The 72,089-nt window shown below is 42.5% G+C and overlaps 1 protein-coding gene across 1 annotated transcript; it reads right to left on the bottom strand.

Moving 5' to 3' along the window:
* Nucleotides 1-25,719: 25,719 nt before the first annotated feature.
* On the bottom strand, nucleotides 25,720-55,710 carry TNFSF11 (TNF superfamily member 11). Its single transcript, XM_026493331.4, has 5 exons — nucleotides 55,337-55,710; nucleotides 49,036-49,203; nucleotides 30,710-30,755; nucleotides 30,531-30,629; nucleotides 25,720-26,618 (listed from the first exon to the last, which is right to left on the bottom strand). Exons 1-5 carry the CDS (start codon nucleotides 55,565-55,567, stop codon nucleotides 26,197-26,199), a joined length of 966 nt encoding a protein of 321 aa, XP_026349116.2. The 5' UTR covers nucleotides 55,568-55,710; the 3' UTR covers nucleotides 25,720-26,196.
* Between the last annotated feature and the right edge of the window lie 16,379 nt (nucleotides 55,711-72,089).

Genomic DNA, 72,089 nt, shown 5'->3' with positions numbered 1-72,089 from the left:
GAAAACAATCTGATGAAAAACCAGTCATTCTCTACTGTGGAACTGAGTAAGCAGAGGCACAGAAGAGTTCCACATCTATAGTGTGAGTTGTCCTGAAAATTGATAGAGCATATATTCTCAGTAACTCAGCATCCCCACCATCCTTTCCATTCTACAGCTCTTGGCATCCACAAAGCACATAAAAACCATTGTTTCCCTTATTTCTCACAACCTGAAGGTTGTGAGCAAGGATTATCTCCCATTCTGCAGCTTAAGAAATAAATTGCAAACAACTGGATACTTTTAGGTCATCCAGATAGTGAGGAACAGAAGTCAGACCCAAATCTGAGTTTCATGCCACCTTAAAAGTTCTTTCTCCCACAGTCAACTGCCAGGCCAGTGAAGAATTCACTGGACAGGTGGGGGCTTGTGTTTAGCCACAGGGACGTGATATGTTTGGCAGGGGACTGGGATAAGCAGGAATGGGCACAAGAATTGTCAGACAAGCAGCTCCTGTTCTACAAGTAGAAGATGGTCATGTCCTGAAGGGGACAGTTCTTGGGACATGAGACACTGTCACCCAAGGTACATGTTCTTCAGCTCCTCCCACATTGGGCAAGCTCACAGAAGGTGTCTGACCTCACCCTCCCCCCAGCTCCGTGGCTTGCACAAGCTTTGTACCGTCAGTTCTCAATTCCAGTGACAACTGATCAGGGAAAGGAGGAAGAACTGCCACCCAGATCTTATCTACCAGTTGAATTGCCTTATGATCAGAGCAAATTTGTCTTGAGGACTTTTTGCTAATCTAATTGAGTTATATTAGAAGTTGTTTCTCTCTTTTTTAAGCTCATCACTATTATTGGGAAAAAAAAAAAAAAAGGAGGGTGGCCGAGAGCAGGGAAAAAAACCTTTCCAGGGTCTGGAATCTACCAGCGAATAGCCAATAATGTGAATAATTTTTCTATAGTCTATACAAGCATTTGTCTAACAGAGGCAGTTGCTCAACCTCTTGAGTTCTCATCTGCCCCTGTAAACAAGAGGTAAGAAGCCGGAAGCACTGAACCTGAAGAAGTTGCAATCTATAGTTTTCTTGCTCTGAATGGCGGGCATGCAGCGAGAGATAAATGAACTATTGAAGATAGTCGAGAAGATTCTCTTGCATGGCCAGTCTTTATGTTATTGTTTTTTGAGTTCACATTTATTTTCTTCTTCAAGCTTCAAATGAAAGTCATTAGAGCCAGAGATTTCATCACTGGGTGTGGTCAGAGGCCAATTGACTTTCTGGTACATTCCTTTTTTTGGCAGTCAGCTAAAAGACGCCAGTTTGGGGCCGTGTGCTAAGACATGATTTGAGACCAGTCTCTGGGAAGAAAACTGAGTTGCCTTATGCTTATCAGTGATTTATTGCTACTTGAACCAGAACTAGCTGCCTGCAAAGCTATACTTACAGCCAGGCCATTGAGTCTGACAGGGCCAAAGTGAAGATTATTGATGGAAGACGAAGGACCACACGTGAGAAGTTTATTCTTTTGCTGTGATTTCTAGATGTGCATGTGCATGGCTCGCACAGAACATTTACACCCCGCAGCTTTCTCTCGTCAAAGACACAAGCACTTTGGGCTGACGTATGGCGTGCAGGACAAAGAATTCCCAGTTTTCTTTCCGGCCATCGAAGAGAACTCTTGCAGACATTTTCATTCCTGTAAGATACCTTCACAGGAATTCAGTTTGCGGTACTAGTGGTCCACCCTGCTCATAAAGATTCTGGGAGAGCCAGGGAAACGGCATGGTCCTTGTCTCTAAATGTCGACGAGAAAAATCCTGAAGTGTTGAGTGATTTGCTTGAACTCATTTAGTTGGGAAGAGATGATCACAAACTATAGGCCAGAGTTTTCAACGCCTACAGAGAGCTTTCCAATGCTTTTGAGCTTTGGCCTAACCCCGTCCCATTTCATTCATTCCTCCACTTGCTTGGTAATCCCTACCGTTTGAGAACTGCCATTTACTCTTTGCCAGCTGTGTTGTGAAGTGCTTTCTATGCATTGTGTCATTTAACCCGCGCAGCAACACAGAGGGTGATGATGACACCAGTGCTCCGTGTAGAAAGTAGTTGCAAGAGAGGCAGATTTGAGCTGTTTGACTCCGAAATCCATATTCCAAACCAGCATAAAGCAGTGTCTGTCTTGTCAGGCCGAAACAATCACTTTCCACTTCTCTTGTGTTGGTGACGTATTTTCTCAAATAACAGAATTTTTGGAGGTGCCTTTAAGGGATTTGAAGATTTAAAACTGCATGAATTAAGTCAGAAGTCACTTAGATGTCAATACTAGGTTATTTCAATGTGTCACAGATTCCAAAGAGAGTACCCACCATTACCATACTATTCACCTGGCAGACCTTTAGCCTTGGGCCAGTCACTGTTTAAACAGAAGGGTTGTTGCCCTGACCAAGAGAACAAATTCACACATAATCCAAGAAGCACCGGGCTTTCTCTGACCCTGCCTTGTTCTACCGTACCTTGTATCTCCCGAGTAAATTACGCCCTGCCCAACATGTAGCCACACAACAGACACAGCACAACACTCCCACTGAGGGTCATCACTGCAACAGGAAATGTTTTTAGTTGTAACAAAGCATTTTATTATAGCAAAAGGTTGATGAAATTTGGCAGTCTACCTAAGAATGTAGGAGTGTGCTCCTGCAGATGAAATAAAAACCCCTGGTCTGAGGTTCAGCTGGAAGTCAGCCAGGTGAGCCCTGCTCCTTGTGTTGTAGTGCAAACAGCTCTGTGAAACACCCAACTACTTTCATTTTAAAATGGCCCCCAGCTGGGGCACCTGGGTGGCTCAGTCGGTTAAGCATCTGCCTTCAGCTCAGGTCATGATTCCAGGGTCCTGGGATTGAGCCCCACATCAGGATCTCTGCTCAGTGGGGATCCTGCTTCTCCCTCTGCCTGCTGCTCCCCCTGCTTGTGCCACTCTCTCTCTGACAAATAAATAAATAAAATCTTTAAAAAATATATAAAAATAAAATAAAATGGCGCCCATCAAAGCAACGGTCTTAAACAAATACAAAAAGCCCAAGTTTACTCTCTGAGTTTGCTTAGTGGAGAGGCGAGACATTTCTATGTATGACTTAACGTTGTCTCTCCATATATGTGTGTGTGTGTGTATAGTATACACACAGGTTTATACTATAAGTATGTGTGGCTATGTTCATGTTGTTCATACGCCATGCTGGCATGTATTTTAGTGTGTTCTTTACATGTGGCTTCTAGCTATGCAACCGTTTTGTCAATTCATGAAGAGAGTAAGAGGTACCTTCATTCCTTTGGCATCCACCTTTCACCCTTCATCCTAGCCATGATTTATAATTCAGTGATTCCTATGAGATTCATGATGTTATTGAAGATTGAATAATGTCTTTTTTAAAAGATTTATTTATTATTTACTGTAGAGAAAGGCAGTGAAGATCATTTACTGAGCAAGTGAGAGAATGAACGAAGTGTGATGGGTTCCACCAGCCGAAGCTCTCATGCCCTGCATCAGTCACCATGATCATCTCTTCCCAACTCGGTGAGCCCAAGCAAATCCCTGAAAACTGGGTGAACTGTGACAGTCATCCGTGAGAGATCCAAGTGGCCTACGCCAGAGTCAGGGCAGGAGGGACAGAGTGAAGGGGAGGGAGTAAGAGGTGTTTAATCTGCAATAGACTTATCCATTGGATGGTTGGATATAGGGAGAGAGGAAGAGGATTTTGAGCAGATTGCGACAACTTTTTAAAATCAATCATACAACCACATATAAAGTGTAAAAAGCATGTTTGCCAAAGAGGCTTCTAGAGAGGGAGAAAATGTAGGCAAGTTCTTCAAGAGGCCATTTCTCCTCCCTGTCACTGCCCACTCGGCTGGGCTTGGGGTGCTTCAGCGGCTCTATGGAGGCCTTTACTGGTAATGATTCTTCTAGTTTTCCATGAAATGTGAAGTATTCTGATAGATGTCCACCAAGTGCGGAACAGGTCTTACGGCATTAAAAGATAAGAAAAAGCACTTAGAGCTTCCTGCTGGCATTTATTTGGTCTAACGCCCCTGGCTTTGAAAAAATTGTGGCTATTGGACAAAATATTAATAGTTCAATGTGAGGAAGAGAAATGAGGAATCCATGCTTATTTATCTTTCAAAGAAAATAGCACATATTGGTGCCTCAATTATAAAAATAATATATATGCAAAGTAAAAAAGTGGAAAATATGGGAAAAACACAATGAAGAAAATACGACGATTCATAATATCACTCCTCAGAAATACATATTTCAATACTCAGCTTTGCAGGTCTTTTTCTATGCACACATGCCTTTTAAACATTTCTTGAGTTTGCAATGCACTTATTGTTATGTTTTGTTTTTACCTGAACAACTGAGTTTTTAGGGTAGATTGGAACTACTGTACAAAAAGACCCAGAACTATAGTGGTTCCGTCCAGATAAAAGCTTTCTTCTCTCTCATGGATAAATGCAAAGATGGACAGGGTTCCTGGGGTCCCCAGGTACCTCTGTTCCTGCGACTGCCTGGGGACTCAGTCTGTGCTCTTGTCCCACATCCCTGGGGCCCTGCTCTAGTCCAGGTGGGTGAGGCAGGCCTGACAGCCCCGCATCACATTCCAGACAAAAGGAAGGAGAAACAGAGCGGATGGAAGGCAAACAGCTTCCTCTTTTAAGGATGTGCCTTAGGAATGGCTTACTTCTTTTGTGCCCACTTGTCATTCACCAAAATTCAATCACATGGCTACACTTAGTTATAAGGGAGGCTGGGAAAAGCTGGTGGCCTGTTGTCCAGCCACTTAGCTTGCAAAACCATGGCCTGGCAGAGTTTTTACTAAGTGCCAGGAGGATTGAATACTGAGAACAGTTCCAGCCTCTGTCTCAAGTCCCCCAGTTACTCATCTGTGCCCCCCTAACCATCCATAGAACAGACCCCTGCCCCAAGGAGACAGCCTAAAGAGCCATCCAGTTACTAAATGCAACTCAAAGTTTGAGAGTTCTGGGTGACATCAAGTCTTTTCCATCAGGGTTGAAGGTGCCCACATCTGGAGGGGTTTAAACGAAGAGGCAGGTTTTGGGCACCTTCTGCCTACTTACTGCTCAACAGTGAAGTCAAACAGCATAGCTGCGGTCAAAACTCCTCTTTTGGAAAAAGGGTGAATGGGAGGCAGAATTGTCATGGTCCTTAAGAATGATGACATCTCACTGGGAAGGAACGGGGACAAGTCTGCCGCAGCGAATGACAAAAATTCCGTGGCCAATGACATCGGTTCCCCTCTCTGGGAGAAGGTCCTTTGTCCACTGACCTCTCAGAGACTCTGCTTGTCTATTAAGTTCCATGGCCACAGCTACAGTGAGTGTGGGAGAGCATGCCTTCTTTGGGGATGCACGACTTTCCCGGGGTTTGCTTTAGGGATCAGAAAATTACAAGCTTCTGCAGGCCAGGTTTGTGGTTTCTTTGATCACATAGTACTTTCAAAGTTCTTAGCCATTTTCTGGACTACTTGCTACCAGTCATTTCCATAAACATGTCAGGATAACCAAAGATCTTTTCTGCATAAATCTTAAGTGTATGAGCACTCATTTGTTTACTCATCTCTCTACTTGGACTATTTCCTCTCTAACTCAGTAGCAACTTGGAGGCCATTGGAAATAACAGGCTTGGATGAGTAGACAATAGGCCTCATTCTGTATTTGCCAGCGGACTGCCTCCTAGGGTTCCCATAACAGCAGGCCCCAGAGAAACTGAAGGAGTTCAGTTTCCCAGCTCCACGAGGTCTAAAGTACTGGACCGCTAGTCAGTTCACACTGTGGTCCCCGGCATGGAGGACATCCCCATCTGAGCTCTATTTCCTTTCGTCTCCGCTGAGAAGCTGACAAATTCTTGCCAAACTTAACCTCTCTCTTTCTCATTGCCTCTAAAAGCAGCAAGGAACAGCCAACAGAAATCAACATTCTGATTTTGTCTCACTGTTTCTCCCAGAGCTCCAGGCCTGGAGCGTGTAAACTGCCTTCAAAGTTATCACAAAGGACCAGTTTGTGTGTGTGTGTGTTTGGGTTTTCTTGTTTTTAATTTATTTGAGAGGGAGAGAGAGAGAAAGAGAGAATGAGCAGGGGGAGGGGGAAGGAGAGGGAGAAGCAGGCTCCCCACTGAGCAGGGAGCCCGACACAGGGCTCCATCCCAGGACCCTGAGATCATGACCTGAGCCGAAGGCAGATACTTAACTGATTGAGCCACCCAGGCACCCCTCACAAGGACCAGTTTTCCCAAACATTGTGCTGTGTTTTGACAAAGGTCGCCAGGTTCTCGGCCAACAATATCTGTTTCTTTGCTGCCTATCCCATGATTGTTAAACGATCAATTTTGAACACAATCAGTTTTAACACAATTGTTAAAAGATCACTTACTTACTAAGGTGATAGAGTTTACATTTTTGTAAACTCCTGCAGGTTACTACTTCTGATACCAATTTATATTTTGTTACGATTCAGACTAAGCTACTGTTACAAAAGACCCCAAAATACAGTATTGCAAAACAGATCGAGAACATCTTTATTGAATAGTTTTTATATACGTCTCTGGATGATTTACTTAAGGGAGATATACTTAGAAATGGAAACGTTATGTGTGAACACTTTAAAGGACTGACTAATTGCCTTCTAGAAAGATTGCAGGAGTTTGTAATTCCAGCTGCGATATGTAAATCTGCTTCCCCACATAATCTCCAATACCTAGTATTTTTCTACTTTAAAAATCTTCCCCAATTTAATATTCTTGCCTTTAGAAGAGATTTTTACCCTTAGAAATGAAATCCTGAACTACACATATTTACTGACCACCTATAATACTTTCTCTGAAAGACCAAGCCAAACAGGGTGATTTTTGAAGGGGTTTTCTTCTTCAAAGGAAATGTTTTGGGAGGAGAGAAGAGTCAGGTTGGAGAATCTTTAATAAATTTTATGTTGTATGTGTTCGTGTGTGAAACTAGTTCTCTGATTTAAAAAATAAATACAATCTCACTGTGAGAAATTTAGGGGGAAAAAAAACCTGGAAAAATATAAAGAAAATGAGAAATCACTCCTAATTATACTACAGTAGAAAATCGCCTTTTAATGGTTTATTGTCCAACTATTCTTCTTCCTGAGTATTTACACTTACATTCATATTATTTACACACTTATTTTCTTATTGCCTGTATTTTAGATCCTTTCTCTTTCATTTAAAAACATTTATATATTTTTTCATGATATTAGAAATCCTTCAAAAATCTTTCAATGAACACATTATATGGTTATAAATTAACAGAAGCTAGTATTTATTAAGTACTTATTAAAGTAGCAGCAATTGAACCTAATCATTGAAAAACCTAATCATTTGAAAAATCATATAAGGTCAGCAGTATTATAACCCTCACAGTGGCAGACTTCATTACTGTACCCAGTTCTTCATCCCTCCCTACATCCCTCCCTAGTGGTTCTCAACCAGGGACCAATTTCGCTCCCTAGGGAACATTTGGCAAAGTCTGGAGACATTTTTGGTTGTCACAATGATCGATGTGCTACTAACATCTAGGTTGTTGAGGCCAGGGACGCTCGCTGCTAAACATCTCACAATTCATAGGACAGCCCCTCAAGAAAGAACTATCGGGTCCAAAAGGTCAATAGTGCAAAGGTTGAGAATCCCTGCTGTGAAATCCTAATCTTAACTGTGTGATGTTTTCTTACATCTTGACTTGAGGTTCCGTCAACGTGATTTGCTTTAGCCAAAAGAATGAGGTGCAAATTACAATGCAACCTTGTTTTATGGGTTTTCATGTTTCCCTCTTGGGGCTCCTCTGTCACCTCATAAACTATATGTTTGTCTATCCCACTAGGAAAAGCAAGAAGGGTGAGAGACACGTGGAGCAGGGCCACCACCAGGCACACGGACCTGCGGGGAGGAGCGGAAGCGCCCAGCCCAGCCCTGCCCCGCCTCCACAGGGCCAACTCCAGCTAACCTGCACTCCTGGGAGCTATGATATTAATGAGTCCTGTTTTAAGCCACTCAGTTTGGGGGCAGTTTTTTATTTAGCAATAGCTAAATAATACATTAGATGAGAAAACTAATTGCTCCAGGTCACAAAATTAGCATGCCAGCCCCATTTCAAACTCAGATCTGGTTGACTCCAAAAGCCTATTCTTAACCTTGAGACTATATTGTTTTTCTAATACCGTCCTTTATGCAATCATGCTTCTCCTGGATAACTAAGTTATTTTCTGTGTTTTGCAGTTGTAAATAACGATTCTTTGGTAACCATCTTTTTACATGTATGTTTATCTTCCCTTTTGATTTCTCCAGGCTAGAATTTCCCTGTCAAAGGATATGGACTTTGATGAGGAACTCGATGCATTTTGACTGTGTATTTTTTTTATAATATTTTTTAAAGATTTTATTTATTTTTATTTTAGATAGAGTGAGAGAGAGAGAGCAGAAGAGGAGCAGAGGGAGAGGGAGATAATCTCCAGCAGACTCTGCGCTGAGCACAGAACCCAAGGCGGGGCTCAATCCCACGACCCTGCGATCATGACCTGAGCCTAAACCAAGAGTTGGCCACTCAACTGACTGAGCCACCCAGGTGACCCTTGACTGTGTAATTTTTAAAACATATTTGAATCATCCAAGTAATTTTATAAATTTTAAAAAATCTTAGTAGTCAAATCACAATATATATCTGTATGAAATCATCATATTGTTTACCTTAAGCTTACGTATGTTCTATGTCAATAATATCTGAACAAAGTTAGAAAAAAAAATGAACTTCCCCAGTTCTATTAAGGATTTAAATACTATAGCTCATAGTCCACATTATAATTTTAGATGAAATATACAATGCATAAGAAATTACTCTTAAGCAATATTTATAAAATGTACACTGTGGAAGCTTATAGTTCCTTTAAAGATAACCATGCAGTTTGATGCAAGATGCACCGTATCTGTGCTTCTAAACTATACTCTGTATCATTTGCTGCACCCATAGTCAAATATAAGTTTCTTCTTACAACTGGAAAAATGCAACCCACTTCTATGGAAATTTATTTTGAGGAGCCATTTTTAACAATGAATCAGGACTAAAATTTAGTTTTTTTAAAAAATGGATCTGTCTAAACAAGACACTCCCTGAAGGTGAAGCTAGCAACAGTTGGATGGCAGCAGAGAAGTTAAAGCTGACGAGAGGCTAATGTTTTTCAGCAATCCTGTGTCTAATAAAATGCACGTCAAACACAGGGGCCCCTGAATAATGTTACTTTGCCACTGCAACCTCGGTAAAAAATATAGATAGATGTAAATGGCTCCCTAAAGCCAGCGCGTGACCCCAGGGCCTAAGGCAGGATTTATTAGTGTTTATGTTCACTTAGCATAATGACTTCAGCCCTAGAACATCAGTGCCAAACCCTTCCTCCCAAAGGGTAGTGATCAGCAAAAAGCAATGCAAGAAAGACTATCCAGGTCTCCCTACAGAGGGAGGGACGAGGAGGCCGAACGAGAAGCTCGGAGGCTGGGAACCGAATCGCCGTTGTTTTTTGTGTTTTGTTTGTTTGTTTGTTTGTTTCGTTTTTAGAATTTTTATTTATTTATTTGATGGAGAGAGAGACAGGCAGCGAGAGAGGGAACACAAGCAGGGGGAGTGGGAGAGGAAGAAGCAGACTCTCAGCATAGGAGCCTGATGCGGGGCTCGATCCCATAATGCAGGGATCACGCCCTGAGCCAAAGGCAGACGCTTCACGACTGAGCCACCCAGGTGCCCCATGAATCACCGTTGTTTTGACACTGGGACTTGGCTTGAATGTTGCCTTTCGAACAGGGCAGGGGCTGCACCCAGCCCACCCCAGCACCAAGCCCACCTTGCTTTGCAGCAGGGTGCCAGGCTCGGCCATTGTGGGGAGCGGGGCGCCCGAGAGCTGCACGGTCTCACCAGGCCCTGCACCCAGGCCCCTTGCGCTTGGGGATCAAGGCTCTGCCCGCTCAGACTTTAAGTTCTTAGTAATTGTATCTTTTAATTAATTTGTCCAACAGCTGACAGTTGATGGATCAAGGGAGCATGCGCTGGGGGCTTGGACTGTCAGCTTACCCAGGGTCCCACCTGCCACTACCTCCCCACTCCTGTCCCTTCTGCCTGCCTCATCCTTTCTGGCTCTCCACTGGAGACTCCTGCAGCCCCCACCCTGAGGACCAGGTCGAGGAAGGGGGTGGACTGGGAGGGATGGGAAGCCCACTTTTGGGCCCTGGGCCTCCACCCCAAGCAAGCATCTGGAGAGAGAAGAGGAGGTTAACTTGCCCCATTGTCATTTTGTCCTTGGCCCCTGTGTGGAAGGTTCCTGTGGCTCTCTCACCCTCTTCCCATACACGTCACTAAATTTCCCAATTTGGTATCATCCATGGTCAGAAAGGTCTGGTCTGAGTGTTGTCTTCCTCTGACTGGTCACTACCCCCTCTCTCAGTCTGTCCCAGCAGTGATGGGCCTGTCTGTTCACTCACTCTGTATCCCTCCAGCCCCACAGCACTGAAGGTAAGTCAATCACTCAGTTAAAGTACTAGGATCTTCATGTTAGAATGAGAAGACTGCACCTGGAGGTCAAATGGCATGTTCAGGGTCACAGAAGAACCATGGCAGAGCCTAGACCTAAACCAGGTCTCGTGAATAATCCAAATTGCAGATCTAGCCCTCTTCCCACTGCAGCATCTGCTGAGGCCCTTGATGTTGCTGAATGATGTCGAAGCCTGGCTTCTGCCTGACCTCTCCTGTCTAAGCATAATGACTGCATTTTGCTCTCATTAACTCCTGCTGCTGGCATTTAGCCAGGATACGCACAGAAAGTGGGAGACAGTGTATATCTGGCCATGGTATTGTACATAAGAGAGTGTTGAGTAGTGGCCTCTGGCATATAACTAACTGCCTGGGTTTGCATAAAGGCTCTGCCACTTACTGGGTGTCCTGGGCCAAGTTGCTGAACCTCTCTGGCCTCAGTTTCCCCATCTATAAGGTGAGGGGAATGATAGTAGTTATTTTGCAGAAACGTTAGACTTGATGGCACTCGACAAATCTTTCAAACGTGTAAATTATCATTATATAATAATATATAATTATCATTATAATACAATCTTCCACTATTTCGTAGCTTGGCGGGGATGGGTGAGTTCCCATACAGCCTTACCACATTTGAGTATGGGTATTTCCGATACTAAAATCTGACCTTGCCGCAATAACCTTCTGCTTGCTCTCCCCACGCTCTTCCCCCTCACCCACCTCTGTATCTCTACTTAGCCTCTAAAGCGATACTATGTAAGAAGTGTAACCACCCTGGGATGGCCATACAGTCAGGAAGCCTAGGCCATTTTGAGAAGGTGTTTGAAGATGCTGTAGCCAATAGCCAGCGTCAGTTGCCAGCCACGAGGGAAGATATTTCTAAATGATTCCAGCCAAGGGAGTGCTTTACACAACTAAGTTTGGGGTGGTTTGTTACACAGCAGTAATAACCAGAACAGTGGTGAAGATATTGAAGTTATCAAACACATCAAACACAGATTAAGCAGTGTAAAAAATAGATGGGGGGTGGGAGGGGGGGAAGTGCAGCAGAAAAACTAGAACTTAAGAAAAAGAATCACATAAAAATTCTGGAACTAAAAAACAAATCATTGAAACGTGCATGTTGAATGGGGTGAGCGGCAGATAAGAGGCCTCAGAGGCTAGGATCAGTGAGCTAGGTGACAGATCAGTAGGAAATGCCCAGACTGACGTGTGGGGACCAAAAAGGATGGGAAAGTACAGAAGAGCATAGGGGGTGCCTTTGGGACCAGTAAAAAGGTCTAATATACCTATAACTGGCATCCAAGAAAGGGAGGAGAGAGAGAATACTTTAAGAAGCAGATTTGGGAGGAAAAGCCAAAAGAACACAAGAGGCTGAGCATCTGACTTCTGCATTCAGGTTCAGTGTGGTGTGCAAACAGGGGCATTCTCTGGACCTTGAGCAGTGACATGCAGAGTTCAGAAACACCCAAGAACGAACAAGGAAGGGGAATTCATGACGTGAGAAAAGAATCTGGCATCTGAGTATCCAGAGGAAAAGATGGAGCTAACTAACATTGCCGGGGGCTGGGTCTAATTCATCTTTTTAAAAATGTCAGTGACACTTGGCACCTGCCTGGCACAGAAGAGATTCTCAGTAAAACATTTACTGACTAAGGAGCATCTGTTCCACAGAGAAGCGAAGGCTGTTGCTTGTCTTTAGGCTGGCTATGGAAGAGCTTCCTGGGGAGCTAGACACCCTCCATATGCTACCTTTTGGGTCCTCTCATTACCTTTAGACTTTTTAAAAAGATTTTATTTATTTATTTATTTATTTATTTATTTATTTATTTATTTATTCAAGAGAGAGAACATGAGCAGGGGAAGGAGCAGAGGGAGAAGGAAAGAGAGAATCCCAAGCAGACTCCATAGTGAGTGCAGAGCCCTCGAAGGGGCTCAATTTCATGACCCAAGATCATGACCTGAGCTGAAACCAAGACTCAGACCCTTAAAAGACTGAGCCATTCAGGCGCCCCTGAGTACCTTTAGTCTTACTTTTTACTCTTGGCCGAAGATAATACTTGAGAGGAAGATACAGAGTGCTAGGATCTAGGAGATCATATTGACCAGATTCCTTCATTCTCCTTCCCTTCGTCCCTTCCTCCTTCCCTCCTTCTCTTATGAAATATTTTTGTTTCACTGCGCTAGGTCCCATGCCCACAAAGATGCATAAGACACAGCAATCACCATAGTAGTGAGGGGACACACAGGTACATAAATAACTACAATTCAGGCTTTGAGCACTAAAGTCCCATGGGGGCCCAGAGAAGGGGCTGACTGATGGATGGCCCTGAGAGTAAAGAAAGCTTAGAGCTGTAGCCTCAAGGATGAGGAGCAGGTGTGAGACAGGGATGGGGGAAAGTCCGGCCGGAGCAGCGCACGCTCACAGAGGTGTGGACATGGCTGTGAGCTCCACAGAGCAACAGCCGGGGCTTTGGTATGACTGGGGCACAGTATGGAGAGACCACAGGGTAGAGATTCCAGGAGAAAAGCTAGCAGAGAGAGGTTGATGCCAGTAGCTATTTTGCACTTAATCTGTTGGTGCAGAGAAATGGTATGAGGCTTTGGGAAGAGTGAATGACATGACTGTAACTGTGTTTTAGAAAATTATCCTGCCCAGCACCGTGGAGGAGGATTGGGAGCAGCACGGGGGTGGAGGTGGTGTAGGAAGAACACGCTAGGGCTTGGCCACATCCACCTGCTGACCCGAAATTGACTGTTGTGCCTTTGAAACTCATTTCTTAGCCATTTTAATGACCAGTTTTTGCAGTCGTTCAGGGCAGTCGTGCAGCTGACCCAAAGCGGTTAAGTCATCTAGGAAGGCATTGTGGCTGTCGACCTCATGTTATAAGTAGCCAAACAAGTTTGGAAGAACAAATCCTGAATAGGGCTGGTGTTGAAAGACCGGAAAGCTTTTATACTGGATTCTCAGTGTATTGGCTTGAGCAGAAAATTTAAGGAGGATTTCAGATTTCAGAAACGTGTGCATATCAGAAATCCAGCCCCAAAGTAGTACTTGCAAGCCAAGTAAGCAGAGTAGCAAAGGTTCAGGTGAGGGTCACACAGCTGTGAGCAGATAGTGCCCAATGGAGTTTGCTGCAGAGAAATCTTCCAGTTTGAGTTCTGCACACAAAAGTGGCATGAAAATCCTTAACAATGTAAGCTAAGCATATAGCTCCCTCTGCTCTCGTCTGACTTCTGTCTAGAAGCCGGTTTGTGGGAATTGTAAAACTTACTCTCTGTGCCCCTGGGAGCCCCCCAAGGGCACTGGTGGAGCCTGGGCCAGTTATGCTTATTATTTTTTCCCTTAACATTGTTGTATTGGAATTTGACACCTGGATCTGCTGTGAACGTTTTGCCAACAGCAAGAGGGTGAAGTCAACACACGAAGGAGAACAGATCAAAGGGAACCAGAGGAAGCAAATTTGGAGCCCTGATGGACCACACCTGAAGCCTGATTCACCGCTGGATTTCTTATTATGCAAGGAAACAAATTTCCTAATCTCCTGATTGTTCAAGCCACTTTGAGTTCAGGTTGTCTGTTATTTACAGCTACAAGCATCCAAAGTTATACCCACCCAAATACACATAGTAACACATGCACACAAAATATCTCTTCCCTAACCAACCCTTGCTGTCTGAAATGCTTCCCTTAGTGAGCCATTCTTTTCACTGGGGAATTTTCTCTCTGCAAAATACACATACCTCTAGTAGCTCCTCTTTAAATCTTCTCATTTGTCTAAAAATGTGTTTAAATGTTGCTTACTATTTTATTGAGTCCTTACCAAATGCTAGACCCTTGGGGCTGTGATACTTTGAGGTTAAGAGAAGGGGCCAACAGATGGGGATGGTCTTTAAAGACTTGCTTACAAAAAATGAAAGAATTATCTAGGCCACTGTCTTCTTGGACTTTCCTCACTTTCACCACGAGGCTCACCACAGGCTGATGGGCTCCACCAGGAGGAAAGAAGAAAACAGAGAAGTGCCCAGTGGAAAGGGAGAGCAAGGTGGGTTTGGCCCTGAGACTCTAATTCATTGCTACTTGCCTGCAGGAAAGAGAAAGTGATCCATTGCCACTGTGATTAAGGTGTACTTTTTTTGCCTTTCCCCTTTCTCTTCCACTTTAGAAAAGGGAAAGGTTGAAAGAGATAAACTCAGTCTTTAGAATGTGAAACCAGAGTTCAACAGGAGAAAGAAATTTTGAAATGTCAGATCCAAGTAGGGTTAATTTAAAGACTAATGTGTCACCATTGAGAGCAGGGCATGCGTTGAGCCCATGACCACTAAAATCTTACCCAGAAATGCTTGTTCATGTGGGGATGGCACCAGAAGGGGTATGCATGAGCTGGAGGAGGAAAGCAGCTTCAGGGAAGGTACTAGATGCCAATGTAGTCAAATTGTGTAATTAGTCTGAGTAACTTCAAGAACAATGACCCTATCCAATCCATATTGCAATGTATTCTTCCTGACATGTTTCCACATTTGTTTTACTTGAAGTCTCAAGAACACAAAACAGGTGAAATGCTATGATTATTTGAATTTGTAAATAAAGAGGTGGAGAAAGATTAAGTTATGAAACAATTGTTGAAGAGGCAAGTCTAGATCTCTATTCTCCCAACATCAAATTTGCTCACCTTTCCACTCTGTCCTACTTCCCTGCCTAGGGATGCTACGTAAGGAAGGTACTCCACCTGAAAAAGCTCATCATGCAAAAGTGGCCTCTTTGGCTCCATTTCCCTTTCCACCCCTCACCCAATTTTAGGTAGCCCCAGTGAGAATGGGGGCAAAAAATTCAAAGAGAAAAAAATTAAGAGCTACATGACAAATACTGGGCTGTGGATGCCCACAACTGACAGAAGACACAGGTAAATTCATTGGCCACATAGTCAATAAACGTGTATTGAGTTCTTCTTTTCCCCTGTCATCTGCTAGGCACCTTTGGGAATAGAAGAGAAGCACAGAGAACACACTATCCCTATACTGAACAGCACACACTCTTCTTAGAAGGCAAGACCAAGACCTAGGGAGCAATCAAAAGGTGATGAGAGATAAGAGAAATTGGGTCATAGATTCTGTGGTTAAAATACAAAGAACAATAGGAGCTCCCAAGGAAAAGATGCCTGGTGGATTAATGGGAAGGTGGGGCTCACGAGGACTTTAAAATGGTGAGAATCTGGCCAGCTGAAAAATAGGGAGGACATTCAGGCAGAAAGAACTACGTTGTCACATTGTCTGCAGCATCAGGAGCACAGAACTAAGTCTGGTAGTTCTACATGCAAATCCCAAACACATGCATGTGTGCACACACACACACACACATGCACTCACTCTGGATATCACTTATTATTTATGAATCTATAAAATGGGATGACAAGAGTCACTACCTAGAATTGTAATGAGGGTTAAAGAGATTATGTGTGAGAACAGCCCTAGCATAATGCTCAATATATAGGAAGTTCTCAAACCTTTTGGCTAAACCTGAAGGGAAAAGAAGCATGTCTTGCAACAGCTCAATCTACGATTTTTAACCATGAGATGAATGCTGGCATTGATATCCTAAAAGAGAAAAAACAAATCTAGATATTTCATAACCATCAATCCAGGCAAAGAAAAATGCATGAAAATACCTTAATAGACTATTGATAATATTGACAATTTGATGTAATACAGTCCATCATTATTTATGGTGGGAAGACTAAAGATTACAGAGCTCTGTTTTACAGAGCCAAATTGGGTGGGCTGGCAGGGCAGGTGCCTGGGATAGTTGAAATGTAAGAAGATAGAGATGGAGAGAATATATTTACTTCTCTGTGTGCCAGGAGGGAACTCATTTTGGCCCCAACAGGCAGGTGCTTCTAACAAAAGGGAGATGATCAGCTATTTGGGGGGATTGTGATGAACTTGAAGAATCCTTTTACTGAGTGTGATATGCAAGTTTGGGCCAGATTGGAACTGTTCCAGACCACCCAGAGGAGGCTTAATGCTGCCACCAGCAGCCCCTCCTCTGCCCATTCACATACATTACTCTCCTCTCTTAAACAAAACTTGAACAGATATTTTTAGTCATTTAAGTGGGATAAATTAGTCTACCCCCTGTGGTGTGGAACCTGCAGTCTAATGCAACCAAGGTATTGAATGACTCATTCTTTCCATGTGCACCAAAGACCCCACAGATCTCTCTGAGTCCCCTATAAAAATAAGATTATGTCATATAGGACTTTAAAAAAATAATTTAAAGGCTATACACATTAATATTAACAAGGTACAACAAATTCTGAAGGATTTGATTGTAAAGCACAAACAAGAAATGTTTTCTAACCATGTTTGCTTGTTTTCCTCCTTTTAGCCATGGTGTTGGGCCAGAAGCCTACCCCTCTTTTCAGTCCAGGAGATGCGGTCGACATTATAACCTGCGTAGTTGGATTTCTATGGGCCAATACGTGAGGCTTAAATAAGAATTCCTAGGGGCGCCTGGGTGGCTCAGTCGGTTAAGTGTCTGACTGTTGATTTTAGCTCAGGTCATGATCTCAGGGTGGTGAGATCAAGCCCCATGTCAGGATCCCTGCTCAGCCAGGAGTATGCTTGTCTCCCTCTCCCTCTGCCCCTCCCCCTGCTCATCCTCTCTCTTAAATAAATAAATCTTAAAAAAAAAAAAATCCTAGGTTTCGAAACAATAAAGTTTCTATTCTAAAGGAAAGCCTTTATCACCAACCCTTATGTCACAAACAAAAATGTTCAGCTTTGGGTTCCTTTTGACATTTAAAGAGAAAAAGCAACAAAAAGCCTTATTAAACAGCCCTGCCATAAGGATACCATCTTTGCCCAAGCAGCTTGCATGCTAAGGGAACATTTCAATTAACTTGTCTCTGTCTGTCAAGCTTACTTCCTTGTTGAGGGCAGAAAACAAGGTGAACAAGTTGTCAAGTCATCTTTAAAAAATTAACTCTGAACCTCTTGGGTTTTAAGGCGTTCAGGAAAACATTCTCCTTTGAAGCTGTCCTGCTCCCTCATCTTGTCTTCTAAAAGCAGGGAGAGTGGTGAAAATACAGGTGTTAGGAGGAAATGTTGGATGCTAAACCTGGCTCCTGCAAGGTGGTAGGCCCTAATTCTGAATGCAAGCTAAGTTCAAGGCTGTGAACAGTGAAAGGCAACACTCGGGGGAGAAGTCACTTCTTCCCGTTCTACAAAGCCAGTTCCTCCAGCTGATGCACTTTCCACAAGCCTCCAGGGCTATTTCAAGAACAAACAGGCCTTACATGATGGGACCCTAGATTCATTTAGCACCAAAAGCTGCAATATCATTTCTCTTTTGCAAAGATTAGTTTTAATGCTGTTTAACATTGAATTCAGTAACAATAGTCAGGGACATTTTGAAAAGAAGAAAAACATCCATGATCCGATTTCCCTACCACAGCAACAGTCTCATACGTGTCTATCCCCTCTGGGATCTGTCTCATGCATTCACATTTTAAGAAAGTTGCATGTCTAGGGAATTTGTATCATTCAGTATTTTACTTGTTAGTTGTTTTCCCAGCTTCAGCCTTCCTGATGGCTTCCCTGTCCTTCCATGGAAGCTGTAACTCCAAAGAGAAGGATATCAGGGTGACTGGCTCCATTAATAATTGGGATTTGGAAAACACAGTAGTTCGTTGAATGGGGGCCTCAGAAAGATATGTCCACACCCTAAACCTCAGAACCTGTTAGGAAACAGGTCAGTGCACTTATAATTAAGGATGTTGAGAGGAGATCGTTTTCTATTATCTACTATTATCCAGGAGGCCCCTAAATCCAACGACAGGTGTCCTTATAAGAAGCAGAAGCAAAGAAGACCCAGAGAGAAGAGAAGGTCACAGGAAGACAGAGGCAGAGCCTGACATTAAGGAACCACAGGAACTCGGAGAGCCACCAGAGGCTAGAAGAGGCAAGGAAGGATTCTTCCTTAGGGCCCCTGCCAGTGCCAAGACTTTAGATTTCTTTTTTTTTTAAGATTATTTATTTATTGTTTATTTGAAAGAGGGAGAGTGAAAGAGGGAGAGAGAGAGCACAAGCAGGCAGAGGAAGAGGGAGAAGCAGGCTTCCTGCTGAGCAGGGAGCCTGATGCGGGCTCGATCCCAGGACCCCAGGTTCACGACCTGAACTGAAGGCAGATGCTTAATGGACTGAGCCACCCAGGCACCCCTAGGTTTTAGATTTCCGATTCCAGAAATAAGTGAGAATTAGTTTCTGTTGTTTTAAGCTATCAAGTCTGTGGTAATTTGTTACAGCCCCTACAGGACACTGATGCAGTTTATCGGCCTTTCATAGTGTCAGGGACAGGACTGCATGGCAGCTTCTCAGCTCTTCCCCACAGGGGGAGCCCATCTGCCTGTCAGACCCATTCTGCCCGGGGAACATGGGCACTTGGGGTTTCTTTTCATCATAGGGCTCCCTAGTGTCTTGGCACTGCCTACCTGTTCCCCCCCCACCCCCACCCCCAGGCTGCTGGGATCTGACCCTCTTCTGGGGATCCTGCCAGTCCTCTTTCAGAGCTGAATCCCTGCTTGAGCCGCTGGCCACACACTAGAATCATATCCCTGAACTGACTTGGAGTCTGACCCCAAGGTGCATTCTTCTTTCATTCCCATGAGCCAGACACTCCTCACCACTCACACATCACTAACCTGTGCCTGAACTTGGATGCGATTTGCCTTTTGGATCACGGGCCACTTGTGTTGGCAATTTTGTAGAAGAGAAGTGGATGGAAGGTGTTACCTCTGTTCCCAGTGTATAGCTGAAGCTCTGTGGTTATCTTTTTTTCCCCTGATGTTATAGATAATGTCTCTCTGAACTTTGGGATTTAGGCAAACTCCTCTAGAGACCCCTCCCCTATTTCATGACTTATTTCCTCATTTAGGCATTTTCGATAAGTCTCACGTTATTTGTGCTTTCTTTAGAGTTATGTGTAAACTTGTCTTTTTTACCTTTTAGGGTCTAGGATATTTTCCTTCTAAATTTGAACACACTACTTTTTTTTTGAACATTTCAAGTAATTTTTTTATTTTTTTAGAGAGGGAGAGACAGAGAGAGAGGGAGGGGGAGGTGCAGAGGCAGAGGGATAGAGAGAATCTCAAGCAGACTGCCCGCCCAGCGCAAAGCCCAATGCAGGGCTTGATCTCACATCCCTGAGATCGTGACCTGAGTCGAAATCAAGAGTCAGACACTTAACTGACTGAGCCACCCAGGTGCCTCCATGTTATTTATCTTTTATTTTTTTTAACAAATTCCGCCCTCCTTTTTAAAATACAATTGACACACAATGTCACAATGTTGCATTAGTTTTAGGCGTACAAGATAGTCTATAAGGCTCTGCTTTGCTCACAAGTGCAGCTACCATCTGTCGCCACACAGCACTATTACAGTATCATTGACTATACTCCCTATACCGTGCCTTTTATTCTAGTACCTTCTTCCATAGCTGGAAACCTGTGTCTCCCACTCCCCTTCATTCATTTTGCTCATCCCCCATCGGCAACCATCAGTTTGTTCTCTGTCTTTATAGGTCTGACTCTGCTTTGTGTTGAATAATATACTGCTTTAAACCTGACCTCTGTGTCCGCAGTACAGGCTTCCCTGCCCAGAGAAGGTTTAAGGACGCCACCTCAACGTGCCAGCACCTTCACCCAGAGCTCATGGCTGAGGCCCCAGGCCTCCTCTGCTCCTGCTTCTGCAGGTCCCTCCATTCTGCTTCTCACAGTGTTTGGGCAGGTGCTGCCTTTCCACTGACTCCCACCAGAAAGGCCATAAAAACAAACTCCTAAGGCTGCTGGTCACTTTAGCAAAGATTTCAGGGTCACAGATATGGTTCCGATCTCTCACCACCCTGCCCTTCCTGCCATCACCCACGTGACTGCCTGCAGCCCCCTTGCATGCAGGCAGAGCTCCTTGCTAAACAGCAGCCCTGCACGCCTCCCTGAGCAAAGCTCCGTGAAGCTGGGCTGCCTCCCTCTGAGCTCTGAAACTTTGGGAAAGTCACGTTTTCTCCATCTTGTTCCACATGCCTCCTAACTCCTAATCCTTGAGCAAAACCACATTTTCCATTGGAAGGAAGAAGCAAATGCAAATCCTGCCGTGGCCGTTGGCAGAGACAGGCTGCCCTGGTGCATGGTTGGGAGCAGAGAGGGAGAGACGTCACAGGGAGGGGAGGTGTAAGAGGGCACGTAGCAGCCTGTTCTAATCCCAACATAGTCTCGTGAAAATCAACAGCCAACACAAACACTTCATACTTAATTGAATCCAAATATGATTTCCTTCAAATTTCAATGAAACAAACCCTCACTGTGTTAGATACATTCAGCAGCACCGTTGCGCATGCTTCTATTATGGCATTGATCTATTCTGGTTTAGTTATGGTTTGGTTTTCAGATTTTATTTCATTCTTGAACTCTATGTCCCTCGATAACTATACTGGGTTGAATAGTTTGCCAAAAAAATCATGTCCACCCAGAACCTGTGAATGTGACCTTATATGAAAATAGAGTATTTGCAAATGTCATCAAGGTAAGATGAGGTCACACTGTATTAGGGTAGGATCTAAATCCAATGACTGGTGTTCTCATGAAGAGAGGATGATTTGGAGACACACAGACACATGAGGAAGAAGGTCCATATGACAATAGAAGCAGAGATTGGAGGAATGAATCTACAAGTCAAGGAATAAGACTGCTGAACCCATCAGAATTCCAGGGAAGGATTCTTCCCTAAAACCTTCAGGAAGAGCATGGCCTTACCAACACCTTGATTTCAGATATCCAGCCTCCAGAACTGTGAGCAAACAAATTTCTGTTGTTTAAAGCTACTCAGTTTGTGTAATTGTTACGTATTACAGCCCTAGATATTAATTTAATATCCATCCTAGTGTCTCCTATAATGCATAGCACAGTGCCTTGCTCTATATGACCATGCGTGGCAGCTATAGAAAAAAGATAAAATATGTGTTTGACTCTGGGGACCAGGGGTGTAGCAATTGGGATGGAAGATAATAATGGTGGCCCCAATTTGTTGAGCGCCTCCTATGGACCAATCCTTACAACCAGTCAATGCAGGTAGGTTGACTCCTGCTTCACAAGGCAGGAAACCGAAATCCAGATGATGGCCAGCTGCCCAAGGTTACCAGGCAGCAGAGCCCAGACTCCAATCCTGGGTCTAGCTGACACCCAGATTTATAATCTCTCTTCCAAAATATGTGTACATTTCATGAGGAGCTTTCTCTCCACCAACATAAGATTTTTTTTTTTTAAGTGGTGTCACATGTGAGGCTTGAACTCACGACCCTGAGATCAAGACCTGAGCTAAGATCAAGATTTGGCTGCTTAACCAATTAAGCCACCCATGTGCCCCCCACCAACATAAGATTATTAAGATCAGAAATTTAAGAAAATGAAGCTTGTGCAGAATCCATAGAAAAAGGGGAAAATATGGGTTTTGCCCAAGACAGTGACATACCATGATTTTAGGACCCTCATAAGAGAGCTTAAAATATCTATTAGGTTTCTTTAGGAGAAGTTACTGTCTCTGAACCCCAGGTTCTTAGTTCTGGGTGCTACTAATGGAATAAGTAACTACTAGCTCATTCCTTTGCCAAAAGGTGGGGACACCTTCAAATTTTCAAAACAGAAGATTCTACAGGCTTTCTCTGTAAACATTGAAAGTCAGTAGCAATATAAATAATATTATAACTGGTCCATATCTGATAATATCAAGGAGATTGTCACCACAAATAGCTGGAGTACTGGTCAAGATGTGGTTACGACAAGCTCCTGAAAAGAAAATAATCAGTCAACAAAGGAGAGGGGAGGTGAGGGTAAATGAAAAGGAAATAGAATTTTTCAATTATGAGAGTAGAAGAGTAGAGGTATCATAAAAGTGTTACTAATCAAAAGGATAGAGTTCTGTTTTATAGCTAAAACCTAACATTCACTGTGTACAAATTTTTTACTGTAAAAAGTGACACAAGCCTAAATCATAATAATGTGAATCAATAACTAATTAGCATTTATAAATGCAGCTTCTGGGAAACATATTTCAATTTCATAGCAAGGAAGCTAGAGAATCGATTAACAAAGCCGAAAGTGAAGCTAGCACTTGCTGGGCATGCCCCAAATGACTCCACAGGCTAAATGTGCAACTGCAAGCCGAGTCAGAGGTGTGTCCCCAAAATGTACAGTTGGAGCCCCGTGCCACTGTCCCAAGCTAAATCAACAGGCAGACACAGAGAGACAGCATGAGACATGAGATGTTCAGGTTTCCACTGGAATCACTGGGGAAACAGGTCTTCTTCCCTGGGAACTTTTCTACAATGGCCTGATGGGAACAAATGAGACAAAAGGAAGCAGAAGGAGAGGGAGGAAAGCAACTCCACCAAACAGGAATGGCAGCACGTGTCGTGTTTTGCAAAATCCAAGTGTGCGTGAATCTGGTATGTGTGTAGAAGCTGACTCAGGAAGACAGAGGACTTCAAATTTTGCATGCTTTCCTTCCTTCGGACTGGGCATGTGGTGGGAAGATGGAAAGGGGATGTTTACAATGAGCAGAAAATTCCATTAGCCAGAGCATCCAGGATGTGTTGGTTTCCTGACATGATCTTGTCAGTCCTCAGCACACTCCCTCAGTTGTTGCCAAGTGTCGACATGCTCTGGTCCCATCCCAGTCGGATGCAGCAGCCTCCTTCCTCACGGGCCACCGGAGAAACCAAATGGTCCTCTGAGGCAAGGGCCAGGGGTTAGGGGAGAAAAGGAAAAGAGAAAAAGATTAAAGCACGTAAGAAAGAGTGGAAGTAGGAAAAGGGGTGAGTGAGAAGAAAAAGCAGTAGTGTGTGTGGGAGTAGTGTGTGATGGGCAAAGTTGGGTATTGAATCCTGCATTTTAGATCCTCCTACTCAGATCCTGGAAAGCCTTGAGCATCACTAGAAAAGAAAGCGCCTTTTCCATACCTCCATACCCTTGGCATATCCACTTTTTACAGTTGACTCCTTCAAGGCACAAGCCAGTTCACACCAACATTTCACTAAGTCATAGATTCATTCCAGCAAAGCTCTGAAACCCCAGCCTACCAAGTTGTTAACACATGCAAATTCACATTTCAGTCAGGCTGAATTTTCAAGGCTTTCTATAGAGGGTCGCCCTTAGCATGGCCAACCATCTGCCACGTTAGTTCCCCAGTCTGGCTCATGCCACCATGTATTGTCTCACAAGATCCTAGGTTCTTTCCATCCCTAGACTTTGGATTGTAACTCGTCTTTGAGAAATTGCAAGCTAGTTACCTCTACATTAAAAAATAATAATGGGTATTCTACTCTCTATCCACTTTGGGAGCCTTTCTGCCCACCTCATATTCAGCCCAATTTAATTTCTAGAACTTCTGTGATTCCCAAGGTTAGGTCCAATGGTGCTCTCTCTGATGCCACAGCCTGCTCTACATACCCTGGAGCTTACCTACCACACTCTTAGGAGGCTCCTCCCCACTAGAATAGAAACTCAAGGTCAGGAAGAATGCCGTGGGATCCCCAGTGCCTGAAACAGTGCCTAGCGCATAGTAGGTGTTCAGTGAATAATGTGGAACAAATGAATGAATATCATTCACCTGTGGAAATGACAGAATCACATTATAGGGGCCAGGGCAGCTAATAAGGTTCTTTATATAACAAGATTTTATGTCAACGGAGAGTGGAGAAATTCTGATTGCATATCAAAATTCATTTTTCCTTAAGCCAAGGCTCAGCAATGGGGCTATGCAATCATATTTTGTGCCAATCTACCTCAGATTTACTGATAGGTTTAAAACAATAGGAGTATTTTGGACAATGATTGAGTCCTACAATCATAGCTTTGCTGTTTAAAATGTATAATTTCTTCTTTAACATCTGCTATGTCTTTCCTCCTTCCATTCTTCACAAGAATGTCATTTACCCACGAATGTCAAGCGCCTTAAATTATGGCCTCCTGTGCCTTCCCAAGTTGCTTGTTTTCGGCTATCTCCCTCAGGCGAGTAACCAGCGTGGGTGGGGACAGCTCCCCTCGTAACCTTCCATGAGGTGGAGTGTCTAGTCCGTTGTGAATGATTCCTCACTCTGGTCAGCTGTAAAATATTCAGGGGTTCCTCCAGGTCAATTGTCCTGCAGGGCATTAGAAACGCACCATTTTTATCTCATGACATACGCATAACATAAACTTTTCTTTTTTGAGTGAAGAAGACTCTATTTTCTATCTGGCTCCATTCTTGCATACATATCCCTTATAAATTATTTTTCAAATTCGGAGGTTCATTAATTTAATTGAATCTGTTCCTAAGTTTTAATTAAATCTGCATTTCTCCCAGTAACCTTTGGAAAGATGGAAGCCACAACAGCATATTGGAGAGAATGGGATCACAGCGTAAGACAGACATGAAAGAGAAACGCAGCATCACAAGGCAGGTCTTCTTATAAATTTATTTTTGTACCAAAAAAATTTAACATTCAAAGGCAATGTTTTTACTGTACAGTATAAAATATCATCTACTATAATAAAAATGGGATTTTTTTTTTTGCTGGTAAGCCACTAACTTTTCCATTAAAAAAACACACAAAATTTACAATTTGCAGCACTTGTAGAAAAAACACCTGTTCGATAATTATATAAATACTCTTGACAGATTCCAGTAGCCCATTATGTATACTTTTTGGCAATGTCAGCTTTCTAAAGTCAATGAGCTTCTAAATTTGAAAGGCACCTGGTGGCCAACATCCTGCTTATTATTCAAGGCAGCCATTTTAATTTTTTTGCACAGACTTGACAAGTCTGAAAAATCTATTAAGTTAAAAAGAGTAAAGAAGTATAATACAGTTGATATTAGCAAACAACATTTTTTTCCCTTAGCTGCAAGTTTTCCCCAGGGGATTTACAAAGTGCACCAGTTAAATATGTCTGTACATTTAAAACATTAAATATGTCAACAGCAAGACATTTTTAAATATTTTGAATCAAATACTATGGCACAAATATAATTTACAATACTTTGCACAGAAAACATTACATCTGAAATATAACTTTAGATATTATATAAAAATACATATATTTTCTCTCCTCATTAGAAAAAGTATTTATTTGCAGGTTCCAGCATGATGTAACAATTCAAAGGAACTTCACCTTTCTGATGATCATCTATTGACAATTAGATGACACCCTCCCCACGTGAGCTGCAAAGTGGCACGTAACTACAGGCTAGATCCAGAGAATTAACCCCTCCCCTAGCCCAAATGCAGTTTCATATAAAGGCAACAATAATTGCTCTAATCTGGTATAATTTTAGGAATCCATTACAAAATTTAAAAGCCATTATGTAAGAAAGCCTTTAGACTGTAACACACTTTACTCCAACATCTCCCATCGGCTGTAAATACACATGCTCGCTACAGAGTCAAAAGCATGGAAAGAGTCTCCTTGTACCATTGTGGGTCATACCCCTTAGTAGTCTCACATCTATATACATCTTTCTTGGCTTGTTTAAAATTCTTTTCCATACATCCTAGGACATCCAGAATAATGCTCCACAAAGTGGGACTCAATCTATATCTAGAACTTTAAAAGCCCCAAAGTATGTTGCATCTTGATCTGGATCCAGTAGTGAAGGGTTGGATACCTCAATGCTTATTTCCTCACCAGATCGTAGCTTAAAAAATCCTCCAACGTTTATGGAATAAAAATGGAATTCGGAATTCCCTGACCAGTATTTGGTGCTACCTCCTTTCATCAGGGTATGGGAACTCGGGATTTTGATGCTGGTTTTAGTGACATATACCATCAGCTGAAGATACTCTGTGGCGAGGTCTCCTGAAGTTTCATGATGTCGAAAGCAAATGTTGGCATACAGGAAATAAAAGCCATCTTGGTTAACTATTAGTTTTCCATTGCTGAAAGTCATGTTGGAGATCTTGGCCCAACCTCGGTCATGGTACCAGGAGGACAGACTCACTTTGTGGGAACCTGAGGACAGGAAAGGCACATGACTTAAAATCTGCCCCTGCAATGAGAAGGACATCCTCACAATTCCATGAGGCTGGAGAAAAACATAACAGTTACTGTTCCAAAGGGAGAATACTTTCTCAGAATTTATTTTCTAAAAGGGCAGAAATGCATTAGGATATGTTTAGTGCTCTCTGCTAGGCACCTGGGAGAGTCCAAAGACAAAAACTCCATTTTCCTTCCCTCAAGGAGCCTACAGTACATGACCAATAGCTATGGTATGTGTTCAGTTAAGCAGCAAAGCATGAACCCAGAGAACAAAGGTGCAGATAATTGCTATGGGAATTCAAAGGAAAAAGAGTTTAGTTCTTCCGGAAGAATCAAGAATGACTTTGTTGAATTGTTACTGAGTCTGAGAACTTAAAATAGAACTCAAAATTCAGCCAGCAGAATCGGAAAGATCATTTAAGGTTGAAGACAGAGAATAAGCCAAAGGCAGTTGATACAGAAAAGCAAGAGACTAGTATAGGAAGAGAACTTCCAGACTTTGCTTCCTTCCAATGGTTCCAATCCCCATCCAAGGACAGTTTATCTCCTGCACTCCAGAGGAGGGCGCTAGAGCAAGTCTGAGAAGGGATAACAGGCACCCCTGCCTCCAGGACCCACTTTTGCACACTTCTTTCTTTTTCATTGGAGGTCTTACCTCAGGGCATCCCAGATTAAAGCATCCAGAGCGTAAATATCACCCCAAATGTAAATATCATTCCAAATGTAAATATCATCCCATGGTCCCAAGTGAATCAAGAGACTGCAAGATTATTCATCAGAGCCCCACAAACACTAGTAAAGTAATTCCTCCAGGCTGGTAAACAGCCACCTAATCCATTGACAGAGCAAACAAAACTCAAGATGTTTCCCATCTAAAATTATCCCATGTTTCTCTCTTCTTACCCTCCTCCTGTATAATGGTCCTTCTCTCGATTAGTGACTTGTCCTTGAGTTTATCTCCTCTGATGACTCTTAGAGAAGCAGAATGACTAAGGTAAGGTCTACTCTCTTGGTGGGATGGATCAGTTAGTATTAGACCAAGGGCTCACAGGTATAGCCTGGAGAGGCAAGAAAGGAATAGGAAACAGGGAGGGGGAGAAAAGACAGGAACCTTCACCACATACCACTCCCACCGTTAGCTAGTGAATTGGAAGGAGTGTCCATATTCCCTACTGAACATATCTCTGTTTTTATTCATCCACTCATCCATTCACCGATTCATTTAGTTGATCAGTCATTCAGTAAATATCTGTGTGGGGTTTCCTATAGGGATTCACTCTGCCCACAATTAAGAACTTTATCACGCAGTATACCCTCGAGGCACTTAGCACTAATAGTGGAGAAAAAAAGAAATGGCATATAAAATGGAAAACATAATATTTTCATTGCTGCGTGTCACACAGCACTTGGTTTGAAGTTCAGTTAAGCAACTGCCAAGTGAACGCTGCAGCAATGAATGGCCATCAGGAGCCTCAACCCAACGGGGCGGACACAGGAGCCAGAGGACGGGGAGGAATGGGGATGGGCTGAGACAAGGGAGAGAGTAGTGTCAGCGAGGGAAACTGTTGGAGCAGAGAATGGAATGCACACAGTGTGCAGAGGAGAAAGGGAGGGAAGCTGTCAGTGTGGATGAATGTGAGGACTCAAGAATAGAGAAAAGCGGGAGACAGGGAGAGAAAAATACACTATGATCCAGTTGAGGGACCTCGCATGGCAAGCCTGGGTTTCCATGACTAACAAGGCATGCCGACGACCTTTTACCCCAGCCCCTCATCCCCTGTGGTCATAGTGGAGGTGGTAGGGAAGAGACGGCTCCAAACATTTAGCCTGAGTCACCCCCTTAAGAAAGCCATGTAGTCTGGCCTCACAAAATACTTCCCAATGCGTTTTATTCAGGAAGCTTTGCAAATCCATAAGCTAACAGACAATAGGAGGCAGATTCTGATTTTTTTTCTTACGTGTAAATAAATATAAAACAGAGGCCAAAAATGAACATGCAAAATTACAGCCACCTTCCCCTGAAGAATCCAGTACTGGCCAGAACTGGGAGATAAATGGACTCAAGGAGCTGTTGGCTCAGCCGGGGGAGCAAATGCTATTTTCTTAAACGGAAGCATACACTACTTCATTTCACTCAGTCACAAACTCAATAACCGTCAGAAAATAACTAGGAGTTTTGCCTCGTTTTTTGGCAATGATTTGATGCTAGGTGCCTGAAGAGAGAGCTTTATAACTAAAACACGCCTGCTATTGCCAAACAGACTTTGGCACACAGGCTAATGTAATATTTATCATATGCCATTTAAAATGAACTGAAAAGATAAACGCAGAGTACACTCATAGCACAAACAGCTGATGTATCAGTATTAATTTGATTGCATTTGCTAATATGCAAAATAGTTTTCACTCAGAAAATTAGTGTAGCTTCAATGTAAGGCACACATACACATGTGCAGAGAGAAAACTCGTTTATGAAGCAGACATCTGGGACAGGATAGATGGTTTAGGAAAACGTGCTACCGACCACAGCATTGGTTTCTCAATTTCCATGTCTGCAGTCAGGAAATACCCGAGACCCGTGCTATGACAGTGGCTGCAAAATCGTGACTAAAACTTGGGTTTGCTTTTAACTCCAAGAAAAACTAGCCTTAAATCATTTTTAGAACAAAGTGGAATATGTAAAAACATTTAATAAAACTCAAATAATAGTAACAAGTTGCATTCACGCAGTGTTATTCGACACCAGCTTCCGTGTAAGCACGCTCTGACATTGCTTCGTTCAATCTCCGTGGCCACCCCATGCGGTAAATTCGACCTCCATCCCCGTAAAGAAACTGACACACAAATGATTCCAATAATTTGCATAAGGTCACACAGCCAGGACGCTTCAGACCCAGGCTGACTACGAGCCCCTGCTATTAAAACTACATTAATCTACTTCTTACAGGAAAATAAGAACATAAGAGCTCTGAATTTTTTTCCCTCTGACAAAGCCAGCTGGCCACAGGGTACTAATACGATGGCCTATACTGTAAAAACCATGCACTTGGGAATCAACTAGAGTGGAACTCAACTTCTAATCCTACCACCACTGTGACCTTGAGCACATAAACTATGTGGACCTCAGTTTCCTTGTCTGCAAATCTGAATGATAACCGCTTACCTTGCAGGGTTGTGGTAAGGAGTAGAGATAATGAATATGATGAAATGCCTGGTACCTACTGCATGTTGAACAAATGGCCGATAATGTCAATTGACATTCTATTATGGTGTTCTTTTAACCTCTTTGATGTTCACCTACCCCAAGGTAGAATCCCAATGGGGATTACATGTTGGAATAGCTGGGGCATTGGTTAGATGCAGGCAACAGAGCTCCGAGTTTCCTCATTTCTAAAAGATAATCAGCTCTCCAATGCATTGAGCTAAATTCTTATCCAGAGAAAGCGATAAGCCCTTGGAGGAGTAGAGGGCTACTGCCTCTTGAACATTACTTTGTTAAGTCCCTGCCTGGAACTCTGCAGGAGACAAAACCGTGCCCTTCATAAGTTGGCAGTGGGGATATACCAACTTTGGTTTGGGGAAATACAGATGAACATAACAAGGGATTGTCCTTTCCAGTTCTGCCACTTCAACTGGCAGTCATTAAAAATAAGCACCCATTCTGATGATCTGAAAATGAAGAATGATGACGTCCATTCTGGCAGAGTTGAGAACAACTGTTTCCACACTACAGATTATCAGCTGAATACCAAATGACCTTTCTTCTGGTCTAGAAGTTAAGGGCTCTCGAAATTTTAGTAACCGGCTAATAATAGTTTTGAGTATTCAAATGGACTGATAAAGGACTCTTGAAATCTTTTCAGGCTGGATGCGAATGGAACTTACCTGATGGGATGTCAGTGGCATTAATAGTGAGATGAGCAAAAGGCTGAGTATGAGGCTTGCCCCTCCTGGCCAGTTCTAACCACGAACCTTCCATCATAGCTGGAGATGAGAGACACCATGTTAGCCCCAAGAGTACTGACCCCATACAATTTCAAACGTTCATGCAGATCCATGCTTACCTTTCTCTGCTCTGATGTGCTGTGCTCTAACAATATGTTGTAATTCCTGAAATGAAAAGACAAAAATCTTATTTATATATTCACTCTTCCAGGCAAGCCGTAAGAATTTAGGACTGTTGGACATACGACAAATTAATCTTTCCTTCAAAATATGCCAGACATACATAGGCAGTGAAAATTCTTTGGTGTTCTAGGTAGCTATCAAGAAAAGTTCCACCTGGGGTGCCTGGGTTTCCAACTCTTGGTTTCGGCTCAGGTCATGGTCTCAGGGTGGTGAGAAACCCCGCATCAGACTCCGTGCTGAGTCTGCTTGAGACTCTCTCCCTCTGTCCCTCCCCCCACTTGAGTGCTTTCTCTCTCTAAAATAGATAAATAAATCTTTAAAAAAAGATAGAGAGAGAAGCTCATCCCAAAGAATCATGTTGATATGCTTAAAAAGTAGACCATACACATACCATCTATGGACAATAAGACGAAATAAAAGACAATGTAAATTATAAAACCTGGAATAATTAAACATAATTAAGAATTTGTAGCAGATACACAAATGAAGATGATGTTAACTAGGAAAACAACAATTACCACAAAATATATGACCCTCTTAAATCTTTAGGGAGGCTCTTTTTATGTTATTTCATTAGTGAATTCCTGTTACCACACTGAAGTTCAGCTCACAGGAAAGTGAATAATGCCTAGCTCCCAATGGTTAAGTTTTTATTTAAAAAAAATCACAGTGTATTTAAAGTACTATACGGAAGTCTAAGAGCTTTTAGAGTATCAATAATTAAGTTAAAATACAGCCACAAATAGAGGTTTAGAAACTCAATCCAGAGGTTTAAAAACTCAAATCAGACTAAGCCTGGGTGGCTCTGTTGGTTAAGCATCTGCCTTTGGCTCAAGTCATGATCCCAGGGTCCTGGGGTCAAGACCCACCCACATCGGGCTCCCTGCTGAGCGGGGAGTCTGCTCCTCCCCAACCCCTGCTCCTGCTCTCTCTTTCAAATAAATAAATAAAATCTTTAAAAAATAATAAAAAAGAAAGAAAGAAACTCAAACCAGAAAAAGAAAGAACACAAGTATGTAAAGAGCACGGGTCATTGCATATCTCGGTTTGAGCCCTGAGAATGAAGGATCCAATAGGTAAGTAATGGCATGCCCATCTGAATCAAGACCTTAGCTACCATTAAATATTAAGAGAGAGTGGGTGAAATGTCAGGTTTAACTTCAGTTCAAATCCCTTATCAGCCACCTACCTGTACTAGACGTATTAATAGCACCTCTATCATAAGTGGGGGTTAGGATTAAATGAGGTAAACATGTAGACACTTAGCACAGTGTCTGTTAATTCAAATACCTAGATACTAGAAACACTCTTGGAGAGATTCCTAATTTCTCTATTATTAGGATGACCATCCATGCTAACCATTTCCCCCCAACCCCCCAGCCTCATTCCGTGATATTTAAAAGATTAGCCATATAACCTAAGTTCTTTGAGTGTCTGGAGAGAAGGGCTTTGAGATAGATAGATAGAGAGAGAGAGTGAGAGAGATGATAGATGAATGGATGGATAGATAGATGATAGCTAGCTAGATAGATGGATAGATAGAGGCAAACACAACTTCAACTGTTAAGAGTTGGAAGGATTCTAGAGATAACACTGATTTTTCTCTCTGCCTTCAGGACTCCCAAGAAAGATAAGAATCTGTTCTATTTTTAAAGACCCTTGGAGGAGATAGCGTAACTGTTTCCTGTTACCTAAAGAAGTCACAGTGTGAATGACTTTTACGAAGAACCCTGAAGCACTGTTTGTAGGAAATTTCTAGGCAAATTGTGGCAGCCCCTTTTGAGTCATGCAGTGCAATGGCCCTTACCAGGCCTTATTCTTCCCTCTCCATCCAAGATTTATTTTTCTCCCCTGCTGACCTCCAATCTCCCAACTCTCTTCTTATGACTTCTGGACTCCCAGTGGTACTCTGATTTCTGGAATTTCCTGGTTTAGTCTCCCCTGTATTTATAACAGAGATTTATAGATGTACAGTGTATCTTTATACATAGGGTGTATCTTTATACATTTGTATATACAATTTATCTTTATAGATGTGTATATCTTTATAGCTTTATATATATATATATACACACAGCGTATCTTTATTCATTATATATATACATTTATAATAGAGATATAATATACCTTGTATATATATTTATACATGTACAATATATCTTTATACATAGAGAATATGTTTATACACTTACATATACAATGTTTCTTTACCTGATTGTTATCTCTTAAAAGATCCGAATAGGATCCTTGATGACAGTAATTTGGAAGTGTAAAGTTACCCTTCATTTTCCCTTTAGCCCTGATGTGCCTCATCCTCAGATGGGAGAGAGAGGAGGGGGAAAGGAAGCAAAGCTAAGTATGGCATATGTCTACAAATGTCTGCTTTGTGCTTTTTCTATTGAGAAAAGCATACCTTTTATTGAGAAAAACAAGGGCAGAGCTTCTGTGCTAGCTCCGTAGTTGTCAGACTTCAGCGCGCATAGCATAGTCTCCCAGAGGGTGCGTTGAAACAGTTTCTGACTCAGTAGGTCTTGGGTAGGGCCTGAGAATTTGCATTTCTACAAGGTTAGCTAGTGCTTCTGGCCTAGGCCTCAATTTGAGAACAGCAATCCCTCTGACATTCCAAAAGATTTCATAAATGGGCAAATCTGACGTTTGTTTGAAGGTTGAGACCCAGGCAAAAGCAGCAGCAGACTAAAGTCACTGATTAAATAGGCAGGGAAAGTTTGTTCTTTCCCACCTGGGAATAAACTTCTGCCCATTTAAACAGTAGCTTCTAGGTCAGAGCTGTCACAGAAACTTTTCATTACAAGAAAATTCAATAACCAGCACTATTCAGAAGCACTTTCAATGACTGCTAAAAAGGAAAACAAAACAAAACAAAACAAAAACCCAAATACCAAAAAAACAAAAAGAAACCCTGATGTGTCCTGACCCAGGATGAATTAGAACTCTAGCTAGAAACCCATCACGTAATGCTGCTTTCGTTATACCTATTCTTAGGTACCCCCAACTTGCAATTCCTCTCAGAAACCCTGCAGAGAAGTTTCCATGTGAAAAGGCAGTACATAATGTGTCTACATTATGAGGCTACAAAAAATGTATTCTTATTATCTATTCTTATTATCTGTTCTTGTATCCCTACCTCACCCCAATTTTTTTTTAACTCTAACTTATGTGCATAGATATCAGCCATAAACAGAACATTGTTCTAGGACTACATCTTGGGTTTCCAGGCCCCAACTCCAGCCAGTCTAATGCAATTAGTCTGATACTGACTTGCTATTTTTTTAAAGGAATCTCTCCAGGTGATTCTAATATAGCACAGCATTGACAAACATCATCACTAATTGAGTGCGCCCATGAATGGCTGTTTGGTGATGTCTGTATTTGGCCATAGATTTATTAGATTCTCACAATTTACATATATTCCATGTATTCGTGCTGAAAATTAAATAATCCCTTACATGTGTAGCTAACAGAGTATTTTCCCTTATATTATTGTATTTGATTCTTACTAGAATCAGAGGCTGGGTGACTGTCACTAACCTCATTTTTTGGACTGGGAAATGGAGGCTGAGACAATAAGGACTGTCCTAATAAAGCCGGGACCTGAACCTCTGTCTCTGACTCCTCTTTCAGAGCTGTATACCTCTCTCCCTTTACAAGAAGTGGACATCAAATACACGCCTGAAAGCTGGCAGAAAAGTTTCAATAGTCCATCATGGGGTTCAGAACATGCGTCTCCAAAATAGAGCACCTCGGCATTTCAATATTTTAAGCTGAAGGAATTTGAGAAATGGCAGGTGCAGGAAGGACCCTCGGACCTCGTCCTCCTCTGAAGCAGGTCATAAGACCCTCATGTGAGAGGTCCTCTCCTCGGAACTGGCAGAGAGGAGCATCCTTATCTCCAAGATGTAAGGATGCTACTAAGAACCTGAAGGAACAGGCCTTGTTATGATTTCCCCAGTACACTGCCCGTAGCCCGGACCCTTTTGTCCTGTCACATTTTCCCACGCCTTTCCACTCTCCATCAAACCTAGCATAAAAACCGGTCAGGCTAACCGTTTCTTCAGCTCTTCATTTCTTTAGGGAACGTACATTCAATACATGCATATGCTTTTCTTTTATTAATCTTTCTTTTATCTGTCTAATTTACAAAGCCCCAACTGGAGAACCTAAGCGGGGAGAGGGGAAGAGATCTTTTATTTCCCCCCAGGGCCTGGGTGGCTCAGTTGGTTAAGCATCTGCCTTCTGCTCAGGTCATGATCTCAGGGTCCTGGGATCGAGTCCCACATCGGGTCAGTGGGGAAGCCTGCTTCTCCCTCGGCCCCTCTCCCCTGCTCATGATCTCTCTCACTCTCTTTCTCTCTCTCAAATAAATAAATAAAATCTTGAAAAGAAAAAAAAAAAGATCTTTTTTTCTTCCCCTCTGCCTGTCAAGAAATCTCTAGGGGGTTTTTTCCTCCCTAAAGTAGGAAGTCTGAAAGGAGGCTTATCTTCACTGGGGATCTGACTGCGGAGTACCTGCAGGTTGCCTGGAAAATCTGACAAAAAAGAGCCTTGATATCAGGAAATATGGTCTCAGAATTCCCAGGGTCTTCAGAAAACAGGCTCAGAACTGGCTGAGTCAGGTTCAGGGGTTGGCTGGTGAGCCCAAACCAGGGCCTGCAGACGCTGGGCACGAGGGCCATCACGTCCCCAAATGTGACTCTGCCAAGTCCACTCCACACCGCGGGAGCTGCTCCGTTCTGTCATTCTTCTCAAAGAACAGATACTTTGCTATGTATATACCAAGCACGGATCTTTCTCGAATGCCCCCCTCATATTTTTAATTTTCAAGGTGATAGGAAACCCTTCTGAAGGGGTACTGAAACTTCACCCCAACTCGCAATTCCATTTATTTTCTAAGCAGCACATTTACACTGATTTTCATCCACTCTAGTCCTCTACTTCTGTCACACTAATTAGAGTGTCTTAAAATGTACAGTTCTTTACTCCCAAATCTTATCATTCAGACATTGCTTCTGGTTTCTTTGAATTCAAAAAGTTCTGATCATCTCATCTGGGGAAAACACTACAAAGGATATCCCAACTCTTTTCCTCTGAACAAATTATTCAGATGAAAGGGATCTTTTTTAGAATATTATGTGTGTTTATCTTATTTTAAATCCAGCTGTTAAGTTGTGTTTCTTTTTTTAAAAAAAAGGAAAAGTTAACTCTCCGAATATTCATCCTGTGCATATGTGGTCTACGATCACAAAGAAGGATGGGTAGCTGTGACACGCCTCCCCACACACAGCCTTTAGCACGAGCCAGAAACAGTTTCCAAGGTGAAAAAGCTGGGCAGGGAGTTTTTTTTGTGTGCAATTTTGTCTAAGGTCTTCTCTAAGAGCCACAAAAGAACCCGATGTCTGCTCCTCAGGGAGACCAGCGATCTGCCTTCTCAGAACACAGCACGCTTAGCATCTGCTACATGCAGGGGACAAAAAGAATTGCCCCCTGGTTTCTACAAACCACCCATGACAACTAGGATCATTACCTACATAAGTTACTAAGAAAACTCACATGAATGAAGGAATTTATTTTATGGTCACACTGTAACAAGTAGGTTTTTCAGCAAAATTATGCATTTTTAGATAAGCATAATTTGGGCCTCAATTATCACAGCCTCATTTAACCCTTCAAAACAAAAAGGAAAAGCGAACTACTGGTAGGCAGCCAAAGAAACTGCGGCCAATGCAAGGAAACAAGAAACCCTCTGACATACTGCCACCTAGTGGACGCTGTCCAACATTGACGAGCCTGGGATGCCGCAGCCAGGCTTGCAGATTGGAAACTGCTCCGGCCCCCGCTCCGGAGTCTAAAAACAATAGAGCTGAGGAAATTTCACAACATTTTTTAATCTTCTCATGTGGCATTTTCCTATTTAGACTGCACTAACGTTTCATCTTTGCTGTCAGAGTACATCTGAACAGACAAGAAAACAACCGATATAATTTTTTTTTTCAATTTTGACTTTTATTTCACTCATAGAAAAATGTTGTGATTTCACAATTTCTCCGCCAGGAAAGAAAGCACACAAAAGATGGATGTGATTGTGTAACTGTGGTCTCTAGGATTGCTTCTTTTCAACTTCTCCCGAACTCAACATCCAAGGAGCACAATACCCAGAGTGTGGTAGGGTAAACTGGAAGAGTGCAGACCGGGTCTTCCGTCTGTTGGCACAGGCTCTTTGAAACATCTTCTAAAATATTTTAGGGTCTTTCACCAAACATAGGGAGGTGGGAGACATCTCAGAACTGGCTCAATTTTGATAAATCAAAGCCACTTAGGAGAGATTGTACTCTATAAGAATAAATACAAACACCTCTGAGTATTTTCCACTCCTTTGGGGAGTTCTGAAAATTCTGCTCCAGGTAATTTCAACATTTACAGCACATGTTAAGCCTGCTTTTGCAAACTCAATTGGACAACTGCCCCAAACAAGACTTTGATAGCCTTCCAATTCAACATCGAATGCTATTAAAATGGTCTTATTGGCTTGATTGCAGTGTTTTATTATCTTACAAAAGGACAGAGGGAGATTTAAGCTCCCACTGAGGACATTCCTATCTGCAAAAATTTCCCGAAAAGGTCAGGTTGCTGGAGGTTGGGCTTCTGAGACTGAAGATCCCACCTGTGCATTGTGACGTGAATTGTGTGATCTATGTGGTGCCTGTCAGTCATAGCATAGAAGAAGCAATTTGTACAGCCAGATGCTTGGCAAACCACTGGCACAAGCTCAGAGCTGGGTTCTCAGGTGGCTGCCTCCCTCCCCTGTACCCGCAGCAGCTGCAGGGACATCTGGCTGGTTGAACAAGGATTTAACACCCCGTTTGCCAGATATAATACAGGGTTCATACACTTGTTAACATATGTAATGCATTCATTTTAACATCTTAATGATACTCTTCCTGTAATTCTTCTCCAACCAAGTCACAAGAATAGTGTATTCATCAGGCGAGTTAGCACATGAATGCCACACGTGGGTTGTTTCGGAAAATGAAGAGCCATTTCCCATTCCTGCAGAGAAGTCCTGCCGACTTCCACCTCCTGAACAGCTCAGAGAGCCATCCCCTCCTCTCTGCCAAGGACAACTGCCTTCCTGCCTTCCAGCTCTCATCGTTTCTCCTTAGGATTACAATAATAGCCTCCTACCTCCTCTCCCAGTCTCTTGCTGTCCCCAAACTGACCCACGGCTGCCGGAGCGTCCGAAAGGACATGGAGAAGCACGTTCCTTCTCCTCTGACAATCCTCCAGGAGCCACCCACAGGCTTCAGGAGCAAGTACACATTCCTCACCTGCGCTTAGAAGGCCCTGCAAGATGTCCTGGTTACTGCTGCAGGCTCTCTTGCTGTTCCTCCGCTGAGCCCCCAAACCCCACCGCTGAGGCCCCTGTGGGACACCCCAGGTGCCAGCCCCACAGAGCTATTTAGAGTCAGTATGCTGCCCTCTGGTTCGTACCGACTTTGGCCCCGAGTGCTCTCTCAGACAGATGTCCTGCTGTCTTATCAGTAGCTCGTCTGTATTTGTAAAGATTTTATTTGCTTGGTATTCTTGGTTTACAAGGCACAGAAAGCATCCCCACCCGCAGAAGGAATACCCAGGTGTTGTGCAGCAACTAAAGAGACAGAATTAATATAGATGTCTCAGCCTCTTGCTTTCCTCCCTCCCCTAAAGCTCACACTAACCTTCTAATCCACAGGATATGGGGGAACACTTTATAGGCACCAGGATGAAGATGGGAACCCCATAGTTCCTTACGAACTGTCCGTGGTACAGTTCAAAATAGCCTCAAAGCAAAGAACTTTGAGAGCAGGATCCATGGAGCATGCTGTCACCTAAATACAGGTTATGAAGGGGTCTAGCAGAGCCTGGGTTTCTCAACCCACAGGCCTCCAGGGCACCAGGACAGGAAAGGAGCACCAGGGAGGGGGAAGGGCAGCTCCTGGCCATCCCCACAGGGGGTGGGGGCGGGGTGGGGGGCAAGAGGAGGAGGACTGTGTCCCGTGGTCCAGTGGCCCAGCTAGCAGCAGGGAGGGGAGCCGGTGGATAGGGCACTGGGCCCACTAATCCTGAAAGGAAGAGCCATCTCTGATTCATTCGCAACTCTACATTTTGATTCTTAAAATTCTTTATTTCTTAATATAGGCTACTGATTTACAGAATTCACCCAAAGTTTTCTCAATACGGATTCTACGCACATCCCATACCCCCAGCACCCCACCTCTTAACCCCCTAATTTGTTTGCCTCCTAACTAAATCAGCCACCACCATCCGATGACCACTTCTGGACATTTCTCGGTGAAGAACTTTACCAAGATGTGCATTGGTCTCCCCCTCTCACCCAAGCACCGTCACCGGGGGCTCATTTCTCTCAAAAGAAGTCTGCTGATTGGAAAAGACAGGTCTTTGCAAACAGAAAATGTACTCTCCCCACCAAAGGGCTGAAGAAGCGCGTGCCCTTGTTTTCCTAGAACAGAGTGATGTTTCCTGGCAGCCTGCTGGCTGTGCTGGGAAGAGAAAATTAGTTTTTATTGTTTAACCTTCCTGGTTTAAATGAGGAACCTTCTGCCACAGTTAAGGGTCCCCTAGAGTTTTCATGAAGTAGCCTTATGACAGCAGTATTAGTCTTCATAAAGAGCCCAATCTCAAAATGGCTTGCACTATAGTACTCATTTAAAAAGTCTCATCTAAGGGCCTGGCAGGGTAACTGCTGTGTGACATCTTGGGTGAGGCTATTTACCCTGTCTCTGCTTTCTTCTGCCACTTGAAACAATAATGCCACCTTACACTGGCAGAGCTTTGACATTCGCAGAGCCTTGTGGCCTCTGAAGAGGGCTAACCCTCACAGACCCTCCCCCAAAGTCCTGGACTGCTAGGACTATGACTCCAAGCAGAACAGAGGTACCAGGCCAGCCACTGTGGACAAAGGAGGCCAGAGAGGAAGGGGCAGGGTGGTCAGTCAGGGTCGTCCAGCCTCAAGATCCTTTAATGTGTTCATGCCCCAAAGGCAGAAAACCACTCCCCCAACCAAGAAGCAGGACAAGCATCACAGTTGGGAACGACCTCAGCCCTGTTGTGAATCTTTCTGAGCATGTGGAATGTGGCTAGCGGCTGGCAAGAGCAAACAAATAGCCCCCTCATGACAGCAAGAGCAGAGATGAGCAGAGCTCACTCACTCCTTAAACTGGTTCTTCGAACTTTCACTGAGCACCTACTGTGTGCCTGTGACTGGGGAGAAAAACTAAACAAAAGCTCACATTTGAGGGAGTCAGCCCCACACCAAGCTCCTGCAATGGAGGCCCTGAATGACAGGAGGGAATAAAGAAGCTCTGAGCATGTACAGGAGAAGCTTCTAACCCAAAGGTGGACAGGCAGGCAACAGTGGGGGCCTCCTCTGGGAAGTAATGCCTGAGCTGAATTTTGAAAGACAGAGAACCAACTACACAGGAAAGGCCTGGAGTAACATCTAAAGGACCACACATAAACACCTGTCTTTCATTCACCCATCCATGCATTCCAGAAAGTGTTCTGATGGCTGCTGGGGGGTCAGGCATCCTATGGGGTGCTGAGGGTGTTGTGTTTCCAGGAGAGAGATCATCTTTGCCCTCACTGTGCTTCGGATCACAGCAGGGTAGCCGAGAGGGGAAGGGCTCAGCCAGGTTAGGGAACTTGTAGCATTTTACTGTGGTGGGGCCCCTGGGCACAAGCTTGGTGGGTGATGGAATGGCACACAAGGTAATGAGCCTGGAGAGGCAGGGGTTGGAATGACGGTTTCCAGAGCACAAAAGATTCTGTGTTATGTGTTCAGCAGCTCAGACTTTGTCCTGTTGGTTCCAGGGGTCCACTGAAGGATTATTTAAGTAGGAAAGTAAGGGACACGCTCAGATTCGCATTTTCAGAAGTCACTGAGCTGTGGAGAGGATGGACTAGAGGCAGTGAGACCACAGACAGGGTGGTCACCTGCAGTGACCCAGGCAAGAGACGATGCCGGTAACACCCGCATGAAGGTGACGACAGTGGGGACCAGGTAGAGAGAAGCAGTTGAAGGTTTTGTGAGGAAGTAGAATTCACGGGATGGGGGCCAAGTAAAGAGTTAATGACGGAGAGCATGAGACGATCTTCTGGCTTCTGGGTGGGGTGATGGAGATGATGGTATGGTCCTTCACCACAAAAGCGTTCGAGCAGATAAGAAGCAGGAATAGGCAACTGGGAGGAAGAGGTTCTGAGCTCACCAAAACTTTCTGATGAATATGAGCCCCCTGATTTATAGTTCTCCTGATCATATTTACCCCCACCACCCAGAGCTCTCGAAGGGCGAAGCTTGGGGGCTAGGGCAGCACCCTAGGGATGAGGAAGTGATGTGGGAACAGACCTCTCTCAGACCCTGAATCTCAAAAGGTTCAAGCAAACATTTGTCCCATCACCTTAGCTGCAGACCGCTCTCTGCAACTTTCAAAACCCACATTTCCATACCACAGCCAGCTCCTAGTCTTTCCATCCACCACTTAAACTCTCGGAAGGCTTCCCTGCATTCCGCTGGTTCTCACATCTTCTTAGGATGCTTAGCACACCTCCTTGGTCCCAGGTGCTATCTCCATTCCCACCCTGAAGCCTTCCTTTAAAGACAGACCAGTCCTTCTTGGAGAGGATTTCTTTTTTTTTTTTTTTAAGATTTTTATTTATTTATTTGACTGAGAGAGACAGCAAGAGAGAGAACACAAGCAGGGGGAGTGGGAGAGGGAGAAGCAGGCTTCCCGCTGAGCAGGGAGCCCGATGCAGAGCTCGATCCCAGGACGCTGGGATCATGACCTGAGCCGAAGGCAGACACTTAACGACTGAGCCACCCAGGCGTCCCCTCAGAGAGGATTTCTGAAATCACAAAGTGTGCTCCTGAATTACCAAATCTTTGTGACCAATCTGGTTTATTTACTTATTTTTTAAGCAAGGTCTCCAAAGCATTCCTAAGATGAAGCAGGTTTGGGAAACACCTTTCTAGGAAACATCACTCATTCCAGTTCCACAGGCTCTATTCCTCCTAGGATGAGCCACTCTGTGGGGAGCAATCCAATCTATCCTTTGCCACCTTCCCTTCCAGCCAAGGACCCCGAGTTTTATTCACTCCTAAAATTGTAGGTCAAGATCCCAAGCCACACAATTAGATACTCTCTTCCAGGAATGTCTTTCCTTATCTCTGTTTCTTTAAGACTGTCAATCCAAAATATCTTTTCTTCCATCCTGGGACACTTCTAGCACACAGATAAGCCCACCTCTGATGATGCCACTCACTGTTATTTCCCTCTTGCAAACCCTCCTACCTTTTGCCCTGGGCCTCCCTGGGATTGAGCACATCACAGCCAATAGCCTACCGTTGGGCCAAAGGCAGTAGATGGCCTTGGTTTTGTTGGAAAATTCTGCAGGTCTTACTTCAGCTTTCCCATAAAGGCGGTTTCATAAATGGTAAATATGATTGGGGTTGATTGAATTGCAGTTCCCAAAACTGTTATGGCGCAGATGAAATCCCATTGGAAAACCACTACATGACTAACATCTTGATTTGGGAACACCAGTGCCCCCAAACCCCAAGTTTCCTTGTGGGTTTACAAGAAACTTTCTTGGGATATATACTCATATACAAAGGCAAAGTGATAATGAATGGGGTTTAATTTTTCCCCTTGTGTTTGTTATGTATGTATTTAACTAAAAAGCAAGTAAGAAATAATGACATATGACAGCTCTAGAGAAATGACGCTAATGATGACAATTTCATAAGCAGTTAAGATCTACTCAAATTTTAGTTGATTTCTTACATACTTTAGTTTTAAAAATGGGAATAGGGGCCCTGGGTGGCACAGCGGTTAAGCGTCTGCCTTCGGCTCAGGGCGTGATCCTGGTGTTGTGGGATCGAGCCCCACATCAGGCTCCTCCGCTGTGAGCCTGCTTCTTCCTCTCCCACTCCCCCTGCTTGTGTTCCCTCTCTCGCTGGCTGTCTCTCTCTGTCAAATAAACAAATAAAATCTTTAAAAAATAATAAAATAAAAAAATAAAAATAAAAAATAAAAATGGGAATAGCCTTCTTGTAATAACCGACATCAGAATTCTAAAGGATCAGCTCTCTATATGGAGAACACAATCACTTAATCTGACAAACTTTTTGGCTTTAAATTAATGTTCTTGAATCCATAAAACCTACTAAAAACTGTGCAGGCGACAAAGTTCATGCAGGCATCACAGATGTGGAGATATATATGCCTAAACAAACCTTTGAAAGTTCCTTAATAAAATGCATGCTGTTAAAGCCACTTTTAAATTTCTCTCTCTCCTGGAATCCAAATAATACTAAAGTACTTTAACTTTCAGAAAACAAAATCTGAGCCGTTCAAATTTTTCACAGACTTATATATTCACAGAGTTAACTCTGCTCAGATAGTGAGCCTACTTTCCTGCCTCACCAGGGTTTAGTGAGTATTGGAGACTGGTCACTGTCCCCCCTTCCTCAAGCCTTGGTGCAAATGGTTGCTTAGCTAGAGATACTAGTGTGCAGCCTCGCTTACAGCCGGGCGTGGTCCTATGAGTAACTCCCAGCCAAGAGGATGCTGCCAGAATCGATCGTGTCTCAGCCCCCAGGTACCACTCTCGGCCTTTTCTCTCCCTTTCTCTGTCTGGAAACGGCAACAAATGGAAAAGCCAACTTGGCCCAAGAGATGGAAGGTATGGAAGGTACCCGTTGAGGATGGAGGAGCCTCCCTGCTAGCCCTGGACGGCTCGCCCCCGGATTATTGCACGGGAGAGGAAAAACTCCGCCTTACTCAGTTCACGAATGAGGGTTCTCTGTTACAGCAGCACGGACTGTGCCAAATAACAGTGACTAATTCCTTAGGGATCAAAGCGTTGACTATCTTTGGGTACACCGTTCTTAATATAAGGAGACGGTTTTAATTTACACTGTGACTCCTGTAGGAGAGGAGATCAAATGTGCACTGATCCCCAGGGAATAAAACAAGAATTCCAGGTGAGAATTAATTGTTCAATAATGATGGCTCTGGTTTTACTCCCCATTTTCCACTAAGCCTTTGGAGGCTCAGAGGCTTCCTGCCTCCAGGAAATGCTTAGTCAAGAATATGCCAACAAAAGATAGTTATTCGTAGTCATTATCATCTTTGGCTTTTCATATTCTGTAGTGAAACTGCACAGACCAGAGGAAAACATGCCTAAAGGGAGAAGTCTGGGTGGAGATAACTTTCAACAAAAATTATCCATACTTTTGTATCTGTGCTGAGGCCTTACTGCCTGAGGCTACAATATTAATAATTATCGATAAGAACATTGGTGAAGATGTCAGATCAACGAGAAGCAGGCTACTAACACTCTGGCTTTATGAGTTGGTTGATGACCTACGTTTATTTAAGAATATTAGTTCACAGAGTTCCATAAGTCATCAATCATTTATTTGTTCTTTTCTTTCATTCTTGAGTCACAAAACATTGTAAAAGCTAATATTTAAAAATCCGTATGCATGTGAATCTTCATGCTGCCCTCCCACACCCTGGGGGGTCAACTTGAATGCACTGAACATCACCCATCCATCTCTCTCCTCCACGTCATTCTTTCAAATACTTTTCATAGTAAGTTTCAGGAAGTTTTTGTACTCAACGTGAAATCAACAACCGGGCATACTAAAATCACCCCGAGTCACAGCCCGGAGTGCTCAGTATGTATATTTAGTGCCTACACACATGGTTTTCCACTAAGACTGACCAAGGGATCTAAGGGCCAAGTGCCCCTGCTCAGGGCCTGAGCTCACCACTCCACTCTTCAGGCTAGCAGAGGCCAGAGAGGCTGCCAAAGCTGGAAACAAGAATTGCTTTATAAATTGGACACCATATTTGTACTAGTGTTTTCTTTATTGTCATAGACTGTTATGATAGACTTTGTAAATTGTGGTTGGTAGGGTTGGATCACTAAGAGGCTTTCAGAGTTCTGTGCTAAAGGGGAAAAAAAGCCAAGAAAGCCCAGCCACAAACAAAAAAAGAGGGGGAAAAACAGCATTACTTGTCTGACCAAAGACGGGCTGGGTAAACACCACTCTTTGCACACATATAATGTAATATTGTGCTTATGTCTAGCATTTGTTACCACGGGATGGGTTTGATCTTTCAATAATGATTGCAACCTCACATGTAATTTTGTTTTACGGGTTCACTCGATATCTATATTAGAACTAAAACTAAGATACGAACCTACTTATGAATGCCTGATACATCCATTCTATTTTCAGCATTGGCAAGAGAAATGAGAAATCTGATTATTTTGGCAAGATGTAGAGAATGTCATATTAACCAATAATTCTCATCAAAGGATAACACAGCTGGCAAATCACTCTTTGGCAAGGGTAAGAAAAGAGTAAGTCCTTGGGTACTGGAGAAGTTATGGCAACGTGCCCAGCACGGTATGCGTGCTTATTAAACATGGCTTGATTCTAATGATAAGATATGGATAATTCTCGTCTCCTTCCTAAAGTTCCTCTTGTCTGGGGGAAGAAATGGCATCTTCTACCTCCAAACATACAAGGGTACATCACGACCACTCCTTACTCCCAAGGGTTGCCTGTGTGTAATCTTATTACCCACGAACAATGGGTAAAATCTTAGAGCCCAACAACACAAAAATGTGCTATTAGCAAAATAAAGTTCTCATCCTGTGAGTCATACCATTCTGTAAATATAATTAAAACGGTGTGCCTCTAATGAGAAGAGTTGATTATTCTTGTCTTTCTCCTCTGGCTGGCCAGGTACTGAATCTCTTAAAACGAGTGTTGCTTTTTTGGAACGCGGCACCAAGTCTGCAACACGTTCCTAAAATAGGGCAAATTCTGCCATTCTTGCTCATTTTAAGTACAAACTGGTCTGTCAGTCCTATGTAGATGGTCACTTAGAAAGCTCAAAGGAAATGGGACAGTGAGCATGTGTTAAGTTCTGATCGGGCAGGAAGGGGTGGAAACTGAGGTAACGGAAGGTGTGAGACCGGAGCAGTGATCGGCCACTAATACTCCCACCAGCTGGGATCTGTCTTCACTTAGGACATGAAGGAAGGCTACTACTTTTTAAAAATAGTAAACAAATCCTCCCAGTACCATTTTTGAGTCTATGCCCACTTATTTAAAATAACGTTATATTGTACTAAATTACACACACACACACACACACACACACTCACACACAACCGATAAAATCTACTCTAAGGTGTTTGGTCTCCCACGGATCAGGACTTTGCATAGTTACGTCTTTACCTTGTCAATGCCTCTGTAGAATTTTCTAGTATTATCTCTATAAGCTTTGTACGTGCCTTGTTAAGTTTATTTTTAGGGCTGTTTAAAAAATATGAATTGAATTTTTCATTTGTGTTTCCTAGTTGTTGTTTGAAATGGGGACAGCTAGTGATTATTACCTACTAATTTTTACAAACTGATTGATTTTGCTTGCCGCCTTTTAGTTCTTTCAAGTTCACCCAAGTATACAATTATATCACATGCAAATTTTGCCTTCTCCATATATGTGTATGTATATATACATATATTTTCTTATTTTATTCTCTTGTACGATTGCATTAGCTAGTGTATTCCGAACAATGTTAAATAATGTGGGGGACACTAGGCATCTTTGTTGTGTCCCTGACTTTAAGAAAATGTTTCTGTTTCTCATCATTAGCTAACTTTTAGTTTGCGGTATTTAGAAAAACATCAGGAGGGGCGCCTGGGTGGCACAGCGGTTAAGCGTCTGCCTTCGGCTCAGGGCGTGATCCCGGCGTTACGGGATCGAGCCCCACATCAGGTTCCTCCGCTATGAGCCTGCTTCTTCCTCTCCCACTCCCCCTGCTTGTGTTCCCTCTCTCGCTGGCTGTCTCTATCCCTGTCAAATAAATAAATAAAATCTTAAAAAAAAAAAAAAAACATCAGGAACCCATCTGGTTCTGTTTTCTAATGGATTTTAAACATCAGAAATAAATTTGAAATTTTGTCAATCACTTCTTTAATATCTACGAGATGCTAATGTTTTTCTCTTTTGACCTGCTAAGATGAACCACTTTTGCATTCGCCTAAATAAATGTTAATGGTGTCTGTTTTTCTTAATACTTTTTTGTTTTCAAAATTATCCTGGCTGATCCCATTCTTCCAGAAAAAAACTTGAAGGATAATTCTTAAGAACCAAGAGACCTGTGAAATTAAAAGCTTATCTCTTCATTGTAAGGAGATACAATATGGGTCAATTCACACAGAAAATTAGGAGACAGTCACTTACCTAACCACAATTACCTTAACTAGGGGTTCCGTTTTTAACTAATAGATTATCTCTAGTACATGTAAATCATTGTTTATAGATAGATTGCCCAACATTTGAGAGATGGGATAAAAAATCAGACCAATGAAAATGAAACATAAAACAAAATAATAAAAAGAATAGATTAGCAGAGTTGCTGTTTCCATAGTTCAAAAATTACAATATATCCCAGAGGGGAGGGGGGTGGGGGAATGGGATAGACTGGTGATGGGTAGTAAGGAGGGCACGTATTGCATGGTGCACTGGGTGTTATATGCAACTAATGAATCATCGAACTTTACATCAAAAAATAAATAAATAAATAAATAAATAAAATAAATAAATAAACAAAAATTACAATATAAGATAAAAAGATCAAATTAAGCCCACGCTTTAAAATATGTGTCTACTGCATAAAGCCAAGCACCTATACATTAATTATAACAAAAATGTAGTATTACCAGTGTGCTCTTATAGATATTAGAGCAATATGTGTTTCATTGATTCTCTGATGCATTTTTTTTTACATTTTAGTAACTCTGAAATTACGATGCAAACAGAATCTATGATGATCATGTTTAATATATTTTTCATGATTTTATTTATTTATTCATTAGAGACAGAGAAAGAGACAGAGGGAGAGGAAGAAGCAGACTCCCCGCTGAGCAGGGAGCCCGCTGTGGGACTCGATCCCAGGACCCTGAGATCATGACCTGAGCCAAAGGCAGATGCTTAACCAACTGAGCCACCCAGGTGCCCCTGTGTTTAATATTTCTGTCAACATTTCTTTCTTTCTTTGTGATGCATGAAAAAATGATGTAAGTTGAAAATTGGTGGTATCTTAGATTTGACAAAATACAGCAAATAGCAACTTAATGGGTTATACAAAACAGCTTCATCTCCCTACCTCTACCTCCCACACATATCCTCTTTTTTTAATTGCTATTATTATCTGTGGATTTTTTAAAAAATAGACTAAATTAAAATGCAATTTAGATTTAAGGAGTTTGACAACTTTAGGGTTTACCCTAAGATGATCAGAGATAGCCCAGGGAGCTGCAAACAGAGGCTGGGATACACGGGCGGATGCAGGAATCCACACAGCTGTGCACGCGAGTACGTGACGTGCGCAGGCAGGGACGCACCGGAGTCCCTCGGTTCTACCCAGTGTTTGGTGGAGTCCGTAAGTAAAATAATCCCACGGCTGCAAAATTCTCAAGTGACTTTATTCAGAGAAGTAGAACACGCAGTGATTCATTGCAATGTTTCTCACTTGGCGCTGTCGGTATAAGAGAAGTCACTGGCCTCCCCCACCCCATCTCCTCCCTGCTCACTCAGCTCTCCTGGAAAATGAGAAGATGGACACAGAGCTTCCACCTTGCCAACCACATCACTCCCTGCACTGCTTGCTTACCTCCTCACCACAGATGACAATGGCCCAGTTACAAGTATTCTTAACAGAGTCCTGGATCAACAGATAGGGAATAAATAGGAGACCCTACCGTTACAAAACCAAAGGTACAGGAAATAGCAGTGAGTCCTATAAACTGAAGGAATGGTTTCTAGGGCAGGGAATTCACACCAGCAAACTGATCCATTGACTACCACAAACTATCTTTGTCCTCCTTCAATGTATGAATTTAAATGACTCCTCTTTAAAAAAGAAAAGAAAAAGGAAAGAAAAGAAAGGAAGGAATATGTGCGTGAACGTCTCTGGCCACCATAATAAGACACTACCAACTTCAAAAGGATTCTATTAATCTCTTTAAAAAATTCTCTTTAGCTCTTTTACAAATTATTAAAATGAAAAAGAACAAAGTCAACAGCACTCAGCCAGTATTAATTTTCGGTATTAGCAGGGCCAGTGCGGGCCCTTGACTTATATCCTCGTGTGGACTCACCTTTTGTACAGCTGCTCGGAAGGCCTGTTTAATGCTCTTACACGAATCAGGTATTAGTTTTGTGTCTTGACTCTCCAGAGTTGTGTCTTGCAAATCTGCGTTTTCGTGGAGTTTGAAAATTCTATTAATGCAGTGAGTGTCATCTTCTGATATTCTATTAGGATCCATCTGAGAAAAAAAAGTCAGGACGTAGAGTAATTATCATTGATCATTCTGCAATTTAATAAAGTGTGACTGACTTAAGGACCAAAACAATTCATTCTTGCAAGAGTCTTTATGTCCCCAGCAATTAGGAGTGAGTACAATTACCCTCAAGTTGGTGAAACATTGACTTCTAATTCATTTTTATGAGTAGCTATGATTCACAACACAAGAATACACGTGCCAATCGTGGGGAAATGATCAAAGTCGTCTGCCAACGTGTAAGTCCTCATAGAAGGGAGGAGAGTCGAGGAAAATCACGTGTGGTCAGTGCAGGTAGAGAAAGCTCTCTCTCTTTGAGTCACACCTAGCATGCTACATAGGGTGAGGAAACTCACTTGGGTAGTCAAAGCATGAAGCCTACAAAAACCAGGTGAAATAAACACCATCTTTAGCCACCATGTTTGTCTGGCCTTTTTTTCCTTAATCAATGTATATTGATTTCCTTAATCAATGTATATCAGCCAAAGAAGGGAGGGAGAAATCCATTTCCTAGGGCCCCCCAAAAACCTAAAGCCAGAAGCATAATTTCCCTTTGTGTCGAAACTCTCATCAGTGTTTCTTACCCTGGAGTGGAACGTCTGTCAGGGGGCGATCGTTAGTGTCACATGGGATGAAGAGGGCTGCGTGGGGTGAGCGGGCTGTATGGATACGTGCTGGGGGAAGATGCGAAAACTCCTATAATGCAAAGGGATTGTCCTACCCAAAATAGCCCCGTGGAGTTCTTAGCTGATTGTCTGCATACACATCTCTTTAAGTATTACTCTTTTCTTGAAATTGTCTGCCCCTTCCGTCTGGGGTTCTGATAAGTCCTTGTAGCAGTTTCAACTGCCAAGTCAAGGGTAGAGATAATTAGCTATCAATTGTCTTAATAACAACTGTTTAACTTACTGTCCTCTTCTTTCAAAAACTCAAGTTACCTTGTGTGCATTTGCTCACAAGCAGGTACGGACTGGATGAAGAAAGGAAGAATTTAGAAGTTTCTAATATAAGCTCAGTGAATTAATACCAGGTCTCTCAGTGCCTGGTTTATCTTCTTAAAAGTAATCAAAAGAGATGTGGAGGTTTATTAACCAACCATCAGAAATAAACTAGAAAGTACTCTATCCATATCTGAGATTCTCAAAATGAATGATAACCTTTCCACACATGTACCCTTATTATTTCAGTCTTGCATATGGGAGAGGCGTCCTTCACGAAGCAAAACTTTGCAATCCATATTTATTTTTCATATTTTCTTTAAAATAATCAGTACAAATCAGAATATGTGAGTTTTTATATAAGGAAAGCTTTTCAACCACACTTTATTTTTTTTTTTAAAAAGCTCACTTACGCCGCTCAGTTTCCCACAAAATCAGAGAAGCTCGGGCAGCTGATATGAAGGGTCATTGGGTTCAGACCTCAAGAAAGAAGAATCATGCCAAGGCCTCAGTTGGCTCACCACCAGAAAGCTGCCGAGCTACAGGAACAATGCGGTGTTCTCGGGGAAATGCCTGGGGACCCTAAAATTGGTTGAGCTCCAGGCCTGCTGACAGACTAAGCGCCATCAACCGCGAGCAGCGGTCCGCCATGCTGTCGCTACTCAAAGAACACACTCGAGCACCTGTAGCTGTACATAGCAAATGGACAAATACAGATTTTCGGCTATTAAAATGTCTCGAAATTTCCTTGGACACCAATTTTAATTTTTTTTCCCACAAGCAACAGCAGTTAGTACAAAACTCTTGTGACAATAATAATGGCTAATGATCTTTTGCAAAAAACTGGAATGCAAAGATTTTGTCCCCTCTCTCTTAAAAAGTCTCCAGGCCCCGGTGCCACCCCCAGCCAACTGAACCCACGTCCCTGAGGGTAGGGGCCCACTAAATCTCTCTCCCCAAGGGCTTCAAATGTGCGCTGGAGAACCACTGTTTAGGAAGGTAACACGAGAACTAAAACATGTATAAAAGTCACCAATTGTTTTTCCAAAAGAAATCACGAAAGCGTGGCATAGTTAATTTCGATAAAGTTATTTATTTTGTTTACTTAAAGGCCATATGTTAGAAATGTCTTGTTAACCTGCAACCAAACATCTTTCTTGTTCCAGGGTCTTGTAGCAATGCCTTCCCAAAAATGGAGACCAGGAGAAAAGAGAGGAGTTGAGGAGTGGGGGCCGGCAGACCACACACACCAGTGGGGCCCTCTGCTCTGGTAGTCTCCATGCGGGAAGACCCAGGGCAAGGTGTGGGGCACTCCACCATGCTGGTCCAGTGGCGGAACCAGGACTCTCCTATCCCACACCCTCTCTCCAGACACCAGAGTCGGGCGAGAGAATTTGTATGACTGAAGAAAATGCTACTTTTTAGTCTAGTTTAGCTACTCATTGGATAACTTCCATATTGCGAATTTCTAGCGCTGTGACTCATTGAAAAGCCTCAGCAAATTGAACATGCCAGGCACTGGGCTTGACGCTGCCAACGACGTGGTGAGCAAACAGGCAGTCCTTCCCTTCTTGACTTCTTGTACTCCACGGAGGAACCCAGGAGCTCATCCAAAAAAATCACTGTCGATTGAGTTACAAATGAATTCATTGTACCTAGAAATGTCTGAACATATTCCATAAACCTTGAATATCTGATTTAGAAGGCTTTAAAAATGCATTTATCAGATGATGTAGTTCATATGAAATCAAAGTCTTTAAAACAAACAAGCTTCCTTGAAATGTAATCATTTGTAGGGTTAAATGAGGCAGGATGCTTGACATTTGTGCTACTTTGTTATCTGTTTTTTCAAGCCGGCAGCCTGCACCCCTCCACACCAGAGCTGCAGTGGGGACGGCGCTCCTGTTTGGGTATCAAACAGCCAGGGAGGCTGGTGTGCATGCTGGGGGTTTGGGGGAAGGAGTTCAAAGGGCAACGGAGATTGAGTTTTCTGAAAAGCTTATCTTGTAGCTAAACTCCAAACTTTGAATTTGGTTATATGGATGTTAAAAAAAAAAGACGACGACGAAGGAAAGAAAGAAAGAGAAAGAAAAAACACAAGCATAAATTTTACAAGCTACTTTTTGGAAGGTCTTTTTTTCTTCTTCTTTGCAAACCAAAGTATGAATACTATGTGGTAAATATATAGCACAAACCACACGCTATTTTTTCTTTGGCAAGGTTGGCGGAGGAAGAGCCAATCTACTTTAGATCTAGTACTTTTTTTTTCTTTTCAATCTGGGCACAGGCAATCTGCAAACATTTGGGAGGCTGATTCATTTTTAACTATTAGAACATGAGTTGAGAAGGGGAAACATTTTTTAAAGTCACTGTAATTTTTACACTATTCTGGGCATTCTTCTAAATGCATATAAAACTAAATTAACTGGGTTTTTTTTCTTGAGGAATTACATAGCAACCCCCCCTTTAGACAAAAACAATAAAACTGGCTCTTTTTTCTCATTGGTTTACTATAAACTGCAAACATGTTACTTGATCCTAAATGATTTCATTCCACTTCAGATGCATTCAGACACACCAAGTAGTTGACACTCTCAACTCTTGGAACTAAAAAAAAATATCTCCTATTTGGTACCAACTTCTAATCTAAAGGAGCTGATGTGAGTAAAAATGTTACATTAGTGATGGGTCAAATCGAGTCTATTCTCTCAGCTAGTAGAACTTAAATAGGCCTCTGGCATACATAAAAGTGGAAAGAATTGTAGAATGAACTCCCACAAACCCAACACCAAGCTTCAACAACTCTCAACCACGGCCAATCTTGTTTCATCTATAAGCAACCACTTCCCTACCCCGAACCCTCCCCAGCTATTATTTTGAAACAAATGTCAGACATCATATCATTTCACCTGTACCTACTTCGGAAAGTATGTCTAGATGAGTAGGACTCCTTTAGGTATCAAAAGTAGATACCATATACTCAGTAGAATGCAACCAAATCTAGTGATGTCTTCCTATGAACACATTATTCCTGATACTACTTCTTTCCTAAAGAAGATGCCTCTTTAAAAACGCAGTACAAAAATGGGGTTCGGGAGTAATGGTTAATATATTTGACATCAGTCTTAGAGAAACCCATTCTTCATGGCATTTAAGAAAACTGTACCTATAAAATCTGATGACATGAAATCTACAAATGAAAATTTTCTAGCTAAGCTTACTAATTGGCCTGTTTACTTTGGGGAAAAGGTGTTGAGAGCATCACTATTACTCCTGTAACGTCAAGTCTGCTAAATTATGACAAGTAATCATCAGACGGACCCCCCAGCCTACCAGACCATTAATATTGCTGTGGAGAAGCAGAACGGTCTGTCCTAAGAGCCCAGCATGCCACTCTTTTCTACATGGCCACACCCGTTTCCATGGTTCCCACCAATCTAAGCTGTTCATCTTCCCTGAGCTCATTCATTCCCCACTGCTCTGCCGCTGCTGAACACTCACTTCACTATTACTGCTACGAAAATGCCATATCCCTAAGGTGTTAGAAACGATAAGAAGCAGTAGAGAACAATTGCATCTTCTGTCCTTTTTCTGAATGCTGCTGTCTTGTTTGACTAAGAATTTTAAGTCTTTTGTTACAGGTCCCTCCATTATCGGGCACCATGCGAGGCACATAGTAGGTGGACATTGTATGTTGAGTTAATGATCCTTCACTCACATTCCATAGCACTTAATAGTGTCATCTGCAGTGCGGGCACTCAGTATACACAGACTTTACATGGGAGGAGAACAGTGGGTGGGAAAATGGGTCAACTACTCTTTCTGGACTGCAGCATGGTCTGATGAAAGAAAAATATTTCATCACTTCCATATAGGTGTGTGTAATCTTTGTTGCAAAAGTTGTGTTTTTTTAAGAAAAAATATCTCAATAAAGATTATTTTTGTTAAGATGCAAATACAAGTGTCCTAAAGTATTGCTCATAGTATTTCTACCTTTTTTTAAAGTAGATAATCAAATTTTCTCTATAAAACACAAACAGTGGATAATGAATATTTAACAAAAAACCTATGATTACAAGTAATGGAGTTCAAGGCTCTGGCACATGTCAAAAACCCATACAACCCAAGCAAGTCCATATTGTGATGCATCCAATTTGGTTTAGAAATCACCTTTGAATCTGAAAACCAATGAAGTCCAAACCAGCTCTCTTTTCCCATAAAAAAAAAATTGCACAGTCAGCCCTCCACTTCCTCTGAGAAAGAGTTCACAGCACCAGACAAGAACATTTGAATGAATCCAACCAACTGCACTGCAATTTCCAAGAAAACACAAGAGCATAAACCACCAGAAAGCATAATATTACAGATTTACCCCTTCCTTTCTACTATCTTTCTCTGCAGTTCCCAGCCCTCTTTCTCGTGTTTTAGGAGTTTAGTTATTTGCTAGATTGTAGCGAGGCTGTGTCAGGGGTGAGAACTTCACCACCGTCACACGCACCTTGCTTCCTTCCGCCCACCTCAGCGGGAAGGCACGGGGTCCTTCCCTCTTTTTGCACTCTGCGCGAGCGGAGCCCCTGTCCCGCAACCAGGCTTCTCTGGTCGCGCTGTGTCACTCGGCCCCGTCTGGCGCCTTGGGCATCTCCACTGGGTGCTGCAGGGGCTGCCTGCAGTGCAAGCACGGCGCGCGACCTTCGGCTCTGCGCTCCTCTCCAGCCCGGCGGCCCGGAGCCCACCTGCAAAGCGGCCAGCCCCAGGAACCAAACACGTCCAGGTGGTGGGCGGGAAGGGAAAGGGTTGCTGCCTAAGCGCTCAATTTTTTTTCCCTAAGTGGTCGTTAAGTTAATTCTCAGATCCAGATTAGAAATGAAAGGGGGTGTAGGGGGAGTGTGCAATCATCCCTTAGAGGTGAACGGCCAATGCTGCGTCGCGGGGGAAATTCAAACGCACCGGGCCAGGCGAGCCGAGCCTCAGCGCGCTGCGGGGCAGGGGCGGGAGCCGAGACCAGAGGCTAGCGCGCCCGGCCCCGCGCCGGGCTGTTCCGGAGCAGGACGCACCCTCTTTAGAGTCACATTCTCCTCCTATATGCAAGATCTGGGGAGCCGAGCCGGGCGGCCGGACTCAGTTTCCCACGAGTGCGGGAGGAACGAGGTGGGCGGACCCCCGGGGAGGCGGGCACTCACCTGGGCTCGGAAGTAGAGGAACAGGGCGACGCTGCAGACCACCTGGCCCAGCCCCAGTCCCAGGAAGGCCACGAACATGGAGCGGGAGGCGGCGGCGGGCTGGTGCGGCGCGGGCGGCGCGGGCGGCGGGGCGGCGTGCAGGGGGCCCTCGTGCGGGGCGCCCGAGCCTCCGCTGCCCATCTCCTCCGAGCCGCGCAGGTACTTGGTGTAGTCTCGGCTGGCGCGGCGCATGGCGCTCGGCCCGCTGGCTGCGGCGCTCGCCTCCCTCGCCGGCTCCCTCCCTTGCTCCTCCGCCCGCGACCGACTCTGAAGACGGCGCGGAGCCGGCGCGGGGCCAGGCGGGCCTCGACGTGCGGCGCTTAGAGCCGGGCGCTGCTCGGGGGGCGCGCGGGCGAGCCGGCAGGGCGCCCGGCTACCCCAACTCTTATAAACCGCGGACGAGGGCTGGTCTCGGGAGCCAATCAGCCCCGGGCGAGGCTGCCTCTTCCACTCCCACCTCTGGCCCTTCTTCCTTCCTTTCCCCTCCCTCGCTTTCTTACTCTCACCGAGCGGCCTCCTCCCCATCAGCGCTCTCAGAGGATAGGGCTGTGGGTCGTTGCAGGGGTGCCAGACGCCGCTTGCTCATCCTCAGCGGCCAGGAGATGGGCCTGGGGAGATGCAGAGGGTGCCTCAGTTAAGGATGAGGATAAAGGTGGCATCACGGACACTGCTCGGGCAGTTAGCATCCCTGAGCTTCAGTTTGCCCCATAGGAGTTCGAAAGTTGGACTGGGTGATCTCTGAAGTCCTTTCCCCCTCCCCTCACCCGGAAAAAAATGCAGCAAGGAATATCTTTCGGGGATCCTGAGGGTGCAGCCTCTATCATGGTTCCCAATATAGATTCCGAATTATTTTGGCAGCCTTAGAAATCCAGAGCCCCCGTCCCAAATCCCTGTTTCTGCACCCTCAAAGTGGCTTGGAGTAGGGCAGGTTTTGACTGTGGGTGCAGAGAGCCTCTAGGCACCAACTCTGACCTGGGAAAAGAAAACAGTACAGAGAGAAGGGGAGGCTCCGGTAGCTTCACGTGTAGGGCCATATATTACGTTCCGACAGGGTTCCTCACATGCTATTCCCACTGCTTGACACTGATTTTCCTTCAGTACCTAAAGATAAGAGGGGTGTATGTCAAGATGTAGGGAGCCCCAGGAGATCATAACTGTGAGCGGACAAAGATGAATGTTACACAAGATCGAAGGTGTAAGTTAAATGTTAGTTTCATTGCTAAAGAAAACTTTCAAGGGTTCTTAAAAAGCCCCTATTCGGAATTATACCCCTCCATGAGAAAATGAAAATATGGACTAGACTCAAATTCTGATACGTCTTCAGCAGGAAGTAAGGGAAGTAGGTGCTGGACAATTGAAACACCTACAAAAATTCCACAATGGCGGGAGTTCTAGGGTTCATGAATCCTTTTGCACTTTGTATCCTCCTTCTGCATCATTCTCTGGTTGGCACTTGTATAGGCAAGATTTCTCACAAATGACACATCCCTATGTCGGTAAAGCTCGAGCGCTCAGGGGACACTTAGAACACAGCACGTGTTGGAGAAGAGCGGCTGGGTTGGATTTAAGAGAGCGTCTGGACAAATGGAATGGTTGTTCAAATTTAAAAAAAAAGATGCTTTTAGCATTTATATGTGTATGTATAACGAATTCGATAGGAAAAGAGGGGGAAAAAATTTCAAACTCCAGTATAGAAATAATTAACATTAATCTTCTACTCCATGCAGACCTCTCCCTACTTTTTTTGTTTGTTAACTTTGAGGATGTTATTTTCCGCCTCTTTTTCTTTTTTATTCTTCTTTTGGAAAGCAATTCTATATTTCATCTCTTTTGTGAATCTTTATTAGATCAAAGAAGTGTAAAATTCAGTATAACAACTAAACCCCGGGGCCCATGGGTGGCTCCTTGATTTTGGCTCAAGTCATGATCTCAGGGTCCTGAGACTGAGCCCTGTGTCAGGCTCTGTGTTCAGCGTGGAGCCTGCTTGGGATTCTCTCTCCCTCTCTCTCTCTGCCCCTCCCCCCACCTCGGGCGTTCTCAAGTACACACTCTTTCTCTCTCTCTCTCTCTCTAAAATAATAACAATAACAATAATAACAACTAAACCCACAATGACCTCTCGGTAATCCCTTCTATTTTTTCCAGTGTTTTATACATGTTTTTGTTCCTTGCCATCATCCTCAGATGACAAGAGGGTCCCTCAAATCTCTGAATCACGTTCAGGTATGTTTGACCCAGTAGCTCCACATATTAGACCATATGTTATATGCCTACAGAATTCTCCATGTGACATTCCTACTGCTCGGCACTTATGTTCCTTTGGTACCCTAAAGATCCCATGTCATTGTATTCTGGCAAGCCTAGGCTGGATTGGAAACCACTGTCAGTCCATTCGTTGCTTCTTTGAAGGTAATGAACCTTTCCAGCCTCTTTATTTGCTTATTCATTTGCCAGCATGCCACCCCCTGATCAATATATAAATCCCACATGTTCCAGAACTTTATCTGTACTATTCATTTGTATATCCCCATGTCCTAGAATGTTGTCTGGCATATAGTAGGTGCACAGGAAATATGTGTTGAATAAAATTATGATTGAAGGAGACTCTGCCACTATCCCAGTCCAAGCCACACTGCTTTTTTACCTAATTAATCATGTCACCTAACTGGTCCCACTGCCTCCGGACTTGCTCACCCCGGAACAGTTCTGCACACACTGAGTGGGATTTCCTTCTAAAGCAGAAAGATATATCATTTCTCTACTTCCAACCCTCTGATGGCTTCTATGTGTCATTGGTATGAAGTCTAAACTCTTGAGATAAAACCCTCCAATGGTCCTTCACAATCTGGCTCAAGACTCCTGTTCTATTTCCGTTTTGAGTATTTCCCTTCACTGTAGTGTGCTTGCCTCCCTCCTCTCCCAGCTGGATGTCTCTCCTACTCCTCCTTCTTCTTTCTGCTCCAGTGTCATTTCTCCAGGAGTCCTCCTCTCCTCCCCTGACCCGGGGGGGCTCCTTCTGTTTTATGCCCCCACCACACCCTTAACTGCTCCTACCATGACACGCATGCACTCACTCACAGATACATTACTGGAAACCCACCAGATACCACACACCAGGCTGGATCCCAATGACACGGTGATCAAGATAAACATGGAGCTTACAGTGTGGTGTGAATGTAACGTATCAAACAAATCATCAAATAATTAACTAAAACTGTGATGAGCGTTCCAAAGCCAAAGTGCAGGAATGATGAGAACAATTTAGTAATGGGAGGAGGGGCCTGACCTATTCTGGAGAGTCAGAATAGACTTCCTAGGCAAAGATAATGGTTAAAACTAATCCCTGAGCACATGCACCCCAATGTTCATAGCAGCAATGTCCACAAGAGCCAAACTGTGGAAGGAGCTGAGATGCCCTTCACCAGACGAATGGATAAAGAAGACGTGGTTCATATATACGACGGAATATTACTCAGCCATCGGAAAGGGTGAATACCCACCATTTGCATTGGTATGAATGGAACTGGAGGGCATTATGCTAAGTGAAGCAGAGAAAGACAATTATCATATGGTTTCACTCATATGTGGAACATAAGGAATAGTGTGGAGGACCACAGGGGAAGGGAGGGAAAACAGAATGGGAAAAAATCAGAGAGGAAGATGAACCATGAGAGACTCTGGACTCCGGGAACAAAACTAAGGGTTACAGAAAGAAGGGGGATGGGGGAGGGGTTAACAGGGTGAGGGGTAGTAAGGAGGGCACGTGTGGTGATGGCACTGGGGGTTATACCCAACTAATGAATTGTTGAACACTGCATCAAAAACTAATGATGTATTATATGTTGGCTAATTGAACATAATAAAATAAATAAATAAGTAAGTAAATAAATGTGAGAGAAAAAAAACAAAAAACTAATCCCTGAATAATAGCTACCTGGGGAGAGAGTGACCAGGGGCTATCTTAGGCAGAGAAACATTATGTTATTATAATTCTTTGTTTAATACATCTTCCCAATTGAACATGTCTGTCTTCTTGTGAATGCATAAATAGATTTATTATTACCTCAATATATCAATTAACCAGTTACTTTGTCACTAAAATTGCAGAATAATTAAGTCAGAGCCGTAGTGAACTAAGGTATTAAGAGGTGTCAAGATCAAAAACACAATTGAAGATTCAAGTTTATGTCAATGCTCAGCTACAAACAACACGATGATTAGATCAACATTTCTCATGCTGCATTTCCTGGTACCCTGGTGTATTAAGATGAAAATCCTTTGGAGTCAAGGGACAATTTATTGGTGCATGTAGTTGAAAAATGTAACATTAGGTCTAGATTCAGGCATGGTTGGACACAGGCCTTCATCAAATGCCTGTCCCTGGAGCCAGGGGATTGAGTTAACCCAATCTGAACCCATGGGCTGAGAGAAGAGGTGAGATAACTCCCAAAGGAAAGTTAAAGTGCAGATATCAAACATGAGGAATTGATACTGTGTTGCTGGGCAGGCAAAAATACCAGTTACTCACGACCAGTGACTCTGCTAGGTCAGCGGTATTCACGCTCCTTGGTTTCAGAACTGCTTTTTATTCTTAAGAGTTAATGAGGACACCAACAACACAGAATTGCTTGCACCCTCCCCTTTCTTACTTCTATACATTGGGTCATTCAGTCTTTTCTGCCAGGATTGACGTTCCCTGAATTTTTCATCTGATTACTTCTCAGATGGATCTTATCAGATGGACCAGGCTTATCTTCAAACACACAGTTATGGCCCCTTATCTTTATGAAGCTTTTCTTGACACCTTTCCACAGCAGGCACCACTTCTCTATGATTCTTTGTTACACTATATGTTATATGTTGTCATATCTCTGAAACCTTTTTTATAATCTTTAATTTACTTCTCTATCTAACCTACTAGGCCATTAGCTCCTGCGGGACGTTATCTTTGTATTCTTACCGCCTTAACACGGTGCTTAAAGAATGTTTGTAAAATGAATGAAGGCATAAAGAAAAAAATATGCAAGATAAATACCATATGATTTCATTCACATGTGGAATTTAAGAAACAAAGCAAATGAACAAAATAAAAAAGAGACAAACAAAAAAAACCAGACTTTTAACTATAGAGAACAAACTGGCTGTTGCCTGATGGAAGGTGGGTGGGGGGATGGGTGACATAGGGGAAGAGAAGCACTGAGTAATGTATAGAATTGTTGAATCACTATATTGTACACCAGAAACTAATATAACTCTGTGTGTTAATTATACTGAAATTTAAAAATCATAATAAATTAATTAAAAATAGAAAAGAATATGCAAATGATTCTGACATTCTAATAACAGAGAGCTGGACTGGGGAGAAGACTAAGTGTTAAAGGGAAAAGTACCCAAATAATATCACTCTCTAAATCTCTCTAAATACTTTGATAGCCTAATTAGATTAGGAAAACTTATACAGCAAACTTGCAGGTATAATATGCCTGCACAATAATGAGGAATGTATTTTTTAATACTAATTTTGTAAAATGTTAATATCAAGCTTATAGAACATAACAAAACTTGGGCTTGAGTGACTTTCAGATTTTATATAATTATATAGCAGCAGTTCTCAAACATTTTAGTCTCAGAAACTTTTACTCTCTTAAAAACTAGAGATCCCCAAAAGCTGCATTTTTTTTAGAGAGAGATGGGGGAAAAGAGGGGAGGGGCAGAGGGGGAAGGAGAGAGAATCTTAAGCAGGCTCCACACTCAGTGCTCAGCACTGAGCCCCACACCGGATCATGACCTGAGCAGAAATCAGGAGTCAGACGCTTAACCAATTAAGCCACCCAGGTGCCCCAAAGAGCTGAAAATTTTAATGTGGGTTATAGCTACTAATATTTACCGTTTTAGATATTCAAACAGAGACATTTTTTTACTTGTTATGGTAACAATATGTAACATATTTTATGAAAAATAACTATCAATTTAAAAATAGAAGTATTGGCGAATAGAGTTGCATTATTTATGTTCACAAATTTCTTTAATGGAAGACAACCTTCTGTCGGCTCCTGTATTCACTCTGATGTGACGCATTGTTTTTCTACACGTCAAGAAAAACAATGCGTCACACAAACATATAATTAGAAAAGAGAGGAGTATTTTCATTGCCTTTCCTGATAATTGTGGAGTTCTCCTTCTCTACTATACTAAAACTCAACAAGTGGTCATTTTTTAGCCATTATTTGCACTGTGGCATCTAAAACCTTCAGTGAAGCTTTCCTCCTCCATTACAATAATATCCATTGGTCTATCTTTTTCTTTGAATCCATCTCTTCCCCAGGGATGACTTTATAATATCAGGCATGGTCGTTTGGAAGATATTCATTCACTGAATTCTACAGATCTCCCCAATGTTTACATATTTCATTATATCATACCCCAAACTCACATTCAACTAATATCACCACTGATATCATCAGGACGGTTTTTAGTGTTGGGAAACCATTAAGTTCACAGTGGCAGTTAGGAGTTTTTCGAAATATTGCTGGAGAGAGAGATTTACAATAAGCACAAAGAAATTATAGACTTCAAGATATTTGAAACAAGAGTTACACTGAAACTAAAGCTACAACCCAGCTCCATTTTTGATTGGATGGAAGTGCTCTTCACCTTAGCTGCATGTTAATATCTACATTAGCTTTTCGATACATAATGCCTATTATGCAATTTTAAAAATTATGTGACATGATAGGAAGCTGGAATGTGTGGTTCATAATCAAGAGGGCGGGGGAAGCATTCAACAGAAGTGGACCAAGAGATGACCCAAATATTGGAAATAGTAGGCAAGGATTTTTAAATAACTATAGTAATTATGGTAAAGAAAATGGAGGAACGGGTAAAGAAAATACATAAAAAGATAGAGAACTTCAGCAGAGAAATGGAATGGTTTAAAAATAATCAAGCAAATATTCTAGAAAATAAAAATAAGACATCTGAAATTAAGAATTTGTTGGATGAGCTTAATAACAGACTAGATACAAAAAGGGGGAAAAAAGCGTCCATGAATTCAAAGGCTCTTCAATAGAAGACTTCCAAACTGAGGCACATAAAAGAAAAATAATTAGAAAATAAAATAATATATCATTAAAAATATGGGGCACATCATCAAATGGTCTAACATATGTGTAATTGGAGATCGGGGAAGAAAAGGAAAGAATAGGGAAGAAGCAACATATGAGATGATTATGTTGAGAATTTTCCAAACTGAATAAAGACAGCAACTCATGGATTGAAAAAATGAGAAAACCCCGAACAAGATACATACAAAGAAGTCCACATTTAGGCACACCACAATCAAACTGCTGAAACCAAAGCATAAAGAAGAAACTTTAAGACCAGTCAGTAATCCATATTTTTCTTTTCCTTTCCTCTGGAAGTCTCAGGTGAGTCTCATAATTTCTTTGCTAACACTTACATAATAAAAAGTTCTCTGGTCACTTTAGTCCTGAGGACACACTCAGATTGCTAATTACATGAAGGAATTAGTTTAATAATAAAATTTTTGATTCCATTTAAAGTTGAATCTTCTTCCCTCCCACAGTTCAGAACTACCAGTCTGGGGAAATGACCATGGGCTAAAGGGGCTGCTATGTGGGTGGGGTGGAGTAGGGAGGGGCAAGGGATAGGAAAGGTCTTATTTGACTGGTACAGTTATTACCTGGGCTGGTGCTCTTTGGGCTTGGTGAATGAATATCAGAGCTAATTATTTCATGGGGCACTTTGATGTTTCTTTGAAAAAATTCCCTCCAGAAACATCTGACTGAAGTTCCCTTTCCCTTTGATAATTACCCCCTCAATTTCTGCAGCTAATAGTATACCCCCTTTCTTCCTTCTGGCCACAGCCTGTCTCTGGCTGGAAGCCCTCTTGGATGAAATCTCTTTAAATATTATCCTCAGACTGTCTCCTCCTTGGCTGCCCACATCTTGTCCCCAGTACACACTTCTGCCTTGTTGTCAATGAAAACATACTTTGCTCCCAGTACAGCTTCATCTTAGCTCTGCCACCAAACAGGCAGCTCCAGCCACAACCATTTACTTTTAGTCTTCTTAGACATCAGAGAAATCTCAGGCTCTGTCTTTTCAAACTTCAGAACAAATATCAAGCTCTCCAACTGGTCCCTCACAAAGCCCTCTCATAAATTCTCTAAACAAACCATCCCTTGATTACTTCATTCTCAACCATTTATATCCTTAAACTGGTTTCCAGGTTCCTTCTCTACAAGTATCTTCTCTGAGCTATGGGAGTTTTTCCACCTAGTATTTTGGTCTCACTTTAACATGCTGTTACTCAAGGAAACGGCCACTTTACCATATAGTGTAATTAGTAAAATGTGCTCTGGGAGCACAGAAGAGAAGTTGTTAACCTAGACTGGGGAGTTCAGGAAAGACTTTTTTTGGAGAAGCCATATTTTAAGATGAGACTTGTGGGATGAGTAATAGTTATCCAAAACTAGTAAAAACACACATATAAAGGCCCAGAAGCAAAAGAGGATGCATTCAAGGAACTGCAAGAAGTTCAGAACGGCTTGATTGGAGTGTGAGCAAGGAATGGGTAAACATGAGACCAGGAAAATAAGCAGAGATTGCATCATCAAGCTTTTTGCCAGTCATGATAAAAATTTAAATTTTATTCTAAGAGCAAGGGAGAGCCATTGAACGTCCCCCCCGCCTCAGAGAAATGGCATATTCTGATCTGCAATTTAGATGCTTTGGCTGTAATGTGGAGAATGAGTTTGGAGGAGGGTAGTGGAAAGAGACTGACAGAGCTGGCTGGGAGGCAGGGAGCTGGTTACCAGACCAATGCCAAATATAGGCAAGAAACAACCACAGTGGTGGAGATAAGTGGTGGAGAGAAGTGATGGGTCCCACAACCATTTAGGAAGTGGAGTGCATTGGGTGTGGTGGCTGACTGGCTGTGGAGGGTGAGGAAGAGGAAGGAGTCCATGATGCCCCACAGATTTTCATTTTCTGCAACTGAGGGACGCCCTTCACTGAAAGGTGAAGCCCTGGAAGAGGAGTGGGTCAGATGCGCTCCATGTCACACCATAGGTCTGAGTGCACCTGTGAAGTTTTCTCTGCCACTTCTGTTTATTCCGTTGCCTCTTATTCAACCGTCAAGTCTCAGCCTAGGTAATATCACCTCCTGACTTTTCCCAAATCCCTGGGTTTTTCTAAGAGCCCTTCTCATGTTCCTCACTCACATTTAACCTGTCACCTTCTTCATTACTTCATTACTTCATATCTTCAGTGATTTCAGCTGTTTATAAATGAGTGTCTTCCCAATAGACCATAGGAGCCTTGAGGACATCATTGTATTCGTTATTGTATCCTCATCACCTAGCAAAATGCTTGGCACACATTAGGCACTTAATCAGTGTTATTGAATAAAGTGGCCCTTTTAATCTTAAAACATTGAAACAACGGCATAGATGCAAAAATACGTATGATGAGATGTTTCTGAGTTAATACATTTCAGAAGTGACCAGTATGGCGGATATCACCTTCACCACCATGATAAACATGTATTGCATCCTTATATGCAAACGAGGCAGTATTAGCCTCCTGGGAAAGGTAGAACAAAAGGACTAAAAACTAAGGATACTCCCATGAGACTTTGTTCGAACTAGTACGTATTGAATGCCTGAACAAATAGCATATCCATTCTGACTATAGATCTTATGTTCTTCGTTATACCAAACTGACTCTCATAAAATAGTACGTGGATTTTGTCAATGGTCCCCATGCAAAATAAAGCATAGAAATAAGTGATCATTAACATGTATCCATGCTGTATTACAAAGTGAACACTTTAGAACTCTGTCCTAAAACAAAATGGTTAAAAAGAGGGACTCTGGGGCCATATGTCCCGTGATGAAATCCAGGCTTTTCCACTTACCAGCTGGGAGGACTATGTTTCTTATGCCTTAGGTCATTTAAAAAAGAAAGCAGCATCTACCTTAGGGGTTGTTATGAATACAATTTGAGTCATTGTATACAAATCCTTAGGATGGTGCTTAATATATGCATGTTACCTTCTTTCATTCTTCTTTTTGTCATTGTTATTACTATGACTACTACACAGCATCACTTATCAGCCATTCAGATTGCTGTCAACGTCTATGCACTTCACTCAATAGTAACTAGAAATCTTAGAAGAATAGTCATTTCAGATTCTTATCTTTAAACAAATCCAGTGTGCATGAAAAGAGACAGAAGATGGGCGCCTGGGTGGCTCAGTCAGTTATCGGCTCAGGTGATGATCTCAGGGTCCTGGGATTGAGCCCCAGCAGGGAGCCTGCTTCGCCCTCTCCATCTGCCTGTTGCTTCCCCTGCTTGTGCTCCCTCTCTCTGCCAAATATATAAATAAAATCTTTTAAAAAAAAAGAAGAAGGAAGAAAGAAAGAAAGAAAGAAAGAAAGAAAGAAAGAAAGAAAGAAAGAAAAGGGACAGAAGAATGGAAGCAGTAAAGAATACCCAACAGCAGCTAGAGGTGCTCAGCAAGGGCCGTCAAGAGAATTACCAAACAAGGAAGGAACACACAGTAGAGTGACAACAGGGTCACACACTAGGGTGGCTGCGGGGTCACACGGCCGGTGCACCTCAGTGGTGCAATGACCTGGCTCAGTACCATGGTGCTGGCAATGCCAAGACCTTTAGAAAAGGTTCGAGTGCATCACTATGCCCTCCTTACTCAAGCAGATACTCTATGAAAGTATTTCTGTCATGATTGATTATAATTCTTAAGCAGCGGGTGTTATAAAAGGTAAACTTATTTATCTGGAAAATTTGCTCACTTTTCAATGGTTGAAATATTTTGGAGAAAGAAAATCATTGAGAAATGTTTAGGATCACTTTCAGGAAAGAAGTCATCTATTTGGCCATGTTAATAAATCCAAACAGTTTTTAAATTATTGTTAGCATACTGCAGGACAAATGGGCAGATGACACCAGAGCTTCATTTCGTTTTTTGACACTTGCATTTACATTTGACATTTACTCTTTCTATACACAATTCGAATGGAAAATGTGTGACTCATCTGAAAAGGCATTTGTGAGAATATGGAATTTCTTAATATTTTCAAAGAGCCTTGTACTAAATTTTACCAACTATTGCGGACTAGGGGGAATTCACTGAGAACATCCATTGCCTTCAAAGGCAAATGTCTGTTGTTGGCATTTTCAAGCCCAACATAGACAGAGGCTTGGTAGAGATGTTGTAGGCTGGATTAATTATCAGATAGGTAGTTAATCTGGATAATCTTTAAGGTTGTTTCCAGTCTTGAGATACAAATTAGCAACCTTAGTGGGCGTATGCTGCAGTTTGCAAAATGCTTTCAAATGAAAAATAGTCCATATGAAGCCATATGTATTTGTTCATTATCTGTATCAGCACTGTCCCATAGAACATTCTGCCATGATGAGAATGTTCTATACTGGTGCTGTGCAATATGGTAGCCACTAGGCACATAGCTATGGAATGCTCGAAATATGGGGAATGCAGCTAGAGGACTGAATTTCTTCAGTTCCTCATCGGTCACTGAGGCTGGTGGCTGCCATATTGGAAAGCACAGATCTAGACGTACTTTTCTTTATTCTTCATTTATATCTGCTTATTAGTATTTTGCATTTAAAACATTGTTTCAGAGAAACAGGATCAGTGTTGCCCAATGACTCCAGAGGCAGCCTCAGTAAATAGAGCTCTTGATAGAGCTGAGAAGAAAATTGAGTTGCATTCCAATCCCAGAGCCTAGCGCAGTGCCTGGCACAGAGTAGCGGTCAAAAAACATTGTGCAAATTTATTTGAATTCCTTGAATCTCTTAATTCAAAGTCAAACAGTCAGTTCATTCAATCTCATAGGCTTCTTTTAAAAACAGTGCCAGTTTCTTATTTCATCTTCACTGTGCCAAAAGTCCAAGGATAATAAAAGTTCAAGAACTTCATGAACCAGCTCAGCACATGAACTCAGAGATTAGTCAACAGCTTAAACAAACAAGGCTGACCAGCTGGTCCCTGCTCTATTTTACCACAGTCTGGGGCAGGGACAAAAGACATTTAGGAGAGGACTTGTGAGTGTTTCTCTCGCCTCATCACCCATCCCCCTCATTCCCAGCCCATCAGTTTAACCTGCAAAGCATTTGGCTAATGGTAAGTGAGATGGCAGCTGGTCCTGGGACCCACAACTGTACTCAGGAAAATCTCTCTCTATGGCACCCAGGTGAGCCCACAGCACGCAGGGCCCCTCCCAGGGAGACACAGCATGCCTCAGCGTGCTGCCCCGCCATAGACCTGAGCCACGGGGGAGCTGACTATGGCTGCATGGGCTCTCACTTTTTTTGTTGTTTAATGTCCAAGGGGGGCAGCTCTGCAATACCAAAAAGAGTTTAGACAAATAAACACGATCAGGGCACACTATAATTAATGGGCTCCACCACACAGCCAAACTGCCCAGCTTCATAGTTTCAGACTTTTTTGGATTCACCATACAATTTTGCTTTTTCGGCAACTGCTCCATTTAGAAAGAGAGCAAGGTCCAATCTAGGCTGGGATTGAGTAGATGGCCCATCCAGTACCTTCCGTAAGAGCGGAGTCTTGTGTGCAGTGTTTGCTGGGATTGTCGCTACCCTCTCTCACCGGTGTACAGAGTCGGGGACCCCAGACCTCCAGACAGGAAAGACTGGACACGCCTATGGCCAGAAGATGCCATAGTCAAAAGTAAACAGGCTTTGTTACAATTGAATTGTGTACCCCCCCAATTGGTATTTTTTGAAGTCCCAGCCCCTAGAATCTCAGAATGTGAGGTGTATTTGCAGATAGGGTCTTTATAGAGGTAACTAAGTTAGAATGAGGTCTGATATGACTGAGGAAGAGGAAATTCCTTATAAGAGGAAATTTGGACACACACACATATAAAGAAAAGACAATGTGAAGACACAGGGGAAGACCACCATCTACAAGACAAGGAAAGAAGCCTGGAAAAGATACATCCCTCGGGACCTCCAGAAGGAACCACGCTTCCTAACATTCTGATCTTGGACTTCTAGCCTCCAAAACTGAAAAAACAAATTTCTGTGTTTTAAGCTAGTCTATGGTACTTTGTTATGGCAGCCCTAGCACACTAATACAGGCTTCTTCCAGCCCCTTCTCCGTAGGGCCACAAACTTCTTAGAAGGGGTATGATCTCTTTGCCTGATAAGTTCTTCTACTGTCTTGAACATAGAGTGTTTCTTCCCAGTGTTCTCCTCTGCCCCTGGTTGGAGTCATTTTTCCTCCCCTAGATACTTTTATACCAAATGTTAACAAATAAGTTATAGCAATTCATTGATATCTCTGTCTCCGTAATTTAACAGATATTTAACGACAAGAGGTATTCCAGTCCAGATTACCCGTTCCCTAGATTCACATGCCCTTCAAGGAGAAAGGGGAGCACCTTTCTCCACAACTGTCAGCGAGGAAGCAGCCACCCAAATTTACTGAGGAGCTCATTTCAAGTATTTGAAAACTTTTTTCACGAATGATCGTCTTATTGTGTATGGTGACAACTGTTCACTAGACTTATTGTGGCGATCATTTCACCATCTATAAATATAGACAAATATCAAACCATGATGCTGTATACTTGAAACTAATATAATGTTATATGTCAATTACACTTCAATAAAAAAAAACTGTCAAGGTCATCAAAAACAAGGAAAGTCTGAGAAATGGTTACAGCAAAGAGTATCCTAAAGCGATATGACACTAAATGTAATGTAGTATCCTGGATGGGATCCCCAAACATAAAGGGGACATTAGGTAAAAACTAAGGAAATCTGAATAAACCATGGGCTTTAGTGAATAACATTGTATCGATACTGATTCATTAATTATAACAGATGTGTCATGCTGATGTAAGATGTTAATAATAGGGGAAATGGCGTGAAGGGGCATATGGGAACTCCCTAGTATTTTCTCAATTTTTCCATAAATTTTAAGGCTGTTCTAAAAATAGTCTATTTCCAAAGAAGACATCCAGATGACTGACAGACACAAGAAAAGATGCTCAACATCACTCATCCTCAGGGAAATGCAAATCAAAACCATGAGATATCACCTCACACCTGTCAGAATGGCTAAAATTAACAACACTGGAAACAACAGGTGTTGGCAAGGATGTGGAGAAAGGGGAACCCTCCCACACTGTTGGAGGGAATGCAAACTGGTGCAGCCACTCTGAAGAACAGAATGGAGTTTCTGCAAAAAGTTAAAAGTAGAACTACCCTATGATCCAGCAATCGTACTACTAGATATTTACCCAAAGGATACAAAAATCCTGATTTGAAGGGATACATGCACCCTGATGTTAATAGCAGCATTATCAACAATAGCCAAACTATGGAGAGAGCCCAAATGTCCATTGACTGATGAATGGATAAAGAAGCTGTGGGATAAATAGATACAATGGGATATTACTCAGACATCAAAAAGAATGAAATCTCGCCATTTACAATGATGTGGATGGAGCTAGAGTGTGTTATGCTGAGTGAAATAGGTGAGTCAGAGAAAGACAAATATGATATCACTTATACGTAGAATTTAAGAAACAAAACAGATGAACAAAGGGGAAAAAAGGAAAATGAGGGGCAAACTAGAAAACAGACTCAACAATAGAGAAGAAACTGAGGGTTGCTGGAGGGGAGGTAGGTGGGGGATGGGTTAAATGGGTGATGCGGATTAAGGAGGACACTTGTGATGAGTGCTGGGAGTTGTATGTAAGTGGTGAATCACTAAATCCTGCTCCTGAAACCAGTATTACACTGTATGTTAACTGACTAGAATTTAAATAAAAACTTGAAACAAATGAACAAAAAAAACCCAAAATAAATATATACATATATAGATTTACTAAAGTTTTGTATAACTGAGTTCTAGTTACTCAAGATTTTCTAAGGATCCCATAAACATAATGATTTTTTTTTTTTTGCTTAGGAACGTAGTATTTTATTATTTTTAATTTTTTATTTTTTATTGAAGTATAATTAACATATAGTGTTATATTAGTTTCAGGTGTACAATACAATGAACTATAATAAATTTTTAATCATTAAAAAAATAAAGTCTATTCACAAAAAAGTTCTTTTTTATATTAACCCAATCCATCACATTGTAATTTTAATTACTTTTCAATATTTTTATTATAATATTTTAATTTAATATAAAACAATATGTATTTATATAAAATACATTAAAATATAAATATTAAATTTAATATATTAAAATAGTATTATATGATGAAAATCAATGTAAATAACTCAGCACATAAATTATATACATACATACATAAATTGTATGTGTATATTTATATAAATATGTTTATATTATTTAGATCACACTGTACGTGCATATTTGTGTCCTTTTTTTACTTGATATTATTCTAATATTCCTCTTCATCAATAAATACTCTTTATAAATATCACCCTTATAAGTAAAAGTTTGACCCTATTTTTTTAGTTGTCATGTTTATTTTAACACACACAGCTATTTGGCGACACTGAAATCATTAAGCTTTGATTTTAAATTACAAATTATTTATACATCAGATAGCTTCATCCTACCCTTAAAACCCACCCAGTTGCTAAAGTTCCTGGGGTGAGGGTCAAAGATAGGAAAAGTAGGGTTCCAGGGAGGATGCATGTGTTAAGTATATCACTTTTTTCTTTAACTTTTGAATTTAGTGGTTTGTTCTTTAGGGACATGAAATATCCATGGTATCAAAACAGCCACAACAAAGTGTCCTACTTTCAACTTTAATGAATATACCCCATAATTTACTTCGCCATTGCCCATTGCTGGACATTAAAATTGTTTCTAACTTTTGGCTGTCATATGCAATGATATGTTGAATTTTACTGGCTATAGACCTTTTGCTGATTTCTGTGTTACATCTTTAGGCTATATTCCTAGAAGAATTACTAGATGAAAAGGTAAAATTTCAGGGCGCCTGGGTGGCACAGCGGTTAAGCATCTGCTCTCAGCTCAGGGCGTGATCCCGGCGTTCTGGGATCGAGTCCCACATCGGGCTCCTCCGTTATGAGCCTGCTTCTTCTTCTCCCACTCCCCCTGCTTGTGTTCCCTCTCTCGCTGGCTGTCTCTCTCTCTGTCAAATAAATAAATAAAATCTTAAAAAAAAAAAGAAAAAAGAAAGAAAAGGTAAAATTTCAGGCTCTTGATTCATATTAAGCTATAATTTATACTCCTTCAGCCAACATCATTTTCAAAGAGCATAACCTTTCATAATCTTAAAGTGTGCCATTCAACTTCCTCCTCCCCAGATCCAGTAACTTCAGTTTCTTTAAACTTTAAGCTCCTCTCAAAGGAGTGATAAAAACCTAGACTCCCAAGGAATGTATCATCTGCCTTGGGTGGAGAAGCTTGCATACTGTAAGCCTCTTCAAATACAATGGAAGAGCTGCTGGAATCTATTCTCCAAGGATATCACACACAGCCTTCACAGGCTGATCTTAATATATTCTCTCTGCAGACCTTGGAAAGGTCTATTTTAATAAGAAAGAAAGACAGAAAGAAGAAAGGAAGGAAGGAAGGAAGGAAGGAAGGAAGGAAGGAAGGAAGGAAGAGGGAGGGAGGAATGTAGGAAGGAAGGAAAAAGAAAGGAAGAAAGAGGGAAAGGAAGGG

This window comes from Ursus arctos, unplaced genomic scaffold (genome assembly GCF_023065955.2).
Source record: "Ursus arctos isolate Adak ecotype North America unplaced genomic scaffold, UrsArc2.0 scaffold_10, whole genome shotgun sequence".
Lineage (NCBI taxonomy): Eukaryota > Metazoa > Chordata > Mammalia > Carnivora > Ursidae > Ursus > Ursus arctos.
The sequence above is the reverse complement of the archived record's forward strand: the minus strand, read 5'-3'. Positions and strand labels throughout refer to the sequence as shown.

Excerpts from the sequence above, each read along its gene's own strand:
- TNFSF11 (XM_026493331.4), bottom strand. The coding sequence starts at position 55,567 with ATGCGCCGCGCCAGCCGAGACTACACCAAGTACCTGCGCGGCTCGGAG. Across the intron at positions 49,204-55,336 it reads TCCTCTACTTCCGAGCCCAG|ATGGATCCTAATAGAATATC; the intron begins GTGAGTGCCCGC and ends TTTTTTTCTCAG. Across the intron at positions 30,630-30,709 it reads GCACATCAGAGCAGAGAAAG|CTATGATGGAAGGTTCGTGG; the intron begins GTAAGCATGGAT and ends TCTCATCTCCAG.